The sequence below is a fragment of the Ranitomeya imitator genome, unplaced genomic scaffold, assembly GCF_032444005.1.
Source record: "Ranitomeya imitator isolate aRanImi1 unplaced genomic scaffold, aRanImi1.pri SCAFFOLD_34, whole genome shotgun sequence".
Lineage (NCBI taxonomy): Eukaryota > Metazoa > Chordata > Amphibia > Anura > Dendrobatidae > Ranitomeya > Ranitomeya imitator.
The window spans coordinates 910,689-971,802 of record NW_027193601.1 but is presented as its reverse complement, the minus strand read 5'-3'; the positions used below and the strand labels follow the sequence as shown (position 1 = coordinate 971,802).

The 61,114-nt window shown below is 43.6% G+C and overlaps 1 protein-coding gene and 5 long non-coding RNA genes across 6 annotated transcripts; 3 read left to right on the top strand and 3 right to left on the bottom strand.

Moving 5' to 3' along the window:
- Positions 1–7,628: 7,628 nt before the first annotated feature.
- On the bottom strand, positions 7,629–8,807 carry LOC138653786 (uncharacterized). Its single transcript, XR_011316005.1, has 5 exons — positions 8,716–8,807; positions 8,557–8,621; positions 8,394–8,461; positions 8,048–8,154; positions 7,629–7,932 (listed from the first exon to the last, which is right to left on the bottom strand). It is a non-coding gene; the product is annotated as an uncharacterized lncRNA (long non-coding RNA).
- Positions 8,808–12,355: 3,548 nt separating this feature from the next.
- On the bottom strand, positions 12,356–13,534 carry LOC138653785 (uncharacterized). The gene is made up of 5 exons (XR_011316004.1): positions 13,443–13,534; positions 13,284–13,348; positions 13,121–13,188; positions 12,775–12,881; positions 12,356–12,659 (listed from the first exon to the last, which is right to left on the bottom strand). It is a non-coding gene; the product is annotated as an uncharacterized lncRNA (long non-coding RNA).
- A 343-nt stretch (positions 13,535–13,877) lies between these two features.
- LOC138653783 (uncharacterized) lies at positions 13,878–18,261 on the bottom strand. The gene is made up of 4 exons (XM_069743361.1): positions 18,170–18,261; positions 17,502–17,608; positions 14,453–17,386; positions 13,878–13,886 (listed from the first exon to the last, which is right to left on the bottom strand). The coding sequence occupies exons 3-4, from the start codon at positions 16,595–16,597 to the stop codon at positions 13,878–13,880; spliced, it is 2,154 nt and encodes a 717-aa protein (XP_069599462.1). The 5' UTR covers positions 16,598–17,386; positions 17,502–17,608; positions 18,170–18,261.
- Positions 18,262–22,773: 4,512 nt separating this feature from the next.
- LOC138653777 (uncharacterized) lies at positions 22,774–23,952 on the top strand. The gene is made up of 5 exons (XR_011316002.1): positions 22,774–22,865; positions 22,960–23,024; positions 23,120–23,187; positions 23,427–23,533; positions 23,649–23,952. It is a non-coding gene; the product is annotated as an uncharacterized lncRNA (long non-coding RNA).
- A 3,542-nt stretch (positions 23,953–27,494) lies between these two features.
- On the top strand, positions 27,495–28,679 carry LOC138653776 (uncharacterized). The gene is made up of 5 exons (XR_011316001.1): positions 27,495–27,592; positions 27,687–27,751; positions 27,847–27,914; positions 28,154–28,260; positions 28,376–28,679. It is a non-coding gene; the product is annotated as an uncharacterized lncRNA (long non-coding RNA).
- Positions 28,680–32,221: 3,542 nt separating this feature from the next.
- LOC138653778 (uncharacterized) lies at positions 32,222–33,406 on the top strand. Its single transcript, XR_011316003.1, has 5 exons — positions 32,222–32,319; positions 32,414–32,478; positions 32,574–32,641; positions 32,881–32,987; positions 33,103–33,406. It is a non-coding gene; the product is annotated as an uncharacterized lncRNA (long non-coding RNA).
- The last annotated feature ends 27,708 nt before the right edge of the window (positions 33,407–61,114 follow it).

Genomic DNA, 61,114 nt, shown 5'->3' with positions numbered 1-61,114 from the left:
GCATGTGGCTTTATTAGTATAGGAGATACCTGAAAACATATCACACTTTTCATCATAGTGCTTTTACCAATGCATAAAATGCATGGAGAAGTCATTTCGAATGACTGGTCTTCAGTGTTGTGAGAACGATGACTGGTTAAAATTTTTGGTGGTTTCTTGTTCAGTCCATAGGCCTACATCATGTGGCAAACCGGTGAGCATGTGGCTCTATTAGTATAGGAGATACCTGAAAACATATCACACTTTTCATCATAGTGCTTTTACCAATGCATAAAATGCATGGAGAAGTCATTTCGAATGACTGGTCCTCAGTGTTGTGAGAACGATGACTGGTTAAAATTTTTGGTGGTTTCTTGTTCAGTCCATAGGCCTACATCATGTGGCAAACCGGTGAGCATGTGGCTCTATTAGTATAGGAGATACCTGAAAACATATCACACTTTTCATCATAGTGCTTTTACCAATGCATAAAATGCATGGAGAAGTCATTTCGAATGACTGGTCCTCAGTGTTGTGAGAACGATGACTGGATAAAATTTTTGGTGGTTTCTTGTTCAGTCCATAGGCCTACATCATGTGGCAAACCGGTGAGCATGTGGCTCTATTAGTATAGGAGATACCTGAAAACATATCACACTTTTCATCATAGTGCTTTTACCAATGCATAAAATGCATGGAGAAGTCATTTCGAATGACTGGTCCTCAGTGTTGTGAGAATGATGACTGGTTAAAATTTTTCGTGGTTTCTTGTTCAGTCCATAGGCCTACATTATGTGGCAAACCGGTGAGTATGTGGCTCTATTAGTATAGGAGATACCTGAAAACATATCACACTTTTCATCATAGTGCTTTTACCAATGCATAAAATGCATGGAGAAGTCATTTCGAATGACTGGTCCTCAGTGTTGTGAGAACGATGACTGGTTAAAATTTTTGGTGGTTTCTTGTTCAGTCCATAGGCCTACATCATGTGGCAAACCGGTGAGCATGTGGCTCGATTAGTATAGGAGATACCTGAAAACATATCACACTTTTCATCATAGTGCTTTTACCAATGCATAAAATGCATGGAGAAGTCATTTCGAATGACTGGTCCTCAGTGTTGTGAGAACGATGACTGGTTAAAATTTTTGGTGGTTTCTTGTTCAGTCCATAGGCCTACATCATGTGGCAAACCGGTGAGCATGTGGCTCTATTAGTATAGGAGATACCTGAAAACATATCACACTTTTCATCATAGTGCTTTTACCAATGCATAAAATGCATGGAGAAGTCATTTCGAATGACTGGTCCTCAGTGTTGTGAGAACGATGACTGGTTAAAATTTTTGGTGGTTTCTTGTTCAGTCCATAGGCCTACATCATGTGGCAAACCGGTGAGCATGTGGCTCTATTAGTATAGGAGATACCTGAAAACATATCACACTTTTCATCATAGTGCTTTTACCAATGCATAAAATGCATGGAGAAGTCATTTCGAATGACTGGTCCTCAGTGTTGTGAGAACGATGACTGGATAAAATTTTTGGTGGTTTCTTGTTCAGTCCATAGGCCTACATCATGTGGCAAACCGGTGAGCATGTGGCTCTATTAGTATAGGAGATACCTGAAAACATATCACACTTTTCATCATAGTGCTTTTACCAATGCATAAAATGCATGGAGAAGTCATTTCGAATGACTGGTCCTCAGTGTTGTGAGAACGATGACTGGTTAAAATTTTTGGTGGTTTCTTGTTCAGTCCATAGGCCTACATCATGTGGCAAACCGGTGAGCATGTGGCTCTATTAGTATAGGAGATACCTGAAAACATATCACACTTTTCATCATAGTGCTTTTACCAATGCATAAAATGCATGGAGAAGTCATTTCGAATGACTGGTCCTCAGTGTTGTGAGAACGATGACTGGTTAAAATTTTTGGTGGTTTCTTGTTCAGTCCACAGGCCTACATCATGTGGCAAACCGGTGAGCATGTGGCTCTATTAGTATAGGAGATACCTGAAAACATATCACACTTTTCATCATAGTGCTTTTACCAATGCATAAAATGCATGGAGAAGTCATTTCGAATGACTGGTCCTCAGTGTTGTGAGAACGATGACTGGTTAAAATTTTTGGTGGTTTCTTGTTCAGTCCATAGGCCTACAGCATGTGGCAAACCGGTGAGCATGTGGCTCTATTAGTATAGGAGATACCTGAAAATATATCACACTTTTCATCATAGTGCTTTTAAAAATGCATAAAATGCATGGAGAAGTCATTTCGAATGACTGGTCCTCAGTGTTGTGAGAACGATGACTGGTTAAAATTTTTGGTGGTTTCTTGTTCAGTCCATAGGCCTACAGCATGTGGCAAACCGGTGAGCATGTGGCTCTATTAGTATAGGAGATACCTGAAAACATATCACACTTTTCATCATAGTGCTTTTACCAATGCATAAAATGCATGGAGAAGTCATTTCGAATGACTGGTCCTCAGTGTTGTGAGAACGATGACTGGTTAAAATTTTTGGTGGTTTCTTGTTCAGTCCATAGGCCTACATCATGTGGCAAACCGGTGAGCATGTGGCTCTATTAGTATAGGAGATACCTGAAAACATATCACACTTTTCATCATAGTGCTTTTACCAATGCATAAAATGCATGGAGAAGTCATTTCGAATGACTGGTCCTCAGTGTTGTGAGAACGATGACTGGTTAAAATTTTTGGTGGTTTCTTGTTCAGTCCATAGGCCTACATCATGTGGCAAACCGGTGAGCATGTGGCTCTATTAGTATAGGAGATACCTGAAAACATATCACACTTTTCATCATAGTGCTTTTACCAATGCATAAAATGCATGGAGAAGTCATTTCGAATGACTGGTCCTCAGTGTTGTGAGAACGATGACTGGTTAAAATTTTTGGTGGTTTCTTGTTCAGTCCATAGGCCTACATCATGTGGCAAACCGGTGAGCATGTGGCTCTATTAGTATAGGAGATACCTGAAAACATATCACACTTTTCATCATAGTGCTTTTACCAATGCATAAAATGCATGGAGAAGTCATTTCGAATGACTGGTCCTCAGTGTTGTGAGAACGATGACTGGTTAAAATTTTTGGTGGTTTCTTGTTCAGTCCATAGGCCTACAGCATGTGGCAAACCGGTGAGCATGTGGCTCTATTAGTATAGGAGATACCTGAAAATATATCACACTTTTCATCATAGTGCTTTTAAAAATGCATAAAATGCATGGAGAAGTCATTTCGAATGACTGGTCCTCAGTGTTGTGAGAACGATGACTGGTTAAAATTTTTGGTGGTTTCTTGTTCAGTCCATAGGCCTACAGCATGTGGCAAACCGGTGAGCATGTGGCTCTATTAGTATAGGAGATACCTGAAAACATATCACACTTTTCATCATAGTGCTTTTACCAATGCATAAAATGCATGGAGAAGTCATTTCGAATGACTGGTCCTCAGTGTTGTGAGAACGATGACTGGTTAAAATTTTTGGTGGTTTCTTGTTCAGTCCATAGGCCTACATCATGTGGCAAACCGGTGAGCATGTGGCTCTATTAGTATAGGAGATACCTGAAAACATATCACACTTTTCATCATAGTGCTTTTACCAATGCATAAAATGCATGGAGAAGTCATTTCGAATGACTGGTCCTCAGTGTTGTGAGAACGATGACTGGTTAAAATTTTTGGTGGTTTCTTGTTCAGTCCATAGGCCTACATCATGTGGCAAACCGGTGAGCATGTGGCTCTATTAGTATAGGAGATACCTGAAAACATATCACACTTTTCATCATAGTGCTTTTACCAATGCATAAAATGCATGGAGAAGTCATTTCGAATGACTGGTCCTCAGTGTTGTGAGAACGATGACTGGTTAAAATTTTTGGTGGTTTCTTGTTCAGTCCATAGGCCTACATCATGTGGCAAACCGGTGAGCATGTGGCTCTATTAGTATAGGAGATACCTGAAAACATATCACACTTTTCATCATAGTGCTTTTACCAATGCATAAAATGCATGGAGAAGTCATTTCGAATGACTGGTCCTCAGTGTTGTGAGAACGATGACTGGTTAAAATTTTTGGTGGTTTCTTGTTCAGTCCATAGGCCTACATCATGTGGCAAACCGGTGAGCATGTGGCTCTATTAGTATAGGAGATACCTGAAAACATATCACACTTTTCATCATAGTGCTTTTACCAATGCATAAAATGCATGGAGAAGTCATTTCGAATGACTGGTCCTCAGTGTTGTGAGAACGATGACTGGTTAAAATTTTTGGTGGTTTCTTGTTCAGTCCATAGGCCTACATCATGTGGCAAACCGGTGAGCATGTGGCTCTATTAGTATGGGAGATACCTGAAAACATATCACACTTTTCAATCATAGTGCTTTTACCAATGCATAAAATGCATGGAGAAGTCATTTCGAATGACTGGTCCTCAGTGTTGTGAGAACGATGACTGGTTAAAATTTTTGGTGGTTTCTTGTTCAGTCCATAGGCCTACATCATGTGGCAAACCGGTGAGCATGTGGCTCTATTAGTATAGGAGATACCTGAAAACATATCACACTTTTCATCATAGTGCTTTTACCAATGCATAAAATGCATGGAGAAGTCATTTCGAATGACTGGTCCTCAGTGTTGTGAGAACGATGACTGGTTAAAATTTTTGGTGGTTTCTTGTTCAGTCCATAGGCCTACATCATGTGGCAAACCGGTGAGCATGTGGCTCTATTAGTATAGGAGATACCTGAAAACATATCACACTTTTCATCATAGTGCTTTTACCAATGCATAAAATGCATGGAGAAGTCATTTCGAATGACTGGTCCTCAGTGTTGTGAGAACGATGACTGGTTAAAATTTTTGGTGGTTTCTTGTTCAGTCCATAGGCCTACATCATGTGGCAAACCGGTGAGCATGTGGCTCTATTAGTATAGGAGATACCTGAAAACATATCACACTTTTCATCATAGTGCTTTTACCAATGCATAAAATGCATGGAGAAGTCATTTCGAATGACTGGTCCTCAGTGTTGTGAGAACGATGACTGGTTAAAATTTTTGGTGGTTTCTTGTTCAGTCCATAGGCCTACATCATGTGGCAAACCGGTGAGCATGTGGCTCTATTAGTATAGGAGATACCTGAAAACATATCACACTTTTCATCATAGTGCTTTTACCAATGCATAAAATGCATGGAGAAGTCATTTCGAATGACTGGTCCTCAGTGTTGTGAGAACGATGACTGGATAAAATTTTTGGTGGTTTCTTGTTCAGTCCATAGGCCTACATCATGTGGCAAACCGGTGAGCATGTGGCTCTATTAGTATAGGAGATACCTGAAAACATATCACACTTTTCATCATAGTGCTTTTACCAATGCATAAAATGCATGGAGAAGTCATTTCGAATGACTGGTCCTCAGTGTTGTGAGAATGATGACTGGTTAAAATTTTTCGTGGTTTCTTGTTCAGTCCATAGGCCTACATCATGTGGCAAACCGGTGAGCATGTGGCTCTATTAGTATAGGAGATACCTGAAAACATATCACACTTTTCATCATAGTGCTTTTACCAATGCATAAAATGCATGGAGAAGTCATTTCGAATGACTGGTCCTCAGTGTTGTGAGAACGATGACTGGTTAAAATTTTTGGTGGTTTCTTGTTCAGTCCATAGGCCTACATCATGTGGCAAACCGGTGAGCATGTGGCTCGATTAGTATAGGAGATACCTGAAAACATATCACACTTTTCATCATAGTGCTTTTACCAATGTATAAAATGCATGGAGAAGTCATTTCGAATGACTGGTCCTCAGTGTTGTGAGAACGATGACTGGTTAAAATTTTTGGTGGTTTCTTGTTCAGTCCATAGGCCTACATCATGTGGCAAACCGGTGAGCATGTGGCTCTATTAGTATAGGAGATACCTGAAAACATATCACACTTTTCATCATAGTGCTTTTACCAATGCATAAAATGCATGGAGAAGTCATTTCGAATGACTGGTCCTCAGTGTTGTGAGAACGATGACTGGTTAAAATTTTTGGTGGTTTCTTGTTCAGTCCATAGGCCTACATCATGTGGCAAACCGGTGAGCATGTGGCTCTATTAGTATAGGAGATACCTGAAAACATATCACACTTTTCATCATAGTGCTTTTACCAATGCATAAAATGCATGGAGAAGTCATTTCGAATGACTGGTCCTCAGTGTTGTGAGAACGATGACTGGTTAAAATTTTTGGTGGTTTCTTGTTCAGTCCATAGGCCTACATCATGTGGCAAACCGGTGAGCATGTGGCTCTATTAGTATAGGAGATACCTGAAAACATATCACACTTTTCATCATAGTGCTTTTACCAATGCATAAAATGCATGGAGAAGTCATTTCGAATGACTGGTCCTCAGTGTTGTGAGAACGATGACTGGTTAAAATTTTTGGTGGTTTCTTGTTCAGTCCATAGGCCTACATCATGTGGCAAACCGGTGAGCATGTGGCTCTATTAGTATAGGAGATACCTGAAAACATATCACACTTTTCATCATAGTGCTTTTACCAATGCATAAAATGCATGGAGAAGTCATTTCGAATGACTGGTCCTCAGTGTTGTGAGAACGATGACTGGTTAAAATTTTTGGTGGTTTCTTGTTCAGTCCATAGGCCTACATCATGTGGCAAACCGGTGAGCATGTGGCTCTATTAGTATAGGAGATACCTGAAAACATATCACACTTTTCATCATAGTGCTTTTACCAATGCATAAAATGCATGGAGAAGTCATTTCGAATGACTGGTCCTCAGTGTTGTGAGAACGATGACTGGTTAAAATTTTTGGTGGTTTCTTGTTCAGTCCATAGGCCTACATCATGTGGCAAACCGGTGAGCATGTGGCTCTATTAGTATAGGAGATACCTGAAAACATATCACACTTTTCATCATAGTGCTTTTACCAATGCATAAAATGCATGGAGAAGTCATTTCGAATGACTGGTCCTCAGTGTTGTGAGAACGATGACTGGTTAAAATTTTTGGTGGTTTCTTGTTCAGTCCATAGGCCTACATCATGTGGCAAACCGGTGAGCATGTGGCTCTATTAGTATAGGAGATACCTGAAAACGTATCACACTTTTCATCATAGTGCTTTTACCAATGCATAAAATGCATGGAGAAGTCATTTCGAATGACTGGTCCTCAGTGTTGTGAGAACGATGACTGGATAAAATTTTTGGTGGTTTCTTGTTCAGTCCATAGGCCTACATCATGTGGCAAACCGGTGAGCATGTGGCTCTATTAGTATAGGAGATACCTGAAAACATATCACACTTTTCATCATAGTGCTTTTACCAATGCATAAAATGCATGGAGAAGTCATTTCGAATGACTGGTCCTCAGTGTTGTGAGAATGATGACTGGTTAAAATTTTTCGTGGTTTCTTGTTCAGTCCATAGGCCTACATCATGTGGCAAACCGGTGAGCATGTGGCTCTATTAGTATAGGAGATACCTGAAAACATGATACGATTAGAGAACACGGCACTCAGTAAATATGAGGATTGGCGGTGCTCAAGTAGGGTGTCCACCCCGTAGATAACAGATGAATAAAACTTGGCACTCAATTTGAGAAGAAAAGCTTCTTAGTTTATTGATGCATCCAGACAAACAAAAGTGCTAAACGTTTTCGGTCCACACCGGACCTTCGTCAGAGCGTTTCTTTGACATTGACTATGAAACATATAAATGAATACAGTGTCACATGATGCGGAAATATACGTCATATAATGCAAAAAACGAAAAAGAGATCTAATGGTGAAAAAACGAAAATCTACGTGATGCTCCATCTGGTTCAGGGAGACATGTGCCAGAGAGATGAGTCTATCCAGAACAATAGGTGCTCCGTGCGAGGTGGAGATATAGTCCGTGCTGAGATGCTGGATAAGGGAAGTAACAATAGTGCTGGAGATGGAAGGACGCTGGTAATAGTGCGACCTCAGGCCGAGAGGGTCTAGCTCAGTGAGGAGAGTAAACAAAAGGATACATAGCAGAAATGCACTCTACAGATACTAGAAACGCAGACATGAGATACAGAATACGCCTCCAGTGAAGCTATATGGAATAGCATAGTGGATGGTCTAACGTGAGGACCTAGAAGAATAAGAGATACGTGAGTCTGTGCACATAACTGTAACTGGGCATCCCAGAAAACAGGGAAAAAAAAGGAAAATGAATGAGGAAGAGAGAACAAATAACGTAGGTAACATGGGTCCTGAAAGGGAAAAGTGGAAAAGGAGAATGATGTAAATGAAGCCTAACGGAAAATGAACGTTTGGAGCTACACACAGAAGAGAGGTAGAGTAATAGAGTAAGTGGGAGCAACATACTACCTGGATGAGGAAGCCAGAAAGCCTGGATGAGCGTTAGCAAGAACAGAAAATCCAAGAGCTGCAGTATGCTGCAAAAAGCCAAAGCCGAGGGGAAAGGGTTAACAGGGACACCACACATAATGAATACTAATGAAAAGCCAGTAAACAGCATGAGTGTATGTACCTGGAGGATCACAATGGAGAGTGCCGCGTCATGAAAAGGCACAGAGCCTGAGGGGAGTAGCGGCGCTGTGAGGAGAGAATGTGACCAGGTCAGGAAATACACAATGGGGCAGAGAACAGTAAATAAAGGAGGGGAGAGGCGCAGTAACCGCCGACATACCTGGATCCTAAGCGCTCAGTGGAGCAGGGCAGAGAGGAGCAACGCTGCAGGAGGGGCGGCACTTCCGGGTATAAGTCCCGGTGACTCATGACGTAATCATGGTCATGTGACCACCCACAGAAGGTGCATGCACAGACAGCGCTAGTGGGAAGGGGAGGGCAGAGAGAGTCCCTAAGTGTACAGGACGCTGGGAGCGGTCATGTGACCGCAGGCAAAAATGCCTGACCATACAATAAGTGTGTGAATGAGGCAGTGTAAAGAAGATGACTAGGGGAGGAAGCTCATAGCTATAGCGCTATGCAAAGAAATAGAAGACAAGAAAGAGAAGAGAAGAAAAAAAGAAAGGAAACAGGACCCATAATAGAATAGGGGAAGATTGTGATGTCATACCGTGCAGGGTATAAACGGTGCCCAGTATAGTGAACGTAGTGCAATCTAGCGATTCTAGAGGAAAGAAGAAAAGAACAAATTAGTATATACATAATATACAAAATACAACAACAATGTACAATAATTTACAAAAGGGCCGATACGTCATATTCCCTATTAAGACCTTTAGGCTCTAGGGTCTGGAGGGTAAAAATCCAGAAAGCCTCTCTTTTTTTGAGGATTTTAATCCTATTAAGACCTCTCCTATTTGGTTCAATTTGTTCCAGAACCTGGAACCTAAGTTGCGCGATATTATGGTTCTTTTGATGGAAGTGATATGGAAGGGGCAGATGGTTTTTATTGCAGCGAATAGTGGATTTATGCTGTGAGACCCTGTCCCTAATGGGTTGGGTGGTTTCCCCAACATAGGCAAGCCCGCAGGGGCATTTAATGAGGTATACTACGTATGAGGAGTCGCATGTATAATAGCCCCTAATCGGGATGCCCTGACCCGTGTGTGGATGGAACACTTTGGAACCTTTTTGAACGTTATTACATTGGAGGCAGCCAAGACAGGGGAATGTACCCCGCTTTTGTGTCTGTAAAAAAGTTTGTCTGGATATGGTGCTCCTGGAACCCACATCCGCCTTCACTAGTTTGTCCCGTAAGTTTTTTGCCCTGCGAAAACAGGATAAAAAGGGTAACTTAAACTCAGGGATAGTCGGATAACTTTTCTGCAATAAACCCCAATGGCGTCTAATGGTAGATTGTACTATATTGGAAAACGGATGAAAAGTGCTAACAAAGGGGATACGTTTATTATTGTCGTTAGACCTGTTGGTAACACCAGTCTGTCTAGCTAGAAGTAGTGTCTTTTGTGGATAACCACGGTTAGAAAATTTTTGTTGCATCTCGTTTAGTCTAGTGTTTCTGGTGGTTTCATCCGAAACTATCCTGTGTATCCGTTGGAATTGTGATTTCGGGATCGCATTTTTAATGGAGGGGGGGTGGCAACTATTGTAATGCAGGAGACTGTTCCTGTCAGTGGGTTTTAGGAATAGGTCAATAGATAACTCACCATGATCGTTTTTACAGATAAGGGTGTCCAGAAAGCTTATCCGATCCATGTTATGTTGCAAAGTGAATTTTAATTCTGGCCACACGTTGTTAAGGTGTTGGTCAAAAGAGATAAGTGAGTCAATAGGGCCATCCCAGATGCAGAATATGTCATCTATGTAGCGGCGCCATAAGCGCGAGTGGGTTTGAAATAGAGGATGGGTGTATACAAAATCTTGCTCGAAGGATGACATATATGCAATAGCATACGGGGGCGCTACGTGCGAGCCCATAGCGGTGCCCTGTTGTTGAATAAAGAAGGTGTCCTCAAACATAAAGTAGTTCTCCCTGAGAACTAAGTTTAAAAGGTCCGTGCAAAAGCGACGTATCTTTATGTGGGTGCCTGCTTCATTGAGGAGTCTGTCTACAGCTAATATACCTTTCTCATGTGTTATGGACGTGTAAAGGCTGCTCACGTCCCAGGTGACCAACAAGGAGGAGGAGGGGATAGCGCCCAGTGCCCTAATGAGTCCCAGGAAATCATTAGTGTCAAGGATAAAAGAGCTGGTAGATTTGACCAAAGGCGTAAGAATCTTTTCCAACACTATAGCAGGAGGGGATAGAATGGAGTCAGTAAGGGACACTATAGGACGTCCAGGAGGTTTGAACAGGCGTTTATGGATTTTGGGCAGAAGATAGAAAATGGGAGTTATGGGATCAGTTTTGATAAGGAAACTCCTGAGCTTATTGTCAATAGTGCCCTCCTGTTCATGGAACTCAAGTAGGGTCTTGATTTTCTGGGCAATATTATTGAGAGGATTTTGTGAGGTCACTCTGTATATATCAGAGTCATTCAATTGCCTGTAAGCCTCTTCCATATAGTCAGCCCGATCCATGATCACTATTGCCCCACCCTTATCAGCGGGTTTAACCACAAGTGTTTTATCAGCAGATAACTGATCAAGGGCCAGTTTCTCGGATGGCAATAAGTTAGTGTGAGAGTGGAATTTGCCCAAGTGTAAATCGCGGTGGAAGGCATCAATGTCCCTTTCCACCAGCGAGATAAAAGTCTCGATAGGTGGACTATTTTTGGGAGGCATAAAAGAGCTTGGGGAACGAAGGCCCAAGCCCCGGAGGCCTAGGAGAGATTGTCCCGCCTGTGAGGGAGGGTCACCTGAAGGTAGATGAGTGGAAAAATGGACACGTAAACGGAGGTTACGGAAGAACCTCTGTAAATCCATATTAAGTTCAAACGAATTGAACTTATAAGTTGGACAGAAGGACAAGCCTTTCTGGAGTAAAGTCAATTGGGAAGTGTCCATGGATTTTGACGAGATGTTAATCACCAGTGGGGGTTGCGTACCTGTGATCTGGTCGACATGTGGCTTCTGGAGTCCCCGGCGACATTGGCCCCCCCGCCTCGTCTTCCTTTTGAGCGTCCCCGGCTGTTGCCTAAAAAATTGCTGGATGTGTAGGTATTTGAGGTGCCAGGTCTGCTGTCGGCCGAGCCTGAGGAACTTAGGGAGGTCCGACGCCTGAAGCCTCGCTGGGGTTCCCGCCACTGGTACACTCTGTTCTGGAGGTAATCTTCGGTGTCCCTTAAAAATTTCGACCTTTTCTTTTTTTCCAGGTCGAGTCTGTGTGTGCGCAGGGTCTCCTGGTTTTGTGCTTTGAGATCTTGGAAGGCCTCCTGGGACATGGTGCTGGTTAACTGGTTTTCTATGGCACATATCTGCGAGTTGACGGTATCCAGGTTCTGTTGCAAATAAGACAAGGTTAATGTCATCAAATCAGCAGAGCACTTGTTTAAAATGTGCTCGAATTTAGTGCAATATTCCTTGTCGTCCTTAAAGAAAGTGGGTTGTAAGGGGACCCGTAGGCCCCTTGGTATGCGTTGGACACGGAGATATTCGGCAAGAGTGATAATATGTAGTTCAAGATTGACTGCCCTTTTTGACTCACGTTCCAGATCCCTGTGTTTAATCTCTTGCGTGGGGATCTGGAGAAAGTCACTGGATGCAGTCACTTTGGATAGGATTTCAGCTGTCTCTGTAGCGTTGAAGGAAAAAATTCCACTTGACATCGTCTATGGTGCTCGTGTGCGGACAAACAGGATACGATTAGAGAACACGGCACTCAGTAAATATGAGGATTGGCGGTGCTCAAGTAGGGTGTCCACCCCGTAGATAACAGATGAATAAAACTTGGCACTCAATTTGAGAAGAAAAGCTTCTTAGTTTATTGATGCATCCAGACAAACAAAAGTGCTAAACGTTTTCGGTCCACACCGGACCTTCGTCAGAGCGTTTCTTTGACATTGACTATGAAACATATAAATGAATACAGTGTCACATGATGCGGAAATATACGTCATATAATGCAAAAAACGAAAAAGAGATCTAATGGTGAAAAAACGAAAATCTACGTGATGCTCCATCTGGTTCAGGGAGACATGTGCCAGAGAGATGAGTCTATCCAGAACAATAGGTGCTCCGTGCGAGGTGGAGATATAGTCCGTGCTGAGATGCTGGATAAGGGAAGTAACAATAGTGCTGGAGATGGAAGGACGCTGGTAATAGTGCGACCTCAGGCCGAGAGGGTCTAGCTCAGTGAGGAGAGTAAACAAAAGGATACATAGCAGAAATGCACTCTACAGATACTAGAAACGCAGACATGAGATACAGAATACGCCTCCAGTGAAGCTATATGGAATAGCATAGTGGATGGTCTAACGTGAGGACCTAGAAGAATAAGAGATACGTGAGTCTGTGCACATAACTGTAACTGGGCATCCCAGAAAACAGGGAAAAAAAAGGAAAATGAATGAGGAAGAGAGAACAAATAACGTAGGTAACATGGGTCCTGAAAGGGAAAAGTGGAAAAGGAGAATGATGTAAATGAAGCCTAACGGAAAATGAACGTTTGGAGCTACACACAGAAGAGAGGTAGAGTAATAGAGTAAGTGGGAGCAACATACTACCTGGATGAGGAAGCCAGAAAGCCTGGATGAGCGTTAGCAAGAACAGAAAATCCAAGAGCTGCAGTATGCTGCAAAAAGCCAAAGCCGAGGGGAAAGGGTTAACAGGGACACCACACATAATGAATACTAATGAAAAGCCAGTAAACAGCATGAGTGTATGTACCTGGAGGATCACAATGGAGAGTGCCGCGTCATGAAAAGGCACAGAGCCTGAGGGGAGTAGCGGCGCTGTGAGGAGAGAATGTGACCAGGTCAGGAAATACACAATGGGGCAGAGAACAGTAAATAAAGGAGGGGAGAGGCGCAGTAACCGCCGACATACCTGGATCCTAAGCGCTCAGTGGAGCAGGGCAGAGAGGAGCAACGCTGCAGGAGGGGCGGCACTTCCGGGTATAAGTCCCGGTGACTCATGACGTAATCATGGTCATGTGACCACCCACAGAAGGTGCATGCACAGACAGCGCTAGTGGGAAGGGGAGGGCAGAGAGAGTCCCTAAGTGTACAGGACGCTGGGAGCGGTCATGTGACCGCAGGCAAAAATGCCTGACCATACAATAAGTGTGTGAATGAGGCAGTGTAAAGAAGATGACTAGGGGAGGAAGCTCATAGCTATAGCGCTATGCAAAGAAATAGAAGACAAGAAAGAGAAGAGAAGAAAAAAAGAAAGGAAACAGGACCCATAATAGAATAGGGGAAGATTGTGATGTCATACCGTGCAGGGTATAAACGGTGCCCAGTATAGTGAACGTAGTGCAATCTAGCGATTCTAGAGGAAAGAAGAAAAGAACAAATTAGTATATACATAATATACAAAATACAACAACAATGTACAATAATTTACAAAAGGGCCGATACGTCATATTCCCTATTAAGACCTTTAGGCTCTAGGGTCTGGAGGGTAAAAATCCAGAAAGCCTCTCTTTTTTTGAGGATTTTAATCCTATTAAGACCTCTCCTATTTGGTTCAATTTGTTCCAGAACCTGGAACCTAAGTTGCGCGATATTATGGTTCTTTTGATGGAAGTGATATGGAAGGGGCAGATGGTTTTTATTGCAGCGAATAGTGGATTTATGCTGTGAGACCCTGTCCCTAATGGGTTGGGTGGTTTCCCCAACATAGGCAAGCCCGCAGGGGCATTTAATGAGGTATACTACGTATGAGGAGTCGCATGTATAATAGCCCCTAATCGGGATGCCCTGACCCGTGTGTGGATGGAACACTTTGGAACCTTTTTGAACGTTATTACATTGGAGGCAGCCAAGACAGGGGAATGTACCCCGCTTTTGTGTCTGTAAAAAAGTTTGTCTGGATATGGTGCTCCTGGAACCCACATCCGCCTTCACTAGTTTGTCCCGTAAGTTTTTTGCCCTGCGAAAACAGGATAAAAAGGGTAACTTAAACTCAGGGATAGTCGGATAACTTTTCTGCAATAAACCCCAATGGCGTCTAATGGTAGATTGTACTATATTGGAAAACGGATGAAAAGTGCTAACAAAGGGGATACGTTTATTATTGTCGTTAGACCTGTTGGTAACACCAGTCTGTCTAGCTAGAAGTAGTGTCTTTTGTGGATAACCACGGTTAGAAAATTTTTGTTGCATCTCGTTTAGTCTAGTGTTTCTGGTGGTTTCATCCGAAACTATCCTGTGTATCCGTTGGAATTGTGATTTCGGGATCGCATTTTTAATGGAGGGGGGGTGGCAACTATTGTAATGCAGGAGACTGTTCCTGTCAGTGGGTTTTAGGAATAGGTCAATAGATAACTCACCATGATCGTTTTTACAGATAAGGGTGTCCAGAAAGCTTATCCGATCCATGTTATGTTGCAAAGTGAATTTTAATTCTGGCCACACGTTGTTAAGGTGTTGGTCAAAAGAGATAAGTGAGTCAATAGGGCCATCCCAGATGCAGAATATGTCATCTATGTAGCGGCGCCATAAGCGCGAGTGGGTTTGAAATAGAGGATGGGTGTATACAAAATCTTGCTCGAAGGATGACATATATGCAATAGCATACGGGGGCGCTACGTGCGAGCCCATAGCGGTGCCCTGTTGTTGAATAAAGAAGGTGTCCTCAAACATAAAGTAGTTCTCCCTGAGAACTAAGTTTAAAAGGTCCGTGCAAAAGCGACGTATCTTTATGTGGGTGCCTGCTTCATTGAGGAGTCTGTCTACAGCTAATATACCTTTCTCATGTGTTATGGACGTGTAAAGGCTGCTCACGTCCCAGGTGACCAACAAGGAGGAGGAGGGGATAGCGCCCAGTGCCCTAATGAGTCCCAGGAAATCATTAGTGTCAAGGATAAAAGAGCTGGTAGATTTGACCAAAGGCGTAAGAATCTTTTCCAACACTATAGCAGGAGGGGATAGAATGGAGTCAGTAAGGGACACTATAGGACGTCCAGGAGGTTTGAACAGGCGTTTATGGATTTTGGGCAGAAGATAGAAAATGGGAGTTATGGGATCAGTTTTGATAAGGAAACTCCTGAGCTTATTGTCAATAGTGCCCTCCTGTTCATGGAACTCAAGTAGGGTCTTGATTTTCTGGGCAATATTATTGAGAGGATTTTGTGAGGTCACTCTGTATATATCAGAGTCATTCAATTGCCTGTAAGCCTCTTCCATATAGTCAGCCCGATCCATGATCACTATTGCCCCACCCTTATCAGCGGGTTTAACCACAAGTGTTTTATCAGCAGATAACTGATCAAGGGCCAGTTTCTCGGATGGCAATAAGTTAGTGTGAGAGTGGAATTTGCCCAAGTGTAAATCGCGGTGGAAGGCATCAATGTCCCTTTCCACCAGCGAGATAAAAGTCTCGATAGGTGGACTATTTTTGGGAGGCATAAAAGAGCTTGGGGAACGAAGGCCCAAGCCCCGGAGGCCTAGGAGAGATTGTCCCGCCTGTGAGGGAGGGTCACCTGAAGGTAGATGAGTGGAAAAATGGACACGTAAACGGAGGTTACGGAAGAACCTCTGTAAATCCATATTAAGTTCAAACGAATTGAACTTATAAGTTGGACAGAAGGACAAGCCTTTCTGGAGTAAAGTCAATTGGGAAGTGTCCATGGATTTTGACGAGATGTTAATCACCAGTGGGGGTTGCGTACCTGTGATCTGGTCGACATGTGGCTTCTGGAGTCCCCGGCGACATTGGCCCCCCCGCCTCGTCTTCCTTTTGAGCGTCCCCGGCTGTTGCCTAAAAAATTGCTGGATGTGTAGGTATTTGAGGTGCCAGGTCTGCTGTCGGCCGAGCCTGAGGAACTTAGGGAGGTCCGACGCCTGAAGCCTCGCTGGGGTTCCCGCCACTGGTACACTCTGTTCTGGAGGTAATCTTCGGTGTCCCTTAAAAATTTCGACCTTTTCTTTTTTTCCAGGTCGAGTCTGTGTGTGCGCAGGGTCTCCTGGTTTTGTGCTTTGAGATCTTGGAAGGCCTCCTGGGACATGGTGCTGGTTAACTGGTTTTCTATGGCACATATCTGCGAGTTGACGGTATCCAGGTTCTGTTGCAAATAAGACAAGGTTAATGTCATCAAATCAGCAGAGCACTTGTTTAAAATGTGCTCGAATTTAGTGCAATATTCCTTGTCGTCCTTAAAGAAAGTGGGTTGTAAGGGGACCCGTAGGCCCCTTGGTATGCGTTGGACACGGAGATATTCGGCAAGAGTGATAATATGTAGTTCAAGATTGACTGCCCTTTTTGACTCACGTTCCAGATCCCTGTGTTTAATCTCTTGCGTGGGGATCTGGAGAAAGTCACTGGATGCAGTCACTTTGGATAGGATTTCAGCTGTCTCTGTAGCGTTGAAGGAAAAAATTCCACTTGACATCGTCTATGGTGCTCGTGTGCGGACAAACAGGATACGATTAGAGAACACGGCACTCAGTAAATATGAGGATTGGCGGTGCTCAAGTAGGGTGTCCACCCCGTAGATAACAGATGAATAAAACTTGGCACTCAATTTGAGAAGAAAAGCTTCTTAGTTTATTGATGCATCCAGACAAACAAAAGTGCTAAACGTTTTCGGTCCACACCGGACCTTCGTCAGAGCGTTTCTTTGACATTGACTATGAAACATATAAATGAATACAGTGTCACATGATGCGGAAATATACGTCATATAATGCAAAAAACGAAAAAGAGATCTAATGGTGAAAAAACGAAAATCTACGTGATGCTCCATCTGGTTCAGGGAGACATGTGCCAGAGAGATGAGTCTATCCAGAACAATAGGTGCTCCGTGCGAGGTGGAGATATAGTCCGTGCTGAGATGCTGGATAAGGGAAGTAACAATAGTGCTGGAGATGGAAGGACGCTGGTAATAGTGCGACCTCAGGCCGAGAGGGTCTAGCTCAGTGAGGAGAGTAAACAAAAGGATACATAGCAGAAATGCACTCTACAGATACTAGAAACGCAGACATGAGATACAGAATACGCCTCCAGTGAAGCTATATGGAATAGCATAGTGGATGGTCTAACGTGAGGACCTAGAAGAATAAGAGATACGTGAGTCTGTGCACATAACTGTAACTGGGCATCCCAGAAAACAGGGAAAAAAAAGGAAAATGAATGAGGAAGAGAGAACAAATAACGTAGGTAACATGGGTCCTGAAAGGGAAAAGTGGAAAAGGAGAATGATGTAAATGAAGCCTAACGGAAAATGAACGTTTGGAGCTACACACAGAAGAGAGGTAGAGTAATAGAGTAAGTGGGAGCAACATACTACCTGGATGAGGAAGCCAGAAAGCCTGGATGAGCGTTAGCAAGAACAGAAAATCCAAGAGCTGCAGTATGCTGCAAAAAGCCAAAGCCGAGGGGAAAGGGTTAACAGGGACACCACACATAATGAATACTAATGAAAAGCCAGTAAACAGCATGAGTGTATGTACCTGGAGGATCACAATGGAGAGTGCCGCGTCATGAAAAGGCACAGAGCCTGAGGGGAGTAGCAGCGCTGTGAGGAGAGAATGTGACCAGGTCAGGAAATACACAATGGGGCAGAGAACAGTAAATAAAGGAGGGGAGAGGCGCAGTAACCGCCGACATACCTGGATCCTAAGCGCTCAGTGGAGCAGGGCAGAGAGGAGCAACGCTGCAGGAGGGGCGGCACTTCCGGGTATAAGTCCCGGTGACTCATGACGTAATCATGGTCATGTGACCACCCACAGAAGGTGCATGCACAGACAGCGCTAGTGGGAAGGGGAGGGCAGAGAGAGTCCCTAAGTGTACAGGACGCTGGGAGCGGTCATGTGACCGCAGGCAAAAATGCCTGACCATACAATAAGTGTGTGAATGAGGCAGTGTAAAGAAGATGACTAGGGGAGGAAGCTCATAGCTATAGCGCTATGCAAAGAAATAGAAGACAAGAAAGAGAAGAGAAGAAAAAAAGAAAGGAAACAGGACCCATAATAGAATAGGGGAAGATTGTGATGTCATACCGTGCAGGGTATAAACGGTGCCCAGTATAGTGAACGTAGTGCAATCTAGCGATTCTAGAGGAAAGAAGAAAAGAACAAATTAGTATATACATAATATACAAAATACAACAACAATGTACAATAATTTACAAAAGGGCCGATACGTCATATTCCCTATTAAGACCTTTAGGCTCTAGGGTCTGGAGGGTAAAAATCCAGAAAGCCTCTCTTTTTTTGAGGATTTTAATCCTATTAAGACCTCTCCTATTTGGTTCAATTTGTTCCAGAACCTGGAACCTAAGTTGCGCGATATTATGGTTCTTTTGATGGAAGTGATATGGAAGGGGCAGATGGTTTTTATTGCAGCGAATAGTGGATTTATGCTGTGAGACCCTGTCCCTAATGGGTTGGGTGGTTTCCCCAACATAGGCAAGCCCGCAGGGGCATTTAATGAGGTATACTACGTATGAGGAGTCGCATGTATAATAGCCCCTAATCGGGATGCCCTGACCCGTGTGTGGATGGAACACTTTGGAACCTTTTTGAACGTTATTACATTGGAGGCAGCCAAGACAGGGGAATGTACCCCGCTTTTGTGTCTGTAAAAAAGTTTGTCTGGATATGGTGCTCCTGGAACCCACATCCGCCTTCACTAGTTTGTCCCGTAAGTTTTTTGCCCTGCGAAAACAGGATAAAAAGGGTAACTTAAACTCAGGGATAGTCGGATAACTTTTCTGCAATAAACCCCAATGGCGTCTAATGGTAGATTGTACTATATTGGAAAACGGATGAAAAGTGCTAACAAAGGGGATACGTTTATTATTGTCGTTAGACCTGTTGGTAACACCAGTCTGTCTAGCTAGAAGTAGTGTCTTTTGTGGATAACCACGGTTAGAAAATTTTTTGTTGCATCTCGTTTAGTCTAGTGTTTCTGGTGGTTTCATCCGAAACTATCCTGTGTATCCGTTGGAATTGTGATTTCGGGATCGCATTTTTAATGGAGGGGGGGTGGCAACTATTATAATGCAGGAGACTGTTCCTGTCAGTGGGTATTAGGAATAGGTCAATAGATAACTCACCATGATCGTTTTTACAGATAAGGGTGTCCAGAGAGCTTATCCGATCCATGTTATGTTGCAAAGTGAATTTTAATTCTGGCCACACGTTGTTAAGGTGTTGGTCAAAAGAGATAAGTGAGTCAATAGGGCCATCCCAGATGCAGAATATGTCATCTATGTAGCGGCGCCATAAGCGCGAGTGGGTTTGAAATAGAGGATGGGTGTATACAAAATCTTGCTCGAAGGATGACATATATGCAATAGCATACGGGGGCGCTACGTGCGAGCCCATAGCGGTGCCCTGTTGTTGAATAAAGAAGGTGTCCTCAAACATAAAGTAGTTCTCCCTGAGAACTAAGTTTAAAAGGTCCGTGCAAAAGCGACGTATCTTTATGTGGGTGCCTGCTTCATTGAGGAGTCTGTCTACAGCTAATATACCTTTCTCATGTGTTATGGACGTGTAAAGGCTGCTCACGTCCCAGGTGACCAACAAGGAGGAGGAGGGGATAGCGCCCAGTGCCCTAATGAGTCCCAGGAAATCATTAGTGTCAAGGATAAAAGAGCTGGTAGATTTGACCAAAGGCGTAAGAATCTTTTCCAACACTATAGCAGGAGGGGATAGAATGGAGTCAGTAAGGGACACTATAGGACGTCCAGGAGGTTTGAACAGGCGTTTATGGATTTTGGGCAGAAGATAGAAAATGGGAGTTATGGGATCAGTTTTGATAAGGAAACTCCTGAGCTTATTGTCAATAGTGCCCTCCTGTTCATGGAACTCAAGTAGGGTCTTGATTTTCTGGGCAATATTATTGAGAGGATTTTGTGAGGTCACTCTGTATATATCAGAGTCATTCAATTGCCTGTAAGCCTCTTCCATATAGTCAGCCCGATCCATGATCACTATTGCCCCACCCGCTGATAAGGGTGGGGCAATAGTGATCATGGATCGGGCTGACTATATGGAAGAGGCTTACAGGCAATTGAATGACTCTGATATATACAGAGTGACCTCACAAAATCCTCTCAATAATATTGCCCAGAAAATCAAGACCCTACTTGAGTTCCATGAACAGGAGGGCACTATTGACAATAAGCTCAGGAGTTTCCTTATCAAAACTGATCCCATAACTCCCATTTTCTATCTTCTGCCCAAAATCCATAAACGCCTGTTCAAACCTCCTGGACGTCCTATAGTGTCCCTTACTGACTCCATTCTATCCCCTCCTGCTATAGTGTTGGAAAAGATTCTTACGCCTTTGGTCAAATCTACCAGCTCTTTTATCCTTGACACTAATGATTTCCTGGGACTCATTAGGGCACTGGGCGCTATCCCCTCCTCCTCCTTGTTGGTCACCTGGGACGTGAGCAGCCTTTACACGTCCATAACACATGAGAAAGGTATATTAGCTGTAGACAGACTCCTCAATGAAGCAGGCACCCACATAAAGATACGTCGCTTTTGCACGGACCTTTTAAACTTAGTTCTCAGGGAGAACTACTTTATGTTTGAGGACACCTTCTTTATTCAACAACAGGGCACCGCTATGGGCTCGCACGTAGCGCCCCCGTATGCTATTGCATATATGTCATCCTTCGAGCAAGATTTTGTATACACCCATCCTCTATTTCAAACCCACTCGCGCTTATGGCGCCGCTACATAGATGACATATTCTGCATCTGGGATGGCCCTATTGACTCACTTATCTCTTTTGACCAACACCTTAACAACGTGTGGCCAGAATTAAAATTCACTTTGCAACATAACATGGATCGGATAAGCTTTCTGGACACCCTTATCTGTAAAAACGATCATGGTGAGTTATCTATTGACCTATTCCTAAAACCCACTGACAGGAACAGTCTCCTGCATTACAATAGTTGCCACCCCCCCCCCCCCCTCCATTAAAAATGCGATCCCGAAATCACAATTCCAACGGATACACAGGATAGTTTCGGATGAAACCACCAGAAACACTAGACTAAACGAGATGCAACAAAAATTTTCTAACCGTGGTTATCCACAAAAGACACTACTTCTAGCTAGACAGACTGGTGTTACCAACAGGTCTAACGACAATAATAAACGTATCCCCTTTGTTAGCACTTTTCATCCGTTTTCCAATATAGTACAATCTACCATTAGACGCCATTGGGGTTTATTGCAGAAAAGTTATCCGACTATCCCTGAGTTTAAGTTACCCTTTTTATCCTGTTTTCGCAGGGCAAAAAACTTACGGGACAAACTAGTGAAGGCGGATGTGGGTTCCAGGAGCACCATATCCAGACAAACTTTTTTACAGACACAAAAGCGGGGTACATTCCCCTGTCTTGGCTGCCTCCAATGTAATAACGTTCAAAAAGGTTCCAAAGTGTTCCATCCACACACGGGTCAGGGCATCCCGATTAGGGGCTATTATACATGCGACTCCTCATACGTAGTATACCTCATTAAATGCCCCTGCGGGCTTGCCTATGTTGGGGAAACCACCCAACCCATTAGGGACAGGGTCTCACAGCATAAATCCACTATTCGCTGCAATAAAAACCATCTGCCCCTTCCATATCACTTCCATCAAAAGAACCATAATATCGCGCAACTTAGGTTCCAGGTTCTGGAACAAATTGAACCAAATAGGAGAGGTCTTAATAGGATTAAAATCCTCAAAAAAAGAGAGGCTTTCTGGATTTTTACCCTCCAGACCCTAGAGCCTAAAGGTCTTAATAGGGAATATGACGTATCGGCCCTTTTGTAAATTATTGTACATTGTTGTTGTATTTTGTATATTATGTATATACTAATTTGTTCTTTTCTTCTTTCCTCTAGAATCGCTAGATTGCACTACGTTCACTATACTGGGCACCGTTTATACCCTGCACGGTATGAGATCACAATCTTCCCCTATTCTATTATGGGTCCTGTTTCCTTTCTTTTTTTCTTCTCTTCTCTTTCTTGTCTTCTATTTCTTTGCATAGCGCTATAGCTATGAGCTTCCTCCCCTAGTCATCTTCTTTACACTGCCTCATTCACACACTTATTGTATGGTCAGGCATTTTTGCCTGCGGTCACATGACCGCTCCCAGCGTCCTGTACACTTAGGGACTCTCTCTGCCCTCCCCTTCCCACTAGCGCTGTCTGTGCATGCACCTTCTGTGGGTGGTCACATGACCATGATTACGTCATGAGTCACCGGGACTTATACCCGGAAGTGCCGCCCCTCCTGCAGCGTTGCTCCTCTCTGCCCTGCTCCACTGAGCGCTTAGGATCCAGGTATGTCGGCGGTTACTGCGCCTCTCCCCTCCTTTATTTACTGTTCTCTGCCCCATTGTGTATTTCCTGACCTGGTCACATTCTCTCCTCACAGCGCCGCTACTCCCCTCAGGCTCTGTGCCTTTTCATGACGCGGCACTCTCCATTGTGATCCTCCAGGTACATACACTCATGCTGTTTACTGGCTTTTCATTAGTATTCATTATGTGTGGTGTCCCTGTTAACCCTTTCCCCTCGGCTTTGGCTTTTTGCAGCATACTGCAGCTCTTGGATTTTCTGTTCTTGCTAACGCTCATCCAGGCTTTCTGGCTTCCTCATCCAGGTAGTATGTTGCTCCCACTTACTCTATTACTCTACCTCTCTTCTGTGTGTAGCTCCAAACGTTCATTTTCCGTTAGGCTTCATTTACATCATTCTCCTTTTCCACTTTTCCCTTTCAGGACCCATGTTACCTACGTTATTTGTTCTCTCTTCCTCATTCATTTTCCTTTTTTTTCCCTGTTTTCTGGGATGCCCAGTTACAGTTATGTGCACAGACTCACGTATCTCTTATTCTTCTAGGTCCTCACGTTAGACCATCCACTATGCTATTCCATATAGCTTCACTGGAGGCGTATTCTGTATCTCATGTCTGCGTTTCTAGTATCTGTAGAGTGCATTTCTGCTATGTATCCTTTTGTTTACTCTCCTCACTGAGCTAGACCCTCTCGGCCTGAGGTCGCACTATTACCAGCGTCCTTCCATCTCCAGCACTATTGTTACTTCCCTTATCCAGCATCTCAGCACGGACTATATCTCCACCTCGCACGGAGCACCTATTGTTCTGGATAGACTCATCTCTCTGGCACATGTCTCCCTGAACCAGATGGAGCATCACGTAGATTTTCGTTTTTTCACCATTAGATCTCTTTTTCGTTTTTTGCATTATATGACGTATATTTCCGCATCATGTGACACTGTATTCATTTATATGTTTCATAGTCAATGTCAAAGAAACGCTCTGACGAAGGTCCGGTGTGGACCGAAAACGTTTAGCACTTTTGTTTGTCTGGATGCATCAATAAACTAAGAAGCTTTTCTTCTCAAATTGAGTGCCAAGTTTTATTCATCTGTTATCTACGGGGTGGACACCCTACTTGAGCACCGCCAATCCTCATATTTACTGAGTGCCGTGTTCTCTAATCGTATCCTGTTTGTCCGCACACGAGCACCATAGACGATGTCAAGTGGAATTTTTTCCTTCAACGCTACAGAGACAGCTGAAATCCTATCCAAAGTGACTGCATCCAGTGACTTTCTCCAGATCCCCACGCAAGAGATTAAACACAGGGATCTGGAACGTGAGTCAAAAAGGGCAGTCAATCTTGAACTACATATTATCACTCTTGCCGAATATCTCCGTGTCCAACGCATACCAAGGGGCCTACGGGTCCCCTTACAACCCACTTTCTTTAAGGACGACAAGGAATATTGCACTAAATTCGAGCACATTTTAAACAAGTGCTCTGCTGATTTGATGACATTAACCTTGTCTTATTTGCAACAGAACCTGGATACCGTCAACTCGCAGATATGTGCCATAGAAAACCAGTTAACCAGCACCATGTCCCAGGAGGCCTTCCAAGATCTCAAAGCACAAAACCAGGAGACCCTGCGCACACACAGACTCGACCTGGAAAAAAAGAAAAGGTCGAAATTTTTAAGGGACACCGAAGATTACCTCCAGAACAGAGTGTACCAGTGGCGGGAACCCCAGCGAGGCTTCAGGCGTCGGACCTCCCTAAGTTCCTCAGGCTCGGCCGACAGCAGACCTGGCACCTCAAATACCTACACATCCAGCAATTTTTTAGGCAACAGCCGGGGACGCTCAAAAGGAAGACGAGGCGGGGGGGCCAATGTCGCCGGGGACTCCAGAAGCCACATGTCGACCAGATCACAGGTACGCAACCCCCACTGGTGATTAACATCTCGTCAAAATCCATGGACACTTCCCAATTGACTTTACTCCAGAAAGGCTTGTCCTTCTGTCCAACTTATAAGTTCAATTCGTTTGAACTTAATATGGATTTACAGAGGTTCTTCCGTAACCTCCGTTTACGTGTCCATTTTTCCACTCATCTACCTTCAGGTGACCCTCCCTCACAGGCGGGACAATCTCTCCTAGGCCTCCGGGGCTTGGGCCTTCGTTCCCCAAGCTCTTTTATGCCTCCCAAAAATAGTCCACCTATCGAGACTTTTATCTCGCTGGTGGAAAGGGACATTGATGCCTTCCACCGCGATTTACACTTGGGCAAATTCCACTCTCACACTAACTTATTGCCATCCGAGAAACTGGCCCTTGATCAGTTATCTGCTGATAAAACACTTGTGGTTAAACCCGCTGATAAGGGTGGGGCAATAGTGATCATGGATCGGGCTGACTATATGGAAGAGGCTTACAGGCAATTGAATGACTCTGATATATACAGAGTGACCTCACAAAATCCTCTCAATAATATTGCCCAGAAAATCAAGACCCTACTTGAGTTCCATGAACAGGAGGGCACTATTGACAATAAGCTCAGGAGTTTCCTTATCAAAACTGATCCCATAACTCCCATTTTCTATCTTCTGCCCAAAATCCATAAACGCCTGTTCAAACCTCCTGGACGTCCTATAGTGTCCCTTACTGACTCCATTCTATCCCCTCCTGCTATAGTGTTGGAAAAGATTCTTACGCCTTTGGTCAAATCTACCAGCTCTTTTATCCTTGACACTAATGATTTCCTGGGACTCATTAGGGCACTGGGCGCTATCCCCTCCTCCTCCTTGTTGGTCACCTGGGACGTGAGCAGCCTTTACACGTCCATAACACATGAGAAAGGTATATTAGCTGTAGACAGACTCCTCAATGAAGCAGGCACCCACATAAAGATACGTCGCTTTTGCACGGACCTTTTAAACTTAGTTCTCAGGGAGAACTACTTTATGTTTGAGGACACCTTCTTTATTCAACAACAGGGCACCGCTATGGGCTCGCACGTAGCGCCCCCGTATGCTATTGCATATATGTCATCCTTCGAGCAAGATTTTGTATACACCCATCCTCTATTTCAAACCCACTCGCGCTTATGGCGCCGCTACATAGATGACATATTCTGCATCTGGGATGGCCCTATTGACTCACTTATCTCTTTTGACCAACACCTTAACAACGTGTGGCCAGAATTAAAATTCACTTTGCAACATAACATGGATCGGATAAGCTTTCTGGACACCCTTATCTGTAAAAACGATCATGGTGAGTTATCTATTGACCTATTCCTAAAACCCACTGACAGGAACAGTCTCCTGCATTACAATAGTTGCCACCCCCCCTCCATTAAAAATGCGATCCCGAAATCACAATTCCAACGGATACACAGGATAGTTTCGGATGAAACCACCAGAAACACTAGACTAAACGAGATGCAACAAAAATTTTCTAACCGTGGTTATCCACAAAAGACACTACTTCTAGCTAGACAGACTGGTGTTACCAACAGGTCTAACGACAATAATAAACGTATCCCCTTTGTTAGCACTTTTCATCCGTTTTCCAATATAGTACAATCTACCATTAGACGCCATTGGGGTTTATTGCAGAAAAGTTATCCGACTATCCCTGAGTTTAAGTTACCCTTTTTATCCTGTTTTCGCAGGGCAAAAAACTTACGGGACAAACTAGTGAAGGCGGATGTGGGTTCCAGGAGCACCATATCCAGACAAACTTTTTTACAGACACAAAAGCGGGGTACATTCCCCTGTCTTGGCTGCCTCCAATGTAATAACGTTCAAAAAGGTTCCAAAGTGTTCCATCCACACACGGGTCAGGGCATCCCGATTAGGGGCTATTATACATGCGACTCCTCATACGTAGTATACCTCATTAAATGCCCCTGCGGGCTTGCCTATGTTGGGGAAACCACCCAACCCATTAGGGACAGGGTCTCACAGCATAAATCCACTATTCGCTGCAATAAAAACCATCTGCCCCTTCCATATCACTTCCATCAAAAGAACCATAATATCGCGCAACTTAGGTTCCAGGTTCTGGAACAAATTGAACCAAATAGGAGAGGTCTTAATAGGATTAAAATCCTCAAAAAAAGAGAGGCTTTCTGGATTTTTACCCTCCAGACCCTAGAGCCTAAAGGTCTTAATAGGGAATATGACGTATCGGCCCTTTTGTAAATTATTGTACATTGTTGTTGTATTTTGTATATTATGTATATACTAATTTGTTCTTTTCTTCTTTCCTCTAGAATCGCTAGATTGCACTACGTTCACTATACTGGGCACCGTTTATACCCTGCACGGTATGACATCACAATCTTCCCCTATTCTATTATGGGTCCTGTTTCCTTTCTTTTTTTCTTCTCTTCTCTTTCTTGTCTTCTATTTCTTTGCATAGCGCTATAGCTATGAGCTTCCTCCCCTAGTCATCTTCTTTACACTGCCTCATTCACACACTTATTGTATGGTCAGGCATTTTTGCCTGCGGTCACATGACCGCTCCCAGCGTCCTGTACACTTAGGGACTCTCTCTGCCCTCCCCTTCCCACTAGCGCTGTCTGTGCATGCACCTTCTGTGGGTGGTCACATGACCATGATTACGTCATGAGTCACCGGGACTTATACCCGGAAGTGCCGCCCCTCCTGCAGCGTTGCTCCTCTCTGCCCTGCTCCACTGAGCGCTTAGGATCCAGGTATGTCGGCGGTTACTGCGCCTCTCCCCTCCTTTATTTACTGTTCTCTGCCCCATTGTGTATTTCCTGACCTGGTCACATTCTCTCCTCACAGCGCCGCTACTCCCCTCAGGCTCTGTGCCTTTTCATGACGCGGCACTCTCCATTGTGATCCTCCAGGTACATACACTCATGCTGTTTACTGGCTTTTCATTAGTATTCATTATGTGTGGTGTCCCTGTTAACCCTTTCCCCTCGGCTTTGGCTTTTTGCAGCATACTGCAGCTCTTGGATTTTCTGTTCTTGCTAACGCTCATCCAGGCTTTCTGGCTTCCTCATCCAGGTAGTATGTTGCTCCCACTTACTCTATTACTCTACCTCTCTTCTGTGTGTAGCTCCAAACGTTCATTTTCCGTTAGGCTTCATTTACATCATTCTCCTTTTCCACTTTTCCCTTTCAGGACCCATGTTACCTACGTTATTTGTTCTCTCTTCCTCATTCATTTTCCTTTTTTTTCCCTGTTTTCTGGGATGCCCAGTTACAGTTATGTGCACAGACTCACGTATCTCTTATTCTTCTAGGTCCTCACGTTAGACCATCCACTATGCTATTCCATATAGCTTCACTGGAGGCGTATTCTGTATCTCATGTCTGCGTTTCTAGTATCTGTAGAGTGCATTTCTGCTATGTATCCTTTTGTTTACTCTCCTCACTGAGCTAGACCCTCTCGGCCTGAGGTCGCACTATTACCAGCGTCCTTCCATCTCCAGCACTATTGTTACTTCCCTTATCCAGCATCTCAGCACGGACTATATCTCCACCTCGCACGGAGCACCTATTGTTCTGGATAGACTCATCTCTCTGGCACATGTCTCCCTGAACCAGATGGAGCATCACGTAGATTTTCGTTTTTTCACCATTAGATCTCTTTTTCGTTTTTTGCATTATATGACGTATATTTCCGCATCATGTGACACTGTATTCATTTATATGTTTCATAGTCAATGTCAAAGAAACGCTCTGACGAAGGTCCGGTGTGGACCGAAAACGTTTAGCACTTTTGTTTGTCTGGATGCATCAATAAACTAAGAAGCTTTTCTTCTCAAATTGAGTGCCAAGTTTTATTCATCTGTTATCTACGGGGTGGACACCCTACTTGAGCACCGCCAATCCTCATATTTACTGAGTGCCGTGTTCTCTAATCGTATCCTGTTTGTCCGCACACGAGCACCATAGACGATGTCAAGTGGAATTTTTTCCTTCAACGCTACAGAGACAGCTGAAATCCTATCCAAAGTGACTGCATCCAGTGACTTTCTCCAGATCCCCACGCAAGAGATTAAACACAGGGATCTGGAACGTGAGTCAAAAAGGGCAGTCAATCTTGAACTACATATTATCACTCTTGCCGAATATCTCCGTGTCCAACGCATACCAAGGGGCCTACGGGTCCCCTTACAACCCACTTTCTTTAAGGACGACAAGGAATATTGCACTAAATTCGAGCACATTTTAAACAAGTGCTCTGCTGATTTGATGACATTAACCTTGTCTTATTTGCAACAGAACCTGGATACCGTCAACTCGCAGATATGTGCCATAGAAAACCAGTTAACCAGCACCATGTCCCAGGAGGCCTTCCAAGATCTCAAAGCACAAAACCAGGAGACCCTGCGCACACACAGACTCGACCTGGAAAAAAAGAAACGGTCGAAATTTTTAAGGGACACCGAAGATTACCTCCAGAACAGAGTGTACCAGTGGCGGGAACCCCAGCGAGGCTTCAGGCGTCGGACCTCCCTAAGTTCCTCAGGCTCGGCCGACAGCAGACCTGGCACCTCAAATACCTACACATCCAGCAATTTTTTAGGCAACAGCCGGGGACGCTCAAAAGGAAGACGAGGCGGGGGGGCCAATGTCGCCGGGGACTCCAGAAGCCACATGTCGACCAGATCACAGGTACGCAACCCCCACTGGTGATTAACATCTCGTCAAAATCCATGGACACTTCCCAATTGACTTTACTCCAGAAAGGCTTGTCCTTCTGTCCAACTTATAAGTTCAATTCGTTTGAACTTAATATGGATTTACAGAGGTTCTTCCGTAACCTCCGTTTACGTGTCCATTTTTCCACTCATCTACCTTCAGGTGACCCTCCCTCACAGGCGGGACAATCTCTCCTAGGCCTCCGGGGCTTGGGCCTTCGTTCCCCAAGCTCTTTTATGCCTCCCAAAAATAGTCCACCTATCGAGACTTTTATCTCGCTGGTGGAAAGGGACATTGATGCCTTCCACCGCGATTTACACTTGGGCAAATTCCACTCTCACACTAACTTATTGCCATCCGAGAAACTGGCCCTTGATCAGTTATCTGCTGATAAAACACTTGTGGTTAAACCCGCTGATAAGGGTGGGGCAATAGTGATCATGGATCGGGCTGACTATATGGAAGAGGCTTACAGGCAATTGAATGACTCTGATATATACAGAGTGACCTCACAAAATCCTCTCAATAATATTGCCCAGAAAATCAAGACCCTACTTGAGTTCCATGAACAGGAGGGCACTATTGACAATAAGCTCAGGAGTTTCCTTATCAAAACTGATCCCATAACTCCCATTTTCTATCTTCTGCCCAAAATCCATAAACGCCTGTTCAAACCTCCTGGACGTCCTATAGTGTCCCTTACTGACTCCATTCTATCCCCTCCTGCTATAGTGTTGGAAAAGATTCTTACGCCTTTGGTCAAATCTACCAGCTCTTTTATCCTTGACACTAATGATTTCCTGGGACTCATTAGGGCACTGGGCGCTATCCCCTCCTCCTCCTTGTTGGTCACCTGGGACGTGAGCAGCCTTTACACGTCCATAACACATGAGAAAGGTATATTAGCTGTAGACAGACTCCTCAATGAAGCAGGCACCCACATAAAGATACGTCGCTTTTGCACGGACCTTTTAAACTTAGTTCTCAGGGAGAACTACTTTATGTTTGAGGACACCTTCTTTATTCAACAACAGGGCACCGCTATGGGCTCGCACGTAGCGCCCCCGTATGCTATTGCATATATGTCATCCTTCGAGCAAGATTTTGTATACACCCATCCTCTATTTCAAACCCACTCGCGCTTATGGCGCCGCTACATAGATGACATATTCTGCATCTGGGATGGCCCTATTGACTCACTTATCTCTTTTGACCAACACCTTAACAACGTGTGGCCAGAATTAAAATTCACTTTGCAACATAACATGGATCGGATAAGCTTTCTGGACACCCTTATCTGTAAAAACGATCATGGTGAGTTATCTATTGACCTATTCCTAAAACCCACTGACAGGAACAGTCTCCTGCATTACAATAGTTGCCACCCCCCCTCCATTAAAAATGCGATCCCGAAATCACAATTCCAACGGATACACAGGATAGTTTCGGATGAAACCACCAGAAACACTAGACTAAACGAGATGCAACAAAAATTTTCTAACCGTGGTTATCCACAAAAGACACTACTTCTAGCTAGACAGACTGGTGTTACCAACAGGTCTAACGACAATAATAAACGTATCCCCTTTGTTAGCACTTTTCATCCGTTTTCCAATATAGTACAATCTACCATTAGACGCCATTGGGGTTTATTGCAGAAAAGTTATCCGACTATCCCTGAGTTTAAGTTACCCTTTTTATCCTGTTTTCGCAGGGCAAAAAACTTACGGGACAAACTAGTGAAGGCGGATGTGGGTTCCAGGAGCACCATATCCAGACAAACTTTTTTACAGACACAAAAGCGGGGTACATTCCCCTGTCTTGGCTGCCTCCAATGTAATAACGTTCAAAAAGGTTCCAAAGTGTTCCATCCACACACGGGTCAGGGCATCCCGATTAGGGGCTATTATACATGCGACTCCTCATACGTAGTATACCTCATTAAATGCCCCTGCGGGCTTGCCTATGTTGGGGAAACCACCCAACCCATTAGGGACAGGGTCTCACAGCATAAATCCACTATTCGCTGCAATAAAAACCATCTGCCCCTTCCATATCACTTCCATCAAAAGAACCATAATATCGCGCAACTTAGGTTCCAGGTTCTGGAACAAATTGAACCAAATAGGAGAGGTCTTAATAGGATTAAAATCCTCAAAAAAAGAGAGGCTTTCTGGATTTTTACCCTCCAGACCCTAGAGCCTAAAGGTCTTAATAGGGAATATGACGTATCGGCCCTTTTGTAAATTATTGTACATTGTTGTTGTATTTTGTATATTATGTATATACTAATTTGTTCTTTTCTTCTTTCCTCTAGAATCGCTAGATTGCACTACGTTCACTATACTGGGCACCGTTTATACCCTGCACGGTATGACATCACAATCTTCCCCTATTCTATTATGGGTCCTGTTTCCTTTCTTTTTTTCTTCTCTTCTCTTTCTTGTCTTCTATTTCTTTGCATAGCGCTATAGCTATGAGCTTCCTCCCCTAGTCATCTTCTTTACACTGCCTCATTCACACACTTATTGTATGGTCAGGCATTTTTGCCTGCGGTCACATGACCGCTCCCAGCGTCCTGTACACTTAGGGACTCTCTCTGCCCTCCCCTTCCCACTAGCGCTGTCTGTGCATGCACCTTCTGTGGGTGGTCACATGACCATGATTACGTCATGAGTCACCGGGACTTATACCCGGAAGTGCCGCCCCTCCTGCAGCGTTGCTCCTCTCTGCCCTGCTCCACTGAGCGCTTAGGATCCAGGTATGTCGGCGGTTACTGCGCCTCTCCCCTCCTTTATTTACTGTTCTCTGCCCCATTGTGTATTTCCTGACCTGGTCACATTCTCTCCTCACAGCGCCGCTACTCCCCTCAGGCTCTGTGCCTTTTCATGACGCGGCACTCTCCATTGTGATCCTCCAGGTACATACACTCATGCTGTTTACTGGCTTTTCATTAGTATTCATTATGTGTGGTGTCCCTGTTAACCCTTTCCCCTCGGCTTTGGCTTTTTGCAGCATACTGCAGCTCTTGGATTTTCTGTTCTTGCTAACGCTCATCCAGGCTTTCTGGCTTCCTCATCCAGGTAGTATGTTGCTCCCACTTACTCTATTACTCTACCTCTCTTCTGTGTGTAGCTCCAAACGTTCATTTTCCGTTAGGCTTCATTTACATCATTCTCCTTTTCCACTTTTCCCTTTCAGGACCCATGTTACCTACGTTATTTGTTCTCTCTTCCTCATTCATTTTCCTTTTTTTTCCCTGTTTTCTGGGATGCCCAGTTACAGTTATGTGCACAGACTCACGTATCTCTTATTCTTCTAGGTCCTCACGTTAGACCATCCACTATGCTATTCCATATAGCTTCACTGGAGGCGTATTCTGTATCTCATGTCTGCGTTTCTAGTATCTGTAGAGTGCATTTCTGCTATGTATCCTTTTGTTTACTCTCCTCACTGAGCTAGACCCTCTCGGCCTGAGGTCGCACTATTACCAGCGTCCTTCCATCTCCAGCACTATTGTTACTTCCCTTATCCAGCATCTCAGCACGGACTATATCTCCACCTCGCACGGAGCACCTATTGTTCTGGATAGACTCATCTCTCTGGCACATGTCTCCCTGAACCAGATGGAGCATCACGTAGATTTTCGTTTTTTCACCATTAGATCTCTTTTTCGTTTTTTGCATTATATGACGTATATTTCCGCATCATGTGACACTGTATTCATTTATATGTTTCATAGTCAATGTCAAAGAAACGCTCTGACGAAGGTCCGGTGTGGACCGAAAACGTTTAGCACTTTTGTTTGTCTGGATGCATCAATAAACTAAGAAGCTTTTCTTCTCAAATTGAGTGCCAAGTTTTATTCATCTGATACCTGAAAACATATCACACTTTTCATCATAGTGCTTTTACCAATGCATAAAATGCATGGAGAAGTCATTTCGAATGACTGGTCCTCAGTGTTGTGAGAACGATGACTGGTTAAAATTTTTGGTGGTTTCTTGTTCAGTCCATAGGCCTACATCATGTGGCAAACCGGTGAGCATGTGGCTCGATTAGTATAGGAGATACCTGAAAACATATCACACTTTTCATCATAGTGCTTTTACCAATGCATAAAATGCATGGAGAAGTCATTTCGAATGACTGGTCCTCAGTGTTGTGAGAACGATGACTGGTTAAAATTTTTGGTGGTTTCTTGTTCAGTCCATAGGCCTACATCATGTGGCAAACCGGTGAGCATGTGGCTCTATTAGTATAGGAGATACCTGAAAACATATCACACTTTTCATCATAGTGCTTTTACCAATGCATAAAATGCATGGAGAAGTCATTTCGAATGACTGGTCCTCAGTGTTGTGAGAACGATGACTGGTTAAAATTTTTGGTGGTTTCTTGTTCAGTCCATAGGCCTACATCATGTGGCAAACCGGTGAGCATGTGGCTCTATTAGTATAGGAGATACCTGAAAACATATCACACTTTTCATCATAGTGCTTTTACCAATGCATAAAATGCATGGAGAAGTCATTTCGAATGACTGGTCCTCAGTGTTGTGAGAACGATGACTGGTTAAAATTTTTGGTGGTTTCTTGTTCAGTCCATAGGCCTACATCATGTGGCAAACCGGTGAGCATGTGGCTCTATTAGTATAGGAGATACCTGAAAACATATCACACTTTTCATCATAGTGCTTTTACCAATGCATAAAATGCATGGAGAAGTCATTTCGAATGACTGGTCCTCAGTGTTGTGAGAACGATGACTGGTTAAAATTTTTGGTGGTTTCTTGTTCAGTCCATAGGCCTACATCATGTGGCAAACCGGTGAGCATGTGGCTCTATTAGTATAGGAGATACCTGAAAACATATCACACTTTTCAATCATAGTGCTTTTACCAATGCATAAAATGCATGGAGAAGTCATTTCGAATGACTGGTCCTCAGTGTTGTGAGAACGATGACTGGTTAAAATTTTTGGTGGTTTCTTGTTCAGTCCATAGGCCTACATCATGTGGCAAACCGGTGAGCATGTGGCTCTATTAGTATAGGAGATACCTGAAAACATATCACACTTTTCATCATAGTGCTTTTACCAATGCATAAAATGCATGGAGAAGTCATTTCGAATGACTGGTCCTCAGTGTTGTGAGAACGATGACTGGTTAAAATTTTTGGTGGTTTCTTGTTCAGTCCATAGGCCTACATCATGTGGCAAACCGGTGAGCATGTGGCTCTATTAGTATAGGAGATACCTGAAAACATATCACACTTTTCATCATAGTGCTTTTACCAATGCATAAAATGCATGGAGAAGTCATTTCGAATGACTGGTCCTCAGTGTTGTGAGAACGATGACTGGATAAAATTTTTGGTGGTTTCTTGTTCAGTCCATAGGCCTACATCATGTGGCAAACCGGTGAGCATGTGGCTCTATTAGTATAGGAGATACCTGAAAACATATCTCACTTTTCATCATAGTGCTTTTACCAATGCATAAAATGCATGGAGAAGTCATTTCGAATGACTGGTCCTCAGTGTTGTGAGAACGATGACTGGTTAAAATTTTTGGTGGTTTCTTGTTCAGTCCATAGGCCTACATCATGTGGCAAACCGGTGAGCATGTGGCTCTATTAGTATAGGAGATACCTGAAAACATATCACACTTTTCATCATAGTGCTTTTACCAATGCATAAAATGCATGGAGAAGTCATTTCGAATGACTGGTCCTCAGTGTTGTGAGAACGATGACTGGTTAAAATTTTTGGTGGTTTCTTGTTCAGTCCATAGGCCTACATCATGTGGCAAACCGGTGAGCATGTGGCTCTATTAGTATAGGAGATACCTGAAAACATATCACACTTTTCATCATAGTGCTTTTACCAATGCATAAAATGCATGGAGAAGTCATTTCGAATGACTGGTCCTCAGTGTTGTGAGAACGATGACTGGTTAAAATTTTTGGTGGTTTCTTGTTCAGTCCACAGGCCTACATCATGTGGCAAACCGGTGAGCATGTGGCTCTATTAGTATAGGAGATACCTGAAAACATATCACACTTTTCATCATAGTGCTTTTACCAATGCATAAAATGCATGGAGAAGTCATTTCGAATGACTGGTCCTCAGTGTTGTGAGAACGATGACTGGTTAAAATTTTTGGTGGTTTCTTGTTCAGTCCATAGGCCTACAGCATGTGGCAAACCGGTGAGCATGTGGCTCTATTAGTATAGGAGATACCTGAAAATATATCACACTTTTCATCATAGTGCTTTTACCAATGCATAAAATGCATGGAGAAGTCATTTCGAATGACTGGTCCTCAGTGTTGTGAGAACGATGACTGGTTAAAATTTTTGGTGGTTTCTTGTTCAGTCCATAGGCCTACAGCATGTGGCAAACCGGTGAGCATGTGGCTCTATTAGTATAGGAGATACCTGAAAACATATCACACTTTTCATCATAGTGCTTTTACCAATGCATAAAATGCATGGAGAAGTCATTTCGAATGACTGGTCCTCAGTGTTGTGAGAACGATGACTGGTTAAAATTTTTGGTGGTTTCTTGTTCAGTCCATAGGCCTACATCATGTGGCAAACCGGTGAGCATGTGGCTCTATTAGTATAGGAGATACCTGAAAACATATCACACTTTTCATCATAGTGCTTTTACCAATGCATAAAATGCATGGAGAAGTCATTTCGAATGACTGGTCCTCAGTGTTGTGAGAACGATGACTGGTTAAAATTTTTGGTGGTTTCTTGTTCAGTCCATAGGCCTACATCATGTGGCAAACCGGTGAGCATGTGGCTCTATTAGTATAGGAGATACCTGAAAACATATCACACTTTTCATCATAGTGCTTTTACCAATGCATAAAATGCATGGAGAAGTCATTTCGAATGACTGGTCCTCAGTGTTGTGAGAACGATGACTGGTTAAAATTTTTGGTGGTTTCTTGTTCAGTCCATAGGCCTACATCATGTGGCAAACCGGTGAGCATGTGGCTCTATTAGTATAGGAGATACCTGAAAACATATCACACTTTTCAATCATAGTGCTTTTACCAATGCATAAAATGCATGGAGAAGTCATTTCGAATGACTGGTCCTCAGTGTTGTGAGAACGATGACTGGTTAAAATTTTTGGTGGTTTCTTGTTCAGTCCATAGGCCTACATCATGTGGCAAACCGGTGAGCATGTGGCTCTATTAGTATAGGAGATACCTGAAAACATATCACACTTTTCATCATAGTGCTTTTACCAATGCATAAAATGCATGGAGAAGTCATTTCGAATGACTGGTCCTCAGTGTTGTGAGAACGATGACTGGATAAAATTTTTGGTGGTTTCTTGTTCAGTCCATAGGCCTACATCATGTGGCAAACCGGTGAGCATGTGGCTCTATTAGTATAGGAGATACCTGAAAACATATCACACTTTTCATCATAGTGCTTTTACCAATGCATAAAATGCATGGAGAAGTCATTTCGAATGACTGGTCCTCAGTGTTGTGAGAACGATGACTGGTTAAAATTTTTGGTGGTTTCTTGTTCAGTCCATAGGCCTACATCATGTGGCAAACCGGTGAGCATGTGGCTCTATTAGTATAGGAGATACCTGAAAACATATCACACTTTTCATCATAGTGCTTTTACCAATGCATAAAATGCATGGAGAAGTCATTTCGAATGACTGGTCCTCAGTGTTGTGAGAACGATGACTGGATAAAATTTTTGGTGGTTTCTTGTTCAGTCCATAGGCCTACATCATGTGGCAAACCGGTGAGCATGTGGCTCTATTAGTATAGGAGATACCTGAAAACATATCACACTTTTCATCATAGTGCTTTTACCAATGCATAAAATGCATGGAGAAGTCATTTCGAATGACTGGTCCTCAGTGTTGTGAGAATGATGACTGGTTAAAATTTTTCGTGGTTTCTTGTTCAGTCCATAGGCCTACATCATGTGGCAAACCGGTGAGCATGTGGCTCTATTAGTATAGGAGATACCTGAAAACATATCACACTTTTCATCATAGTGCTTTTACCAATGCATAAAATGCATGGAGAAGTCATTTCGAATGACTGGTCCTCAGTGTTGTGAGAACGATGACTGGTTAAAATTTTTGGTGGTTTCTTGTTCAGTCCATAGGCCTACATCATGTGGCAAACCGGTGAGCATGTGGCTCGATTAGTATAGGAGATACCTGAAAACATATCACACTTTTCATCATAGTGCTTTTACCAATGCATAAAATGCATGGAGAAGTCATTTCGAATGACTGGTCCTCAGTGTTGTGAGAACGATGACTGGTTAAAATTTTTGGTGGTTTCTTGTTCAGTCCATAGGCCTACATCATGTGGCAAACCGGTGAGCATGTGGCTCTATTAGTATAGGAGATACCTGAAAACATATCACACTTTTCATCATAGTGCTTTTACCAATGCATAAAATGCATGGAGAAGTCATTTCGAATGACTGGTCCTCAGTGTTGTGAGAACGATGACTGGTTAAAATTTTTGGTGGTTTCTTGTTCAGTCCATAGGCCTACATCATGTGGCAAACCGGTGAGCATGTGGTTCTATTAGTATAGGAGATACCTGAAAACATATCACACTTTTCATCATAGTGCTTTTACCAATGCATAAAATGCATGGAGAAGTCATTTCGAATGACTGGTCCTCAGTGTTGTGAGAACGATGACTGGTTAAAATTTTTGGTGGTTTCTTGTTCAGTCCATAGGCCTACATCATGTGGCAAACCGGTGAGCATGTGGCTCTATTAGTATAGGAGATACCTGAAAACATATCACACTTTTCATCATAGTGCTTTTACCAATGCATAAAATGCATGGAGAAGTCATTTCGAATGACTGGTCCTCAGTGTTGTGAGAACGATGACTGGTTAAAATTTTTGGTGGTTTCTTGTTCAGTCCATAGGCCTACATCATGTGGCAAACCGGTGAGCATGTGGCTCTATTAGTATAGGAGATACCTGAAAACATATCACACTTTTCAATCATAGTGCTTTTACCAATGCATAAAATGCATGGAGAAGTCATTTCGAATGACTGGTCCTCAGTGTTGTGAGAACGATGACTGGTTAAAATTTTTGGTGGTTTCTTGTTCAGTCCATAGGCCTACATCATGTGGCAAACCGGTGAGCATGTGGCTCTATTAGTATAGGAGATACCTGAAAACATATCACACTTTTCATCATAGTGCTTTTACCAATGCATAAAATGCATGGAGAAGTCATTTCGAATGACTGGTCCTCAGTGTTGTGAGAACGATGACTGGTTAAAATTTTTGGTGGTTTCTTGTTCAGTCCATAGGCCTACATCATGTGGCAAACCGGTGAGCATGTGGCTCTATTAGTATAGGAGATACCTGAAAACATATCACACTTTTCATCATAGTGCTTTTACCAATGCATAAAATGCATGGAGAAGTCATTTCGAATGACTGGTCCTCAGTGTTGTGAGAACGATGACTGGATAAAATTTTTGGTGGTTTCTTGTTCAGTCCATAGGCCTACATCATGTGGCAAACCGGTGAGCATGTGGCTCTATTAGTATAGGAGATACCTGAAAACATATCACACTTTTCATCATAGTGCTTTTACCAATGCATAAAATGCATGGAGAAGTCATTTCGAATGACTGGTCCTCAGTGTTGTGAGAACGATGACTGGTTAAAATTTTTGGTGGTTTCTTGTTCAGTCCATAGGCCTACATCATGTGGCAAACCGGTGAGCATGTGGCTCTATTAGTATAGGAGATACCTGAAAACATATCACACTTTTCATCATAGTGCTTTTACCAATGCATAAAATGCATGGAGAAGTCATTTCGAATGACTGGTCCTCAGTGTTGTGAGAACGATGACTGGTTAAAATTTTTGGTGGTTTCTTGTTCAGTCCATAGGCCTACATCATGTGGCAAACCGGTGAGCATGTGGCTCTATTAGTATAGGAGATACCTGAAAACATATCACACTTTTCATCATAGTGCTTTTACCAATGCATAAAATGCATGGAGAAGTCATTTCGAATGACTGGTCCTCAGTGTTGTGAGAACGATGACTGGTTAAAATTTTTGGTGGTTTCTTGTTCAGTCCATAGGCCTACATCATGTGGCAAACCGGTGAGCATGTGGCTCTATTAGTATAGGAGATACCTGAAAACATATCACACTTTTCATCATAGTGCTTTTACCAATGCATAAAATGCATGGAGAAGTCATTTCGAATGACTGGTCCTCAGTGTTGTGAGAACGATGACTGGTTAAAATTTTTGGTGGTTTCTTGTTCAGTCCATAGGCCTACATCATGTGGCAAACCGGTGAGCATGTGGCTCTATTAGTATAGGAGATACCTGAAAACATATCACACTTTTCATCATAGTGCTTTTACCAATGCATAAAATGCATGGAGAAGTCATTTCGAATGACTGGTCCTCAGTGTTGTGAGAACGATGACTGGTTAAAATTTTTGGTGGTTTCTTGTTCAGTCCATAGGCCTACATCATGTGGCAAACCGGTGAGCATGTGGCTCTATTAGTATAGGAGATACCTGAAAACATATCACACTTTTCATCATAGTGCTTTTACCAATGCATAAAATGCATGGAGAAGTCATTTCGAATGACTGGTCCTCAGTGTTGTGAGAACGATGACTGGTTAAAATTTTTGGTGGTTTCTTGTTCAGTCCATAGGCCTACATCATGTGGCAAACCGGTGAGCATGTGGCTCTATTAGTATAGGAGATACCTGAAAACATATCACACTTTTCATCATAGTGCTTTTACCAATGCATAAAATGCATGGAGAAGTCATTTCGAATGACTGGTCCTCAGTGTTGTGAGAACGATGACTGGTTAAAATTTTTGGTGGTTTCTTGTTCAGTCCATAGGCCTACATCATGTGGCAAACCGGTGAGCATGTGGCTCTATTAGTATAGGAGATACCTGAAAACATATCACACTTTTCATCATAGTGCTTTTACCAATGCATAAAATGCATGGAGAAGTCATTTCGAATGACTGGTCCTCAGTGTTGTGAGAACGATGACTGGTTAAAATTTTTGGTGGTTTCTTGTTCAGTCCACAGGCCTACATCATGTGGCAAACCGCGTGAGCATGTGGCTCTATTAGTATAGGAGATACCTGAAAACATATCACACTTTTCATCATAGTGCTTTTACCAATGCATAAAATGCATGGAGAAGTCATTTCGAATGACTGGTCCTCAGTGTTGTGAGAACGATGACTGGTTAAAATTTTGGTGGTTCTTGTTCAGTCCATAGGCCTACATCATGTGGCAAACCGGTGAGCATGTGGCTCTATTAGTATAGGAGATACCTGAAAACATATCACACTTTTCATCATAGTGCTTTTACCAATGCATAAAATGCATGGAGAAGTCATTTCGAATGACTGGTCCTCAGTGTTGTGAGAACGATGACTGGTTAAAATTTTGGGTGGTTTCTTGTTCAATCCATAGGCCTACATCATGTGGCAAACCGGTGAGCATGTGGCTCTATTAGTATAGGAGATACCTGAAAACATATCACACTTTTCATCATAGTGCTTTTACCAATGCATAAAATGCATGGAGAAGTCATTTCGAATGACTGGTCCTCAGTGTTGTGAGAACGATGACTGGTTAAAATTTTTGGTGGTTTCTTGTTCAGTCCATAGGCCTACATCATGTGGCAAACCGGTGAGCATGTGGCTCTATTAGTATAGGAGATACCTGAAAACATATCACACTCTTCATCATAGTGCTTTTACCAATGCATAAAATGCATGGAGAAGTCATTTCGAATGACTGGTCCTCAGTGTTGTGAGAACGATGACTGGTTAAAATTTTTGGTGGTTTCTTGTTCAGTCCATAGGCCTACATCATGTGGCAAACCGGTGAGCATGTGGCTCTATTAGTATAGGAGATACCTGAAAACATATCACACTTTTCATCATAGTGCTTTTACCAATGCATAAAATGCATGGAGAAGTCATTTCGAATGACTGGTCCTCAGTGTTGTGAGAACGATGAATGGTTAAAATTTTTGTGGTTTCTTGTTCAGTCCATAGGCCTACATCATGTGGCAAACCGGTGAGCATGTGGCTCTATTAGTATAGGAGATACCTGAAAACATATCACACTTTTCATCATAGTGCTTTTACCAATGCATAAAATGCATGGAGAAGTCATTTCGAATGACTGGTCCTCAGTGTTGTGAGAACGATGACTGGTTAAAATTTTGGTGGTTTCTTGTTCAGTCCATAGGCCTACAGCATGTGGCAAACCGGTGAGCATGTGGCTCTATTAGTATAGGAGATACCTGAAAACATATCACACTTTTCATCATAGTGCTTTTACCAATGCATAAAATGCATGGAGAAGTCATTTCGAATGACTGGTCCTCAGTGTTGTGAGAACGATGACTGGTTAAAATTTTTGGTGGTTTCTTGTTCAGTCCAAAGCCCTACATCATGTGGCAAACCGGTGAGCATGTGGCTCTATTAGTATAGGAGATACCTGAAAACATATCACACTTTTCATCATAGTGCTTTTACCAATGCATAAAATGCATGGAGAAGTCATTTCGGATGACTGGTCCTCAGTGTTGTGAGAACGATGACTGGTTAAAATTTTTGGTGGTTTCTTGTTCAGTCCATAGGCCTACATCATGTGGCAAACCAGTGAGCATGTGGCTCTATTAGTATAGGAGATACCTGAAAACATATTACACTTTTCATCATAGTGCTTTTACCAATGCATAAAATGCATGGAGAAGTCATTTCGGATGACTGGTCCTCAGTGTTGTGAGAACGATGACTGGTTAAAATTTTTGGTGGTTTCTTGTTCAGTCCATAGGCCTACATCATGTGGCAAACCGGTGAGCATGTGGCTCTATTAGTATAGGAGACACCTGAAAACATATCACACTTTTCATCATAGTGCTTTTACCAATGCATAAAATGCATGGAGAAGTCATTTCGAATGACTGGTCCTCAGTGTTGTGAGAACGATGACTGGTTAAAATTTTTGGTGGTTTCTTGTTCAGTCCATAGGCCTACATCATGTGGCAAACCGGTGAGCATGTGGCTCTATTAGTATAGGAGATACCTGAAAACATATCACACTTTTCATCATAGTGCTTTTACCAATGCATAAAATGCATGGAGAAGTCATTTCGAATGACTGGTCCTCAGTGTTGTGAGAACGATGACTGGTTAAAATTTTTGGTGGTTTCTTGTTCAGTCCATAGGCCTACATCATGTGGCAAACCGGTGAGCATGTGGCTCTATTAGTATAGGAGATACCTGAAAACATATCACACTTTTCATCATAGTGCTTTTACCAATGCATAAAATGCATGGAGAAGTCATTTCGAATGACTGGTCCTCAGTGTTGTGAGAACGATGACTGGTTAAAATTTTTGGTGGTTTCTTGTTCAGTCCATAGGCCTACATCATGTGGCAAACCGGTGAGCATGTGGCTCTATTAGTATAGGAGATACCTGAAAACATATCACACTTTTCATCATAGTGCTTTTACCAATGCATAAAATGCATGGAGAAGTCATTTCGGATGACTGGTCCTCAGTGTTGTGAGAACGATGACTGGTTAAAATTTTTGGTGGTTTCTTGTTCAGTCCATAGGCCTACATCATGTGGCAAACCGGTGAGCATGTGGCTCTATTAGTATAGGAGATACCTGAAAACATATTACACTTTTCATCATAGTGCTTTTACCAATGCATAAAATGCATGGAGAAGTCATTTCGGATGACTGGTCCTCAGTGTTGTGAGAACGATGACTGGTTAAAATTTTTGGTGGTTTCTTGTTCAGTCCATAGGCCTACATCATGTGGCAAACCGGTGAGCATGTGGCTCTATTAGTATAGGAGATACCTGAAAACATATCACACTTTTCATCATAGTGCTTTTACCAATGCATAAAATGCATGGAGAAGTCATTTCGAATGACTGGTCCTCAGTGTTGTGAGAACGATGACTGGTTAAAATTTTTGGTGGTTTCTTGTTCAGTCCATAGGCCTACAGCATGTGGCAAACCGGTGAGCATGTGGCTCTATTAGTATAGGAGATACCTGAAAACATATCACACTTTTCATCATAGTGCTTTTACCAATGCATAAAATGCATGGAGAAGTCATTTCGAATGACTGGTCCTCAGTGTTGTGAGAACGATGACTGGTTAAAATTTTTGGTGGTTTCTTGTTCAGTCCACAGGCCTACATCATGTGGCAAACCGGTGAGCATGTGGCTCTATTAGTATAGGAGATACCTGAAAACATATCACACTTTTCATCATAGTGCTTTTACCAATGCATAAAATGCATGGAGAAGTCATTTCGAATGACTGGTCCTCAGTGTTGTGAGAACGATGACTGGTTAAAATTTTTGGTGGTTTCTTGTTCAGTCCATAGGCCTACATCATGTGGCAAACCGGTGAGCATGTGGCTCTATTAGTATAGGAGATACCTGAAAACATATCACACTTTTCATCATAGTGCTTTTACCAATGCATAAAATGCATGGAGAAGTCATTTCGAATGACTGGTCCTCAGTGTTGTGAGAACGATGACTGGTTAAAATTTTGGGTGGTTTCTTGTTCAGTCCATAGGCCTACATCATGTGGCAAACCGGTGAGCATGTGGCTCTATTAGTATAGGAGATACCTGAAAACATATCACACTTTTCATCATAGTGCTTTTACCAATGCATAAAATGCATGGAGAAGTCATTTCGAATGACTGGTCCTCAGTGTTGTGAGAACGATGACTGGTTAAAATTTTTGGTGGTTTCTTGTTCAGTCCATAGGCCTACATCATGTGGCAAACCGGTGAGCATGTGGCTCTATTAGTATAGGAGATACCTGAAAACATATCACACTTTTCATCATAGTGCTTTTACCAATGCATAAAATGCATGGAGAAGTCATTTCGAATGACTGGTCCTCAGTGTTGTGAGAACGATGACTGGTTAAAATTTTTGGTGGCTTCTTGTTCAGTCCACAGGCCTACATCATGTGGCAAACCGGTGAGCATGTGGCTCTATTAGTATAGGAGATACCTGAAAACATATCACACTTTTCATCATAGTGCTTTTACCAATGCATAAAATGCATGGAGAAGTCATTTCGAATGACTGGTCCTCAGTGTTGTGAGAACGATGACTGGTTAAAATTTTTGGTGGTTTCTTGTTCAGTCCATAGGCCTACATCATGTGGCAAATCGGTGAGCATGTGGCTCTATTAGTATAGGAGATACCTGAAAACATATCACACTTTTCATCATAGTGCTTTTACCAATGCATAAAATGCATGGAGAAGTCATTTCGAATGACTGGTCCTCAGTGTTGTGAGAACGATGACTGGTTAAAATTTTGGGTGGTTTCTTGTTCAGTCCATAGGCCTACATCATGTGGCAAACCGGTGAGCATGTGGCTCTATTAGTATAGGAGATACCTGAAAACATATCACACTTTTCATCATAGTGCTTTTACCAATGCATAAAATGCATGGAGAAGTCATTTCGAATGACTGGTCCTCAGTGTTGTGAGAACGATGACTGGTTAAAATTTTTGGTGGTTTCTTGTTCAGTCCATAGGCCTACATCATGTGGCAAACCGGTGAGCATGTGGCTCTATTAGTATAGGAGATACCTGAAAACATATCACACTTTTCATCATAGTGCTTTTACCAATGCATAAAATGCATGGAGAAGTCATTTCGAATGACTGGTCCTCAGTGTTGTGAGAACGATGACTGGTTAAAATTTTTGGTGGTTTCTTGTTCAGTCCATAGGCCTACATCATGTGGCAAACCGGTGAGCATGTGGCTCTATTAGTATAGGAGATACCTGAAAACATATCACACTTTTCATCATAGTGCTTTTACCAATGCATAAAATGCATGGAGAAGTCATTTCGAATGACTGGTCCTCAGTGTTGTGAGAACGATGAATGGTTAAAATTTTTGGTGGTTTCTTGTTCAGTCCATAGGCCTACATCATGTGGCAAACCGGTGAGCATGTGGCTCTATTAGTATAGGAGATACCTGAAAACATATCACACTTTTCATCATAGTGCTTTTACCAATGCATAAAATGCATGGAGAAGTCATTTCGAATGACTGGTCCTCAGTGTTGTGAGAACGATGACTGGTTAAAATTTTTGGTGGTTTCTTGTTCAGTCCATAGGCCTACATCATGTGGCAAACCGGTGAGCATGTGGCTCTATTAGTATAGGAGATACCTGAAAACATATCACACTTTTCATCATAGTGCTTTTACCAATGCATAAAATGCATGGAGAAGTCATTTCGAATGACTGGTCCTCAGTGTTGTGAGAAAGATGACTGGTTAAAATTTTTGGTGGTTTCTTGTTCAGTCCATAGGCCTACATCATGTGGCAAACCGGTGAGCATGTGGCTCTATTAGTATAGGAGATACCTGAAAACATATCACACTTTTCATCATAGTGCTTTTACCAATGCATAAAATGCATGGAGAAGTCATTTCGAATGACTGGTCCTCAGTGTTGTGAGAACGATGACTGGTTAAAATTTTTGGTGGTTTCTTGTTCAGTCCATAGGCCTACATCATGTGGCAAACCGGTGAGCATGTGGCTCTATTAGTATAGGAGATACCTGAAAACATATCACACTTTTCATCATAGTGCTTTTACCAATGCATAAAATGCACGGAGAAGTCATTTCGAATGACTGGTCCTCAGTGTTGTGAGAACGATGACTGGTTAAAATTTTTGGTGGTTTCTTGTTCAGTCCATAGGCCTACATCATGTGGCAAACCGGTGAGCATGTGGCTCTATTAGTATAGGAGATACCTGAAAACATATCACACTTTTCATCATAGTGCTTTTACCAATGCATAAAATGCATGGAGAAGTCATTTCGAACGACTGGTCCTCAGTGTTGTGAGAACGATGACTGGTTAAAATTTTTGGTGGTTTCTTGTTCAGTCCATAGGCCTACATCATGTGGCAAACCGGTGAGCATGTGGCTCTATTAGTATAGGAGATACCTGAAAACATATCACACTTTTCATCATAGTGCTTTTACCAATGCATAAAATGCATGGAGAAGTCATTTCGGATGACTGGTCCTCAGTGTTGTGAGAACGATGACTGGTTAAAATTTTTGGTGGTTTCTTGTTCAGTCCATAGGCCTACATCATGTGGCAAACCGGTGAGCATGTGGCTCTATTAGTATAGGAGATACCTGAAAACATATTACACTTTTCATCATAGTGCTTTTACCAATGCATAAAATGCATGGAGAAGTCATTTCGAATGACTGGTCCTCAGTGTTGTGAGAACGATGACTGGTTAAAATTTTTGGTGGTTTCTTGTTCAGTCCATAGGCCTACATCATGTGGCAAACCGGTGAGCATGTGGCTCTATTAGTATAGGAGATACCTGAAAACATATCACACTTTTCATCATAGTGCTTTTACCAATGCATAAAATGCATGGAGAAGTCATTTCGAATGACTGGTCCTCAGTGTTGTGAGAATGATGACTGGTTAAAATTTTTGGTGGTTTCTTGTTCAGTACATAGGCCTACATCATGTGGCAAACCGGTGAGCATGTGGCTCTATTAGTATAGGAGATACCTGAAAACATATCACACTTTTCATCATAGTGCTTTTACCAATGCATAAAATGCATGGAGAAGTCATTTCGAATGACTGGTCCTCAGTGTTGTGAGAACGATGACTGGTTAAAATTTTTGGTGGTTTCTTGTTCAGTCCATAGGCCTACATCATGTGGCAAACCGGTGAGCATGTGGCTCTATTAGTATAGGAGATACCTGAAAACATATCACACTTTTCATCATAGTGCTTTTACCAATGCATAAAATGCATGGAGAAGTCATTTCGGATGACTGGTCCTCAGTGTTGTGAGAACGATGACTGGTTAAAATTTTTGGTGGTTTCTTGTTCAGTCCATAGGCCTACATCATGTGGCAAACCGGTGAGCATGTGGCTCTATTAGTATAGGAGATACCTGAAAACATATTACACTTTTCATCATAGTGCTTTTACCAATGCATAAAATGCATGGAGAAGTCATTTCGGATGACTGGTCCTCAGTGTTGTGAGAACGATGACTGGTTAAAATTTTTGGTGGTTTCTTGTTCAGTCCATAGGCCTACATCATGTGGCAAACCGGTGAGCATGTGGCTCTATTAGTATAGGAGATACCTGAAAACATATCACACTTTTCATCATAGTGCTTTTACCAATGCATAAAATGCATGGAGAAGTCATTTCGAATGACTGGTCCTCAGTGTTGTGAGAACGATGACTGGTTAAAATTTTTGGTGGTTTCTTGTTCAGTCCATAGGCCTACAGCATGTGGCAAACCGGTGAGCATGTGGCTCTATTAGTATAGGAGATACCTGAAAACATATCACACTTTTCATCATAGTGCTTTTACCAATGCATAAAATGCATGGAGAAGTCATTTCGAATGACTGGTCCTCAGTGTTGTGAGAACGATGACTGGTTAAAATTTTTGGTGGTTTCTTGTTCAGTCCACAGGCCTACATCATGTGGCAAACCGGTGAGCATGTGGCTCTATTAGTATAGGAGATACCTGAAAACATATCACACTTTTCATCATAGTGCTTTTACCAATGCATAAAATGCATGGAGAAGTCATTTCGAATGACTGGTCCTCAGTGTTGTGAGAACGATGACTGGTTAAAATTTTTGGTGGTTTCTTGTTCAGTCCATAGGCCTACATCATGTGGCAAACCGGTGAGCATGTGGCTCTATTAGTATAGGAGATACCTGAAAACATATCACACTTTTCATCATAGTGCTTTTACCAATGCATAAAATGCATGGAGAAGTCATTTCGAATGACTGGTCCTCAGTGTTGTGAGAACGATGACTGGTTAAAATTTTGGGTGGTTTCTTGTTCAGTCCATAGGCCTACATCATGTGGCAAACCGGTGAGCATGTGGCTCTATTAGTATAGGAGATACCTGAAAACATATCACACTTTTCATCATAGTGCTTTTACCAATGCATAAAATGCATGGAGAAGTCATTTCGAATGACTGGTCCTCAGTGTTGTGAGAACGATGACTGGTTAAAATTTTTGGTGGTTTCTTGTTCAGTCCATAGGCCTACATCATGTGGCAAACCGGTGAGCATGTGGCTCTATTAGTATAGGAGATACCTGAAAACATATCACACTTTTCATCATAGTGCTTTTACCAATGCATAAAATGCATGGAGAAGTCATTTCGAACGACTGGTCCTCAGTGTTGTGAGAACGATGACTGGTTAAAATTTTTGGTGGTTTCTTGTTCAGTCCATAGGCCTACATCATGTGGCAAACCGGTGAGCATGTGGCTCTATTAGTATAGGAGATACCTGAAAACATATCACACTTTTCATCATAGTGCTTTTACCAATGCATAAAATGCATGGAGAAGTCATTTCGAATGACTGGTCCTCAGTGTTGTGAGAACGATGACTGGTTAAAATTTTTGGTGGTTTCTTGTTCAGTCCATAGGCCTACATCATGTGGCAAACCGGTGAGCATGTGGCGCTATTAGTATAGGAGATACCTGAAAACATATCACACTTTTCATCATAGTGCTTTTACCAATGCATAAAATGCATGGAGAAGTCATTTCGAATGACTGGTCCTCAGTGTTGTTAGAACGATGACTGGTTAAAATTTTTGGTGGTTTCTTGTTCAGTCCATAGGCCTACATCATGTGGCAAACCGGTGAGCATGTGGCTCTATTAGTATAGGAGATACCTGAAAACATATCACACTTTTCATCATAGTGCTTTTACCAATGCATAAAATGCATGGAGAAGTCATTTCGAATGACTGGTCCTCAGTGTTGTGAGAACGATGACTGGTTAAAATTTTTGGTGGTTTCTTGTTCAGTCCATAGGCCTACATCATGTGGCAAACCGGTGAGCATGTGGCTCTATTAGTATAGGAGATACCTGAAAACATATCACACTTTTCATCATAGTGCTTTTACCAATGCATAAAATGCATGGAGAAGTCATTTCGAATGACTGGTCCTCAGTGTTGTGAGAACGATGACTGGTTAAAATTTTTGGTGGTTTCTTGTTCAGTCCATAGGCCTACATCATGTGGCAAACCGGTGAGCATGTGGCTCTATTAGTATAGGAGATACCTGAAAACATATCACACTTTTCATCATAGTGCTTTTACCAATGCATAAAATGCATGGAGAAGTCATTTCGAATGACTGGTCCTCAGTGTTGTGAGAACGATGACTGGTTAAAATTTTTGGTGGTTTCTTGTTCAGTCCATAGGCCTACATCATGTGGCAAACCAGTGAGCATGTGGCTCTATTAGTATAGGAGATACCTGAAAACATATTACACTTTTCATCATAGTGCTTTTACCAATGCATAAAATGCATGGAGAAGTTGTTAAGGACTGGCGGAACGCACCATGTATAGATGGTACGAAACTAGGTGCGTTCGCAGTCCGAGGTCCACCGTGCAGGTAAAAGACCCTGCAGCTAGCAAGACGGACAATATGGCGGTACACTAAAGGATACACGCGTGGGTTAAACCTCACCCAGCGTGAAGAAAGCGATCCTGTTAATCCACAGGACCGCAGTACCGCACTAGTGCGCGAGCAAGTGGTCAGCGGACTTAACCCCAGAAGGGATTGGAGCCCGATTAGACCCTTGCTGGCGTAACACCGCAACTGGGTGTGTAGAGAACTTTAAGAAGTATAAGTGCACAAGAGTGCGAGCGATGCCGCACTAACGGACGCCACTAACCACCCAGACTCGGGTATGGAAAGCGCAAGGCAGGCGCACGGCGCCGTACTGGCAGGCACAGCTACAGGACGCTGAGATGTGTGTCTAGTGCTGTAGGCTAAGTCGGGCGCTAGGTAGCAGCCATACACCTTCCGCGAACAGACATTCAATAGGGAAGGGATTTCAAAGGACGACTTGCACTCACAACATACACACATCAACAATTGTTAGACAATACTAGCGCATGGCCGTGCGGTCATGCGCAGTTTATATAGGAGCAGCACAGGAAGTGGCCACAGCACTTTTGCCCTTCTAGGACCTGCCAAGAGGACCAATGGAATGTGCTGCAGAGCCTGAGCACATGACCCTCGATCTCCAACGGGAGACCTTACGCTGGGCATGCTCAGTACATGCAGACAAGGACTTAGTCCCAGAGAAGTCCGCTCGCTGCTGACCAGTACTGACTTTAATGGCAGAGACTGGAGAAGCAGCACTAACTCTCTGAACAGAGTGAGAATGAGCAAGACGCTGGGACCGACGTCCTTGCTGAGCAGGCTCCACTGCGGCTGGACAAGAATGGGAGACCGCAGCGGAAGTGGCTCGAGATTCCCCCAGTGCAGAAGCGGGAACTCGACCCCTAACATTACCCCCCCTCCTAGGGCCCCCCCCCTCCTTGGGCCTCGCCACGTTCAAAGGCAGCAATGAGCTGTGGAGCCCGAATGTGCTCCACAGGCTCCCAGGTTCTATCCTCTGGACCATGACCCTTCCAATCCACCAAATAAAATTTTTTGCCACGTACCACCTTGCTTCCCACAATAGCATTCACCTCAAATTCATCCGTGGATGAACCCGATGTCCCAGCAGAAGACTCAGAAAACCGAGACAAGCGAACGGGCTTTAAGAGGGAAACGTGAAAGGTATCGGTGATACCAAGGCGTGGAGGAATGGCCAAACGGTAAACCACAGGGTTGACCTGTTCCAGAACTTTAAACGGGCCAATGTAGCGAGGAGCAAACTTAGTGGACTCAACTCGCAGCCTGATGTTACGGGCGGAGAGCCACACTAAGTCGCCGGGAGCAAAGACCGGAGCGGGGCGCCGGTGTGTATCAGCCGAAACCCTCATTCTCTCCTTGGAGGCCCGGATAGCATCCTGTGTGCGGTCCCAGATGTCACGTGCCTCCACCGCCCAGTCTGCCACCCTAGAATCGGTGGAGGACACGGGCATGGGCACAGGGACACGCGGATGCTGGCCGTAATTAAGGAGAAAAGGAGTTTGACCAGTGGAATCGGCTACGGCGTTGTTCAGGGCAAATTCCGCCCAAGGTAGCAAAGATGCCCAGTCATCCTGCCTAGCAGAGACGAAATGTTGCAAATATGTCACCAGAGTCTGGTTGGTTCTCTCCACCAACCCATTCGTCTCGGGATGGTAAGCAGAGGAGAGGTTTAACTCTATGCTGAGTAAACGGCAGAGCTCTCTCCAAAACCGAGATGCGAACTGGGGACCCCGATCGCTGACAATCTTATCAGGCATACCATGCAAACGGAAAACGTGTTTAACGAACAACACCGCCAAGGCCCGTGCTGAGGGTAACCGAGGAAGCGGCACCAAATGCACCATCTTAGAGAAATGGTCAGTGACAACCCAAATAATGGAGCAGCCACGCGACTTGGGTAGACCCACCACAAAGTCCATTCCGACCATCTCCCAGGGCCTGTCTGCCACCGGTAGAGGGTAAAGCAACCCAGCAGGCCGTTGCCGAGGAGACCGATTCTGGGCGCAAGAAACGCACGCCTGAATGTAGTCCCTGACATCTCGGGCCATATGCGGCCACCAGTATGTTCTCGCCAAAAGCTCTGATGTCCTCTTTGTCCCAAAATGCCCCCCCACTCTGGAGGAGTGAGCCCAAGAGAGAACCTCCGGTCGCAAGTTAGCTGGCACGAAAGTCTTGCCCGGGGGCACAGACTCTAGCGAAACCGGAGCTACAGTTCTCAGGCTCTCAGAAGGGACAATAAGCCGAGGCTCCTCCTCCTCCTCCTCAGATGACACTACGGAGCGGGAGAGAGCGTCGGCACGAACGTTCTTCTCCCCGGAGAGAAAATGGAGAGTAAAATGGAACCGGGAGAAGAACAGGGACCATCTAGCCTGGCGAGAATTCAGCCGCTGGGCCGTCTGTATATACACCAAGTTCTTGTGGTCAGTGAAGACTTGGAAGGGAAAGCGAGCTCCCTCCAAGAGGTGTCTCCACTCTGAAAAAGCCAACTTCATAGCTAGCAACTCCCTGTCCCCGATGGAATAATTCCTCTCCGCTGGTGTGAAGGTCTTGGAGAAGAAGAAGCAAGGATGCTTCCGACCTTGAGCATCCTTTTGGAAAAGGACTGCTCCAGCACCAACGGATGAGGCATCCACCTCCAAGATGAATGGTTTATCTACATCGGGGCGATGTAGGATGGGAGCGCTAGCGAAGTGTGACTTAATCGAGAGAAAGGCCTTGGAGACCTCCTCTGACCACAACTTGGGATTTGCTCCCTTCTTGGTGAGGGCGACCAAGGGAGCTACCAAAGTTGAGAAGTGTGGAATGAACTGGCGATAATAATTAATGAACCCCATAAAGCGCTGCACCGCTTTAAGAGAATGGGGTTCCTGCCAGTCCATTACAGCCTGTAGCTTGGCAGGATCCATAGCCAAACCCTGGGCAGAAATGATATATCCAAGGAAAGGCAAGGACTCCTGCTCAAACACACACTTCTCCAACTTAGCGTAGAGGGAGTTTGCCCGTAAGAGGTCGAAGACTTTGCGAACATCTCTCCGATGGGAGTCTATATCTGGAGAGTAGATGAGAATGTCATCCAGATAGACTACGACCGAGGTGGTGAGCATATCCCGAAAGATGTCGTTCACAAAGTCTTGGAAAACGGCTGGGGCATTACAGAGCCCAAAGGGCATCACTAGATATTCATAGTGCCCATCCCTGGTGTTAAAAGCCGTCTTCCATTCATCCCCCTCACGGATGCGAATCAGGTTGTAAGCACCCCGCAGATCTAACTTTGTAAATACCTTTGCTCCCCGTAGCCTATCAAAGAGCTCAGATATCAGGGGTAATGGGTACTTGTTCTTAACGGTAATTGCGTTAAGACCCCTGTAGTCTATGCATGGACGTAAGTCTCCAGTCTTCTTCTGTACGAAGAAGAACCCAGCCCCTGCCGGTGACACTGACTTCCTAATGAATCCTCTTGCCAGATTCTCCTGAATATACTGGGACATTGCCTCCGTCTCCGGGAGAGATAACGGGTAGACTCGACCCCGGGGAGGCTCAGCACCAGGCAAGAGGTCAATAGGACAGTCATAGGGGCGGTGAGGCGGAAGGGTCTCCGCAGCTCTTTTGGAGAACACGTCTGCATGGGACCAATAGTGCTTGGGGAGAGAGGAAAGATCTGCGGGTACCTGTGTAGAAGCAACCTGAACGCACTCCCTCTGACATCTACCCTCACAGGATTTACTCCATCCCAAAATTCTCCCAGAGGACCACTCAATATGAGGAGAATGGTAGCGAAGCCATGGCATCCCCAACAGGACCTCATCAATTCCCTCAGGAATGACTAATAGGGAGATTATCTCCTGATGTGATGGAGACACAGATAGGGTGAAAGGAATGGTTTGGTGAGTAATCTGTGAAGGTAGTGTTGACCCATTTACCACTCGAACGGTCACTGGCTGGGCGAGCATCACCAAGGGTATTGCGTGACGCTGGGCAAAGGCGGAAGACATAAAGTTACCCTCTGCCCCAGAGTCCAAGCATAGCTCGACCGTGAGAGTGGATGGGCCTATGGTAATTGTCCCCTTGAAGGACAACTTTGAGGCAAACGTCGCCGTGTCTAGTGTACCTCCTCCAACTGCCACTAGACGCTGACGTTTCCCCGACCGCTGAGGACTCTTGGAGGCAAGACGTCCTGACTGCTGGCGAACATGACGAACCTTATGTGCACGAGCGGACTGAGACTTGGATCCCGCTCGTGTCACCTCCAAGGTCTCATGTGACTCAGATGTCTGGACTGGAGATTTCAAAGGTTTGGCGAAGGTAGGAGCCAGCCGAAACCTCTGCCTACACTGGGCTCGTTCCAACCTCCGCTCGTTAAAACGGAGGTCTATACGAGTAGAAATAGATATTAACTCCTCCAGTGTGGCAGGAATCTCCCTAGTGGCCAGAGCGTCCTTAACATGGTCAGCCAGGCCCCTCCAGAATATGGGGATAAGGGCTTTATCCGACCACTCCAGCTCGGAAGCTAACGTACGGAATCGGACGGAAAAATGGCTGACCAAGGACTCACCCTGAGTTAATGCCAGTAGTTGGAGCGCTGTATCATGGGTGAGTTGAGGTCCTAGAAAGACCTTTTTCAGCGTGCCCAGAAACAACGGAGCACTCTGCACCACATGATCATCACGCTCCCACAGCGGCGTAGCCCACTCCAACGCCCTGTCCGACAACAGCGAGACAATAAATCCCACCTTAGCCCGCTCTGTAGGAAAACGTGCAGCCAGGAGCTCGAGGTGGATAGAGCACTGACTCACGAATCCCCTACAAGTTTTGCAATCTCCAGAAAATTTTTCTGGCAACGGGAGGCGGGATAATGTTGGAACAGGGGTGGCAGTGGACAAGGTTGCTGCCGCCACGCCAGCAGCCTTTACAGCAACTGCGGTAACATCCACAGCTGAGGTTGAGTTCTCGAGAACCTTCAACCTACCCTCCAACTGCTGGATATACCGCAAAGATTGCTGAATGTCCGCCATACTAGCCAGACCTTGGCGCTAGTATTATGTTAAGGACTGGCGGAACGCACCATGTATAGATGGTACGAAACTAGGTGCGTTCGCAGTCCGAGGTCCACCGTGCAGGTAAAAGACCCTGCAGCTAGCAAGACGGACAATATGGCGGTACACTAAAGGATACACGCGTGGGTTAAACCTCACCCAGCGTGAAGAAAGCGATCCTGTTAATCCACAGGACCGCAGTACCGCACTAGTGCGCGAGCAAGTGGTCAGCGGACTTAACCCCAGAAGGGATTGGAGCCCGATTAGACCCTTGCTGGCGTAACACCGCAACTGGGTGTGTAGAGAACTTTAAGAAGTATAAGTGCACAAGAGTGCGAGCGATGCCGCACTAACGGACGCCACTAACCACCCAGACTCGGGTATGGAAAGCGCAAGGCAGGCGCACGGCGCCGTACTGGCAGGCACAGCTACAGGACGCTGAGATGTGTGTCTAGTGCTGTAGGCTAAGTCGGGCGCTAGGTAGCAGCCATACACCTTCCGCGAACAGACATTCAATAGGGAAGGGATTTCAAAGGACGACTTGCACTCACAACATACACACATCAACAATTGTTAGACAATACTAGCGCATGGCCGTGCGGTCATGCGCAGTTTATATAGGAGCAGCACAGGAAGTGGCCACAGCACTTTTGCCCTTCTAGGACCTGCCAAGAGGACCAATGGAATGTGCTGCAGAGCCTGAGCACATGACCCTCGATCTCCAACGGGAGACCTTACGCTGGGCATGCTCAGTACATGCAGACAAGGACTTAGTCCCAGAGAAGTCCGCTCGCTGCTGACCAGTACTGACTTTAATGGCAGAGACTGGAGAAGCAGCACTAACTCTCTGAACAGAGTGAGAATGAGCAAGACGCTGGGACCGACGTCCTTGCTGAGCAGGCTCCACTGCGGCTGGACAAGAATGGGAGACCGCAGCGGAAGTGGCTCGAGATTCCCCCAGTGCAGAAGCGGGAACTCGACCCCTAACAGAAGTCATTTCGAATGACTGGTCCTCAGTGTTGTGAGAACGATGACTGGTTAAAATTTTTGGTGGTTTCTTGTTCAGTCCATAGGCCTACATCATGTGGCAAACCGGTGAGCATGTGGCTCTATTAGTATAGGAGATACCTGAAAACATATCACACTTTTCATCATAGTGCTTTTACCAATGCATAAAATGCATGGAGAAGTCATTTCGAATGACTGGTCCTCAGTGTTGTGAGAACGATGACTGGTTAAAATTTTTGGTGGTTTCTTGTTCAGTCCATAGGCCTACATCATGTGGCAAACCGGTGAGCATGTGGCTCTATTAGTATAGGAGATACCTGAAAACATATCACACTTTTCATCATATTGCTTTTACCAATGCATAAAATGCATGGAGAAGTCATTTCGAATGACTGGTCCTCAGTGTTGTGAGAACGATGACTGGTTAAAATTTTTGGTGGTTTCTTGTTCAGTTCATAGGCCTACATCATGTGGCAAACCGGTGAGCATGTGGCTCTATTAGTATAGGAGATACCTGAAAACATATCACACTTTTCATCATAGTGCTTTTACCAATGCATAAAATGCATGGAGAAGTCATTTCGAATGACTGGTCCTCAGTGTTGTGAGAACGATGACTGGTTAAAATTTTTGGTGGTTTCTTGTTCAGTCCATAGGCCTACATCATGTGGCAAACCGGTGAGCATGTGGCTCTATTAGTATAGGAGATACCTGAAAACATATCACACTTTTCATCATAGTGCTTTTACCAATGCATAAAATGCATGGAGAAGTCATTTCGAACGACTGGTCCTCAGTGTTGTGAGAACGATGACTGGTTAAAATTTTGGGTGGTTTCTTGTTCAGTCCATAGGCCTACATCATGTGGCAAACCGGTGAGCATGTGGCTCTATTAGTATAGGAGATACCTGAAAACATATCACACTTTTCATCATAGTGCTTTTACCAATGCATAAAATGCATGGAGAAGTCATTTCGAATGACTGGTCCTCAGTGTTGTGAGAACGATGACTGGTTAAAATTTTTGGTGGTTTCTTGTTCAGTCCATAGGCCTACATCATGTGGCAAACCGGTGAGCATGTGGCTCTATTAGTATAGGAGATACCTGAAAACATATCACACTTTTCATCATAGTGCTTTTACCAATGCATAAAATGCATGGAGAAGTCATTTCGAATGACTGGTCCTCAGTGTTGTGAGAACGATGACTGGTTAAAATTTTTGGTGGTTTCTTGTTCAGTCCACAGGCCTACATCATGTGGCAAACCGGTGAGCATGTGGCTCTATTAGTATAGGAGATACCTGAAAACATATCACACTTTTCATCATAGTGCTTTTACCAATGCATAAAATGCATGGAGAAGTCATTTCGAATGACTGGTCCTCAGTGTTGTGAGAACGATGACTGGTTAAAATTTTTGGTGGTTTCTTGTTCAGTCCATAGGCCTACATCATGTGGCAAACCGGTGAGCATGTGGCTCTATTAGTATAGGAGATACCTGAAAACATATCACACTTTTCATCATAGTGCTTTTACCAATGCATAAAATGCATGGAGAAGTCATTTCGAATGACTGGTCCTCAGTGTTGTGAGAACGATGACTGGTTAAAATTTTGGGTGGTTTCTTGTTCAGTCCATAGGCCTACATCATGTGGCAAACCGGTGAGCATGTGGCTCTATTAGTATAGGAGATACCTGAAAACATATCACACTTTTCATCATAGTGCTTTTACCAATGCATAAAATGCATGGAGAAGTCATTTCGGATGACTGGTCCTCAGTGTTGTGAGAACGATGACTGGTTAAAATTTTTGGTGGTTTCTTGTTCAGTCCATAGGCCTACATCATGTGGCAAACCGGTGAGCATGTGGCTCTATTAGTATAGGAGATACCTGAAAACATATTACACTTTTCATCATAGTGCTTTTACCAATGCATAAAATGCATGGAGAAGTCATTTCGGATGACTGGTCCTCAGTGTTGTGAGAACGATGACTGGTTAAAATTTTTGGTGGTTTCTTGTTCAGTCCATAGGCCTACATCATGTGGCAAACCGGTGAGCATGTGGCTCTATTAGTATAGGAGATACCTGAAAACATATCACACTTTTCATCATAGTGCTTTTACCAATGCATAAAATGCATGGAGAAGTCATTTCGAATGACTGGTCCTCAGTGTTGTGAGAACGATGACTGGTTAAAATTTTTGGTGGTTTCTTGTTCAGTCCATAGGCCTACAGCATGTGGCAAACCGGTGAGCATGTGGCTCTATTAGTATAGGAGATACCTGAAAACATATCACACTTTTCATCATAGTGCTTTTACCAATGCATAAAATGCATGGAGAAGTCATTTCGAATGACTGGTCCTCAGTGTTGTGAGAACGATGACTGGTTAAAATTTTTGGTGGTTTCTTGTTCAGTCCACAGGCCTACATCATGTGGCAAACCGGTGAGCATGTGGCTCTATTAGTATAGGAGATACCTGAAAACATATCACACTTTTCATCATAGTGCTTTTACCAATGCATAAAATGCATGGAGAAGTCATTTCGAATGACTGGTCCTCAGTGTTGTGAGAACGATGACTGGTTAAAATTTTTGGTGGTTTCTTGTTCAGTCCATAGGCCTACATCATGTGGCAAACCGGTGAGCATGTGGCTCTATTAGTATAGGAGATACCTGAAAACATATCACACTTTTCATCATAGTGCTTTTACCAATGCATAAAATGCATGGAGAAGTCATTTCGAATGACTGGTCCTCAGTGTTGTGAGAACGATGACTGGTTAAAATTTTGGGTGGTTTCTTGTTCAGTCCATAGGCCTACATCATGTGGCAAACCGGTGAACATGTGGCTCTATTAGTATAGGAGATACCTGAAAACATATCACACTTTTCATCATAGTGCTTTTACCAATGCATAAAATGCATGGAGAAGTCATTTCGAATGACTGGTCCTCAGTGTTGTGAGAACGATGACTGGTTAAAATTTTTGGTGGTTTCTTGTTCAGTCCACAGGCCTACATCATGTGGCAAACCGGTGAGCATGTGGCTCTATTAGTATAGGAGATACCTGAAAACATATCACACTTTTCATCATAGTGCTTTTACCAATGCATAAAATGCATGGAGAAGTCATTTCGAATGACTGGTCCTCAGTGTTGTGAGAACGATGACTGGTTAAAATTTTTGGTGGTTTCTTGTTCAGTCCACAGGCCTACATCATGTGGCAAACCGGTGAGCATGTGGCTCTATTAGTATAGGAGATACCTGAAAACATATCACACTTTTCATCATAGTGCTTTTACCAATGCATAAAATGCATGGAGAAGTCATTTCGAATGACTGGTCCTCAGTGTTGTGAGAACGATGACTGGTTAAAATTTTTGGTGGTTTCTTGTTCAGTCCATAGGCCTACATCATGTGGCAAACCGGTGAGCATGTGGCTCTATTAGTATAGGAGATACCTGAAAACATATCACACTTTTCATCATAGTGCTTTTACAAATGCATAAAATGCATGGAGAAGTCATTTCGAATGACTGGTCCTCAGTGTTGTGAGAACGATGACTGGTTAAAATTTTGGGTGGTTTCTTGTTCAGTCCATAGGCCTACATCATGTGGCAAACCGGTGAGCATGTGGCTCTATTAGTATAGGAGATACCTGAAAACATATCACACTTTTCATCATAGTGCTTTTACCAATGCATAAAATGCATGGAGAAGTCATTTCGAATGACTGGTCCTCAGTGTTGTGAGAACGATGACTGGTTAAAATTTTTGGTGGTTTCTTGTTCAGTCCATAGGCCTACATCATGTGGCAAACCGGTGAGCATGTGGCTCTATTAGTATAGGAGATACCTGAAAACATATCACACTTTTCATCATAGTGCTTTTACCAATGCATAAAATGCATGGAGAAGTCATTTCGAATGACTGGTCCTCAGTGTTGTGAGAACGATGACTGGTTAAAATTTTTGGTGGTTTCTTGTTCAGTCCATAGGCCTACATCATGTGGCAAACCGGTGAGCATGTGGCTCTATTAGTATAGGAGATACCTGAAAACATATCACACTTTTCATCATAGTGCTTTTACCAATGCATAAAATGCATGGAGAAGTCATTTCGAATGACTGGTCCTCAGTGTTGTGAGAACGATGACTGGTTAAAATTTTTGGTGGTTTCTTGTTCAGTCCATAGGCCTACATCATGTGGCAAACCGGTGAGCATGTGGCTCTATTAGTATAGGAGATACCTGAAAACATATCACACTTTTCATCATAGTGCTTTTACCAATGCATAAAATGCATGGAGAAGTCATTTCGAACGACTGGTCCTCAGTGTTGTGAGAACGATGACTGGTTAAAATTTTTGGTGGTTTCTTGTTCAGTCCATAGGCCTACATCATGTGGCAAACCGGTGAGCATGTGGCTCTATTAGTATAGGAGATACCTGAAAACATATCACACTTTTCATCATAGTGCTTTTACCAATGCATAAAATGCATGGAGAAGTCATTTCGAATGACTGGTCCTCAGTGTTGTGAGAACGATGACTGGTTAAAATTTTTGGTGGTTTCTTGTTCAGTCCATAGGCCTACATCATGTGGCAAACCGGTGAGCATGTGGCGCTATTAGTATAGGAGATACCTGAAAACATATCACACTTTTCATCATAGTGCTTTTACCAATGCATAAAATGCATGGAGAAGTCATTTCGAATGACTGGTCCTCAGTGTTGTGAGAACGATGACTGGTTAAAATTTTTGGTGGTTTCTTGTTCAGTCCATAGGCCTACATCATGTGGCAAACCGGTGAGCATGTGGCTCTATTAGTATAGGAGATACCTGAAAACATATCACACTTTTCATCATAGTGCTTTTACCAATGCATAAAATGCATGGAGAAGTCA

Excerpts from the sequence above, each read along its gene's own strand:
- LOC138653783 (XM_069743361.1), bottom strand. The coding sequence starts at position 16,597 with ATGTGCCATAGAAAACCAGTTAACCAGCACCATGTCCCAGGAGGCCTT.